Below are 72089 nucleotides of genomic sequence, written 5' to 3'. Positions count from 1 at the left end.
CTACTTGAGACGCGAAAGCGAGAGGACGCAAAACCGTGACGAAGCCTGGTTTAGGTTTTGTGTTGCAACTGGCTTTCAAAAGGAACAATAGCATTGCTAAGATAAGGAAAATGTCCCTCAGTTTATGGGTCATTTTCAAAATCTTCACGCATTTACTTTCTTTTTTTTTCTAGCTCAAAACATTTCGATTGTATGTCGACGCTATACGTAATAAAAACCGTGATACATCCCCAAGGTCATTCAAAGCATTTGTGGTGTTTACGTCTTGTAGGTACTGTTTATTATTTCCTTACCAAAAAGTTGCAAAAACCTTTCTTTGAACTCAGAGCAGCTTATCCCAATGGGTCAGTTAAGTTGGCCCCCCTTTTTTGATTTCCCAGAAAATTTCTCTATCAATTTTATGCACCCACAATGAGACAAAATGCGACAGCAAGAAAAAGAGATGCGACTTAACCATTATCAAGATATAATTAAAATTAAAAGGGGGCTAAATAAACGTCAGCCACCATAATTTCGTTATTCAACCAGGACAGAATATCATAGCCACTACATGTCAATGCGAAGAAATGCGACAGATATAATTTTGATTGCGAAAAAATAGTTTATGAAAAAATTAATAGAGAAAGTGGGGGGGGGGCTAACTTAACAGTAACCCCCCCATATTAATTCATAATTTTAATTAACCTTAATATAAACAGACGTCAATGCGAATTAATGCGACACTATTTTTAACGAATGCGACAAATTAGGTTATAAGATAATAGACAAATGAAAAAAGGGGCTAATTTTATGGCAGCCCCCCTCCCGAAATATAAAAAAACAGGTTATATAAAAAAAATTAAGTCGTTAACGTGGACCGATGCGACAACCATTTTTCCAAATGCGACATCAATAAAAATAGTTCTTCGTAACCAGATTGGAATGTGACCAGTAATAGATAATATTAAATGCGGGCTAATTTAATGGCAGCCCCCAAATTTTATATATATAATTTGTAATAAAAAATAAATTACGTCGTTAACGCGGACCAATGCGACAATCATTTCTTCAAATGCGACATCAATAGAAATAGTTCTTCCTGACCAGATTGTTATGTGAACAATAATAGATAAAAAAGGGGACTAATTTAATGGCAGTCCCCAAAATATAAAAAAAATAATAAAAAAAAATTACATTACGCCCTTAACGCCAACCAATGCGACAATCATTTTTCCAAATGCGACATCAATAGAAATAGTTCTTCCTAACCAGATTGGAATATGACCAATAATAGATAAAAAAGGGGGCTAGTTTAATGGCAGCCCCCAAAATATAATAAAAAAGTTGAAAAAAAAATAATTTGCGAGTATAACGCTAATTAACGCCACAATCGTTTTTTCAAATGCGACAACAATAGAAAGAGTATTTCCTAACCAGATTTTTTTATCAGATTTAGAAAAAAAAACAATCTAAGGAGACGGCAATCAAATTATTGCAACACTATTTTACACTAATTCAACAAATTAGGTTAAGTAAAAAGCTAATTTATTGGTAGCCTCAGAATATTAAAAATTGAAAAAAAAAATTAAATTATGTTTTTAACGCGTACCAATGCGACAACACCTTTATTAATTGCGACAATATTTAATACCTGCGAAACTGACTACTAAATGCACTAAATTTGTGTTTTAGAAGCGATAGTTTTATTCAAGAAAACTGATAGTACGACTGCATGATTACGAATCATCTCTTTCGAAAGCGACATCATTTTAAGTGAATGCGACATCAATATAAAAAGTAACATCAATATAAATGAATGGACTTCAATATAAATGATTGCGACATCAATATAAATAAATGCGACATCAATATAAATAAATGCGACATCAATATAAATGAATGCAACATCAATATAAATGAATGCGACCTAATTTTAAATGAATGCGACATCATTTTATTTGGAAACCATAAAATGAATGCGACATTAACATTAATGAATGTGACATCAATATAAATGAATGCGAAATCAACATTAATGAATGCGACATCAATATAAATGAATGCGACATCAATATAAATGAATGCGACATTAATATAAATGAATGCGACATCAATATAAATGAATGTGACATCAATATAAATGAATGCGACATCAATATAAATGATAGCGACATTAATATAAACGAATGCGACATCAATATAAACGAATGCGACATTAATATAAACGAATGCGACATTAATATATATAAATGGGACGTTATTTTAAATGAATGCGACCTTATTTTAAATTAATGTGACCTTATTTTAAATTAATGCGACATCATTTTATTTGGAAACCATAAAATGAATGCGACATCAATATAAATGAATGCGATATCAATATAAATGATAGCGACATCAATATAAATGATTGCGACATCAATATAAATGAATGCGACATCAATATAAATGAATGTGACATCAATATAAACGAATGTGACATTAATATAAATAAATGGGACGTTATTTTAAATGAATGCGACCTTATTTTAAATTAATGCGACATCATTTTATTTGGAAACCATAAAATGAATGCGACATCAATATAAATGAATGCGAAAAAACCTAAAGCGGTTGTTTTTTAATTATTTTTTATAGTTTTCTTATTTTCACGTCTGAGCGACTGCAGCGTCCTCGTTTGATTTTGTGACGAACAACCATTTGATCTTTGAGATGAGAGCCTAATATTAAACTATGCAAATTTATTTTTACTTGCTCCGTCGAGTGTCTCTGCAAGAAGGCGGTAGAAAATGACTTTAGGGATTACAAAATGGTGGTGATTTTATAGCCATTCAAATTGACATCGAAACGGAAATAACTATTTTGGAGCGTTTAATTTTTAAAAACTTGAATCCCTCCTCAGAATTATATTACTTCTAAAAGTACAATAATGAATTTTTGCCACTTATTAAAGTATTTCATTTCACTGATAAAAAATATCTAATCAGTTTATGAAATCAAAATTGCTTTAAGGAAGAGTACCGATTAGCAGAATTAAGGCTGTGTTGGGTTTTACAAGTAATTTTTTAGGAACCCAAATCTCTGAAACAAAGCACTTTACAACTCATGTTCATTAGACAAGTTCAACTCATTAGGATCCATTGAAAACAACTCCTTATCTGTGACGTAGCCAGAAATACGTCAAAGGTGTTGACGTGTGTCAATGTTAAGAAGGAGTTGATATATAATACAGACAAAGGTTGGCCCAAAAGGGGTGGGGTGTTGGACACAGAAACCCCTTGTCTATGCCACTCCTCTTAATATTTGAAAACTTATCTTTAACACCCTCAATAGGATTTTTTTTATGTCGTACAATTGCGGTTTGATGACATACGTATTTTGAAATAGTTGCATTTAATAAATATGGTCCCGCGTTCAATTAAATTAAAGTCTTTTTATTTAAAAATTATATCGCATTCAATGCAAATTATATCGCAATCATTTCAATAATGTCGCATTCATTTGAAATGAGGTCGCATTCATTTATATTGATGTCACATTCATTTATATTGGTTTCACATTCATTTTATGGTTTCGCATTAATTTAAAAAGATGTCCCATTAATTTAAATTATACCGAATTCATTTAAAATAAAATATTTATTTAAATGCCGTCGCATTCATTTAAAATAAGGTCACATTCATTTAAAATGAGGTCGCATTCATTTAAAATAAGGTCGCATTCATTTAAAATGAGGTCGCATTCATTTAAAATAGGGTCGCATTTATTTAAAATGAGGTCGCATTCGTTTATATTGATGTCGCATTCATCATTAGGAAACTAAATAAACTAGACGCTATAGAAGACAAAATGGTGGATTTTGAGAAATCAGTCGACTTTTGTTCGGCTAAAATCGACGACTTCTCAAAAGAAATAAGTGTGTAGGATTAGTGGCCGGCGCGGACGACCTGAAAAAAGAAAATTTTGCCCTTCTTAAAAAGAATAAGGTTGCTGGTATGGAAACTAAAATGAATGAAATTGACCAAAATAGACTAATAAATTATATAGAAATTGTTGGAATTGAGGAAATACAAGGTGAAAATCTCATGAGTATCGTTCAAAATATTGCTAATCAATTAAGTCTACAGGCCAGTGAGAACGAAATTTTAGATATCTTCCGTTATCCTGCAAAAAGTGCTAACCAATTTAGACAAAGAATTATTATTGTTAAATTCGTAAGTGAAAAACAACCAATTATGTGGCTGCGTGAATTCAGAAATATTAGAACCAAAGGTTTATTCTCTACTGATATTGATAAATCCCTAAAAAACGAAAGGATCTACATTAATGAAAGATTAACTATAAACAATAAAAAACTATTATATGAAACTAAGCTTTATGCAAAAAACAATGGAATTAAATTTGTTTGGATACAGAATGGGAATATATTCATTAGGAAAGCTGAAGGTGTTCAATCTCTTCGTGTACGAGATGTGAATGACTTTAAAAAATAAATCCCTGAATACATGTTAAAATGGTTGCATTTACTTAGGTATTGTTTCATGTCTATTGAGTCATACTTAGACGAAATAACCTTATCGATTAATGAACATACTTATAAAAATATTGACCTGAACTACGCAACTTTTGAAAAAGAACCGGGTCTATCGTTTTTTCAAATGAACATTAGAAGTATCGCAAAAAAATTTGATGATTTGTGTGTTTACTTGGAGAGTTTTGATGCAAATTTTGACGTAATAATTCTAATTGAATGTTGGCTATGTGACATTGATGTTGCGCTGTTTACCTTAAAAAATTATAATCGAATATCTACTACTAAATACCTAAATCAGAATGACGGAACAGTTGTCTTTTGATTATGTAGAGGTAGAATTGGATACCACTAATATATTAGAAATTGACTTACATTTAAAAAATAATTGCCTTAAAAAAATTGCCATTTATAGATCTCCATCTACCAACTTACCAAATTTTTTAAGACCATTTGAAAACTACATAAGTGACAGTTGTTCAAACCGTAATGCTTTGTTAATGGGTGACATGAATATTGACCTAATTAACCCGAATGACCTAGCCAACGAATATCTGAATTTACTTAATGCAAATGGTTTTATGGCTTATATAACAGGGCCTACGAGAATTAAACCTACAGGAGGAACATGTATTGATCACTGTTTTATTAAGCTGACCTCAGACTATACTCCAATAGCTATGATATTAAATACTGATATATCTGACCATTTTGCTACAATTACGAAAATAAACCTGATGGTTAATAATAATAAAACTACCAAACCAGAATTCAAAGACGTAAAACTAGTTAATTTCGAAAAACTTAAACTTTTATTGGGATTTGAACGTTGGTATAACGTCCTCGGTAAGTTAAACGTTGATGATGCAATGAATGAGTTTTATGATACTTTGAACTTTTATATTAATTTATCTTCATCTACAAAAAAACATTTACCTAGTAATTGTAATGTTAAGAAACTAAAACCATGGATCACTGCGGAACTTGTAAGTAGCATAAAAAAACGTAATAAAATGAAGCAAAAATTGATAAAATCCCCATATAATCTTGAGCTTAAAGAAAAATATCTAAAATACCGAAATTATTTAAATCTATTGTTAAAAAAAGTAAAATGGAAATATTATGAGAACAAAATTAATCAAGCACATAATGATTGTAAAAAAACTTGGAACATTATTAATGACGTTCTATCACGAAAAAGTGATAAACAAACTCTGAAGAAACTAAAGGTCAGCGAATTAAGTATAAATGCGGAAAAAATCCTGAAATAGCAGCCAAACACCTAAATGAGTATTTCGTCAATGTAGGGCCGTCTTTAGCCAAAAAAATATTATGGTCAAATGTTTCTAGTAGAGAAGTTAATATTGTACGACAGGTTAATTCTTTATTTTTTACTCCTGTTTCATCACAGGAGATTAAACTACATATCAATGGTCTTAAAAATGGTTCTTCGTCTGGCATTGATAGTCTTAGCGTATTGTTGTTAAAAACAATACGCGATTATATCTTAAAACCCATAACCTATATAGTTAACCTAAGCCTCGAGACTGGCTCGATCCCCAAAATATGCAAGAAAGCAATTGTCATCCCTGTATATAAATCAGGAGATAAAACTGTCCTACTCAATTATAGACCAATATCCATTTTAAACCATATAGCCAAACTTTTTGAGAAATGTATTAAAACTAGGCTATGTAAAAATAATATAATCTCTGAATACCAATTTGGCTTCCAAGAAGGTCGATCAACCCGCGAGGCCATGTCATTACTAAATTAAATTATTATTCAAAACTTGTCTAAAAATAAAAAAGTCTTAGCCATATTTGTGGACCTTGCTAAAGCCTTTGACACCGTTAGCCATGAAATTATGTTATCTAAATTAGAACATATAGGTGTCAGAGGATTAGCTTTAAATTGGTTCAGTGATTACTTAAGTGATAGACCCCAGGTTGTTAAACTTTATGATAAAATAAGTGATGAAAAACAGTGAAATGTGGAATTCCACAGGGAACAGTACTCGGACCTGTCCTTTTTTTAATTTATATTAATAACTTTTGTTTATCGAATTGCGCTAATTCTCTAATATCGTTTGCTGACGATACAGTTTTAATATTTATTGGTGAGTCCTGGAATGAAGTCATACAAAAAGCAAATTTAGGACTAAAATGTGCTAAAGAATTACTGGACAATGATCTACTAAGCTTAAACTAAAAAAAAACTAATTTCATAACTTTTTCTTTAAGGAAAACGGGACAACCATGTCCCATTAATCTTAGAGTGCATAATAACAGTTGCACCATAACAGATTATATGACCGATTACTGTAGCTGCGAACCAATAATTAAAGCAGAGTCGGTTAGATACTTAGGCATTTGGTTTGACCAACACATGAAATGGAATGACCATATTGAGAAATTATCCAAGAGAATACGGTATCTTCTATATAAATTTAGTCTATTGCGTAAATTTTTGAATACAAAATGTTTACGAGCTGTATACTTTGCTCTGATACAGTCAATATTGACATATGGTTTGACGTGTTGGGGGAGTTGCTCTAAGAGTCTATTTGATAGAATATCAAAAACCCAAAATAAAATTATTAAAACCTGCCTAAAACGACAATACCGACATCCAACTAAATTAGCATATAATGATTTCAATGTATTACCTCTTAAAGAATTATTTTTGTATAATATAACTTTAGAATTTCGAAGCATGGTGCTGGCACAGAATACTTCTCGAACTATTACCTATAAGACTACTAGAGCCAGTATAAGACGTGATCTAACATTTCCCCGAATAAATAAATCTGTTGGGAAAAAATGTATTGATTACATAGGCCCAAAGATTTTCAATTATCTAAAATTACAATCCAGCCATAACTGTTCGTTAACTTTGTTTAAAAAACTTATAAAAGAAAAGATTTTACTAGCTACTGATGATATTTACTTATATTTGTTTTAGTGACTTTTTATATATTTTGTATGTGTGATAATTTTGCATTGTCTATTCTTTGATTTGTTAATTTAAAACTTTCATACCTATATCACCTATATATACTGCCCACCCAATACAAGCTATGCTTAATGGGTGGGTTGGACAACATTTGTTATTATTATTACTGGAAAAATAAAATTCAATTCAATTCAATTCAATTCAATTTATATTGATGTCGCATTCATTTATATTGATGTCGCATTCATTAATGTTGATGTCGCATTCATTTATATTGATGTCGCATTCATTTATATTGATGTCGCATTCATTTATATTAATGTCGCATTCATTAAAGTTGATGTCGCATTCATTTATATTGATGTCGCATTCATTTATATTGATGTCGCATTCATTTATATTGATGTCGCATTCATTTATATTGATGTCGCATTCATTTATATTGATGTCGCATTCGTTTAAATTGATGTCGCATTCATTTATATTGATTTCACATTCATTTATATTGATGTCGCATTCATTAATGTTGATTTCGCATTCATTTATATTGATGTCGCATTCATTAATGTTAATGTCGCATTCATTTTATGGTTTCCAAATAAAATGATGTCGCATTCATTTAAAATTAGGTCGCATTCGTTTATATTGATGTTGCATTCATTTATATTGATGTCGCATTCATTTATATTGATGTTGCATTCATTTATATTGATGTCGCATTTATTTATATTGATGTCGCAATCATTTATATTGATGTCCATTCATTTATATTGATATTACATTTTTATATTGATGTCGCATTCGCTTAAAATGATGTCCCATTCATTAAAGCGACATCTGGGCGACTGCTTGAGACATCAACCAGTCACCCAGATGTCGCTTTCGAAAGAGATGATTCGTAATCATGCAGTCGGTACTATCAGTTTTCTTGAATAAAACTATCGCTTCTAAAACACAAATGGAGTGCATTTAGTAGTCAGTTTCGCAGGTATTAAATATTGTCGCAATTAATAAAGGTATTGTCGCATTGGTCAGCGTTAAAAACATAATTTAATTTTTTTTTTCAATTTTTAATATTCTGAGGCTACCAATAAATTAGCTTTTTACTTTACCTAATTTGTTGAATTAGTGTAAAATAGTGTTGCATTAATTTGATTGCCGTCTCCTTAGATTGTTTTTTTCTTTCTAAATCTGATAAAAAAAATCTGGTTAGGAAATACTCTTTCTATTGATGTCGCATTTGAAAAAACGATTGTCGCGTTAATTAGCGTTACACTCGCAAATAATTTTTTTTTCTTAAACTTTTCTATTATATTTTGGGGGCTGCCATTAAACTAGCCCCCTTTTTAATCTATTATTGTTCATATTCCAATCTGGTTAGGAAGAACTATTTCTATCGATGTCGCATTTGGAAAAATGATTGTCTCATTGGTTGGCGTTAAGGGCGTAATGTAATTTTTTTTACTTATTTTTTTATATTTTGGGGGCTGCCATTAAATTAGCCCCCTTTTTTATCTATTATTGGTCACATAACAATCTGGTCAGGAAGAACTATTTCTATTGATGTCGCATTTGAAGAAATGATTGTCGCATTGGTCCGCGTTAACGACGTAATTTATTTTTATTACAAATTATATATATAAAATTTGGGGGCTGCCATTAAATTAGCCTGCATTTAATATTATCTATTACTGGTCACATTCTAATCTGGTTACGAAGAAATATTTTTATTGATGTCGCATTTGGAAAATTGGTTGTCGCATTGGGCCGCGTTAACGACTTATTTTTTTATATAACTTGTTTTTTTATATTTCGGGGGGGGGGCTGCCATTAAATTAGCCCCCTTTTTTCATTTGTCTATTATCTCATAACCTAATTTGTCGCATTCGTTAAAACTTGGAGGAGAGAAGTATTCTGGAGTGGAAAAGTCGGGCGCCACCTGCGGCTTTGTAAAATTCCCATCATGCTCTTTTTGGTCGGACGTCATCAAGCCAGAATGATGGCAGATAAAGCTGACGTCCGACCAAAAACCGGTTTAACCGGGGTAGTCTGGGTAATTCTAACAGCAATAGGCGGGAAAGGACGTTCTTATTACCGCTATGGGATTTTCCACTCCAGAATACTTCCCTCCTCCAAGGTTAAAAATAGTGTAGTTAGATATTAAAAATGACTTCAATTTAGCTTTAAAAGAATTCATCGACAACGCTGATTTTACCTCAATATTTAACTCATTGAATAGTTTTGGACCTTGAAATAAAATACTTCTCCGTACTAAAGATAAGTTCGCAGTAGGGATATAAACATTTTGATTTGCTGCAAAGCGGGTTTTATAATTAAAATTATTTGGTGATAGAATACTTTTGTCAACATTTTTATAGAACAGTAGGATAACCGACATGATATATAACTGTCTAATATTTAGAACATTATACTCTATATATAGTTTAGAAGTTGAATAGTACCATGGTTTTTTTAGACAAATACGTAAAATACGGTTTTGCAAACTTATCAATGGTTCTAAATTATTAGCGGTGGCACTACCCCAGCAACTAATTCCATATGAGAGAACAGAATTTACAATAGCATAATAGACAGATCTTATAGTAGCTAAACATAAAATATTTCTTAATTGGTATAAAGTGTACAAGGAGTATCTCAGTGTTTTAATATTTTGACTGAGAATCCCATTTTAATAAGTTATCTACGTAAATTCCTAAATATTTCGTAGATTTAACGCTCTCTAAAGGCTGACATGTACAGTTTAATATATTTTTGCAACTGACACGGTTATGAACCTTTATATGTCCATCAATTGGCTGACCACTAGTCGTAACAGAAAATGTAATGTAACAAGTTTTTTTTAAATTAAGACTTAGTAAATGATCATCTAGGATATACAGGGTGTCTCAATTTGCTCGATCAGGCCATTTTTCTCAAAATATATTTATGCTAGGGTTCTGAAATTTTCAGGGTTTATTTGTTAGGTATGGAAGGCTTTGGTTACTAAATTTCAGAAAAATCGAACGATTTTGTGCCGTTTTGGAAAATTTATTTTTTCACCGGTAGGTGTCACGCAAAATGTTTCAATAGAAAAGTTGTAGGGCATAGTCGAAAGTGTAAAAATAATTTTGGTTCGGTTGAAAAAGACCTATTTTTCACTGAGTTTGGAGGTCGGGGGAAAAACAAGTTGTACTAGCAGGCAATAGCCTTTAACGTTAACAATCGTACATAATCACAACACACAAGAACATTTATTTTAGGGAACTTATGCTTTCACCTATGTAGTTAATAATCAGATCTGCAAAAAGTTATTGTTAAAGAAAATTATTACGTTCAACACCTAATTAGACAAAGTAGACAAAGACCGCGTCTTCCATTTCGACGTGGTTACGAGTAAGATCATCAAACAAAGATTTGTAGATCAAAAATTACGCTTATTTTTCTTTTGTTGTTTTTTAACGTGAAATATCAATTGTCCGAGTAGTATTTAAAGCGTTTACATTTCAAAGTTAAACATTATCTCAGCTTGGCCGATTGTTGTCCAGTATGCCTCTTTACACTCGAGTCAGTTATTTAGACGAAGATTTCCCAATTGCAGACCAAGTCATACGACAACTGGGGTAATATCAATAGAGAAAACGCTAAATTAGAATTTCTTCGATGCAATAATTTAAATCTTACACGAAATCTTGCTCTATTTCAATTAAATTAAAATTTCATACTTTATTAAATACGCTTCCGATAAAGCTGAAGGTCTACTTTTCGATGAAGCGTAATAAGCGTCGGTGGTTCTGTGGTAGAACGTCCGCCTGTCAAGCAGGCGGTCTCGGGTTCGAAACCCGCCCGATGCGATCGCAAATTGATACTAAGACGAATACCGTGAACAACTGGTGGAAACCCTGCCATTGGACGTTGAGAGGTTGGCGTAGCACTCAGCACTCGGTCCGTCCCAAAGTCAATAAGAAGGAGTTGGAGAGAACGCACCCTTAACAACTGGCGCGACGGTTAACGAAAAACAAATGCAACCAAACGCAACGTAATCGTAAATTTAGCCGTTAACGCTTACCGTCACACAGTGGTTTTGCCAACCTTTAAACTGCTAAAACGGTTATTCGACTGCGTGATCCAAGAAACTACATAGCAATAAAATAGGAAAAACCGAGGGGCAGATCACTTTGTTACATTGTGTCCGAATAATCATTACTAAAAATTTAATCATGAATTAATCATTTTTAATCTTTGAATATGTGTTCAGCCAAAGCTACATATTTAATTTTAATCTAATCTAATCACGATTTAATCATACATGGGTGTCCTAGTAATCATTGGAGTGAGCTGCCACCTCGGAAAAAAAACCGACTTTATTTGCCTTTTAAGAAAATTGTGCCTAGAGCCTTGAAGTCGAGGGGTCGGTCATTTGCCTGTTTTGTGTACGGGATTTCATCAAACAAAGATTTGTAGACCAAAAATTACGCTTATTTTTCTTTTTTTGTTTTTTAACGTGAAATATCAATTGTCCGAGTAGTATTTAAAGCGTTTACATTTCAAAGTTAAACATTATCTCAGCTTGGCCGATTGTTGTCCAGTATGCCTCTTTACACTCGAGATCAGCGCGCTCATATGCTAGAATTATTTTACGGAGAATGACGTCGTAATGCTACTCTATGGTCCGACGAATGTTCATTCGGAAGAGATGGGCCTTTCAACCGTCAAAACCAACATATGTGGGACTACGAGAATCCACACTGGGGATTTCCTCACCCCCACCAAGTGCAGTTTCGCTTAAATGTGTGGGCTGGTCTAAATAACTGACTTACTAGAGTATAGCATTACGACGACATTCTCCGTAAAATAATTCTAGCATATGAGCGCGCTGATCGAGCGAATTGAGACACCCTGTATAAGTGGTAGGTATGTTTAATTAGTACCATTTTCTGCCACGATTAAAGGAACTTGAAACTACGTTTACAAAGACAAAACAATATACTTAATAGTTTAAGGACCAGCTGCTTTTTACATAGCTACTACTGCTAGTTTATGATGGCCATAAATACGATTTGAAACGCGTTTTTTTGCCATTTTAAAAGAAATACCATTTGAAAGGAAACAAGTATAAACGATAATCAATTTTTGTTTTCGATTCAATAATTTTGTCACTAATTAAAGCAATACTATTATATTAGTTATTTAATACTATTTAATATTTTTCATATACGCTATGCGATCCCACTCAACATGCATTAGATATACAGATTTTGAAATCAAGCAACATTAAGAGAATGGATAAAATACGCTAAAGATCACAACGGCGGAAGATAAAAATATAGATGATGTTAATGATAATTAAAGTGGTTTCTATGTATAACAATAAACCATTTTTAATTAAAGTACTGGACTGTAATACTTTTATTTTACAAATTTTAATGCCGTAATATTTTTTTCTACGAAATATTTGAGAATCGTAAACTCAATGAAATATACAACCATAAAAGCGATTCGTGTAAAAGTAAATTAAAACGTACGTTTTTGATACGTCTGTATTAACACTTAATTCATCTCGTGGTTTCAAACCCCAGTTCTGGACGTTTTGAATTCGTTTAAGGAAACGCTATTAACAATGAGTGTATAAGCATTAATTGTCAACGTTTTCAACACGTATATATGGACACCAAAAGCGATTCGTGCAAAATTAAACTTAAAAAGGCGCTTTTCACACGTTTATTTCCAGAAAAACAATTAATCGTTTGAGTATACTAAAAAACTACGTTAATAACACGTGTATTTATTGTAAACTTTACTTCGTGTAATATCACACCAAGATTCAACGTATGCAAAACGTTGATATTGGGTTGAACACGTATTATATACCACAATTACCATTTTTACACCTTATTTCAACCAGGGCCGGCGGATAATGTGGGTATGGTGGGTAGAAGTACCCACCCGGGAAATTCCGGGTGGGTATTTTACCCACCCGGAATTGATGTCATCAAAGTCGGTACTGTGGGGATAGAGCCACGGCCATTGTCACATAATAGCTAGGTTTCCACTCTCCTCGAAAAGGTTTTGCAACGAATAATAGAGCCATGCCGCCTACATAATAATTTGCACAATTTTCCCTGGACTACGTGTTTTTCCTATCCCCTCCTTGATGAAGTTAGTTCATAAACGGGATCGTATTTAATGGTTTTCGTTGTACCGGCCACAATTAAAAATTCGTCACTGAGAGAAGAACCGCTTTCCCTGTTTTTCCCCACCTTCTTCTTCTCCCCATTGTAGGAGTGAATCCGAGTAACGCGTGACACTTTTCAGTATAAAAACTGCAGAAGTAAATTTGTAAAATAGGTTATTAAATATAAGTTATTAATTCTAATGAGACAAGCGTGAATAATAAAACGCAGTCTTCGCAAAAGAGCAAATCACAACTTAAACATAGACCTTTGACAAGTTTTTTTAATTCCCTCGCGTCAATCCCCTTTCTATTTCTGAAAATACGGTAAAGACGGACTTATATCGGGAAGTGATGCGGAAGATCAATACAACACTATCTTTATCTCATGCTTTAAATATCGGTGATGTTGAAAACTATGCACGCGGCACTGCCCCGATTAAAATAGATTGAAGTAAATCATCAAAATCAAAATTTAAAAATACATAAAATGATAAAAGCATAATTTTCATAAGTGTATTTTAACGTTAATGTTTGTCGTCATTAGTCTCTCTGTATCAAACATTTATATAAAATAGTTATCAGCTGTTACATTTCTACCTCGCGTTGTGAAGTAGGATTGATAAGTGCGTACACTATAACTTTTAGAAGGTAAACGATACTAAATGTATATGACCTATATGATATTGAGTTGATTATTCGGTTAGTAGTGGGCTCTAATGTAAGTGTTCAAATAATAAATAACTGATTCTCCCAAAACTGCTTATTTGACACCAAAGCCATAAAGGCTAAATTTATTTTTTAAATAATTGTAATTTAAGTAATCGGTGCCTAATTTAAAGGAACGACGTTTTCTACCATAAACTGGGGTAGGGAAAGTACCCACAGTTGTCAGTACTACGTTTTATAACGTTGTCTCTACCTTTCTATATAATTGAGTTTAAATATTAGTACTCAGATCCTTCAAACATCGTTACACGTAGAGTCATATGAATTTTAAGACCTACATGAACTCCCGCGTCAAAATATTTGGAAAAATTGTTGAATCAGTTCATTTCCGAAAATGCAAAGCGCAGTACAGTTTTTGCATTGCACAATTAATACTATGTGATAATAAATTTGATAATACTAAATTTTTGTAGTTTTAACCTCTATCAATTTCTCTTAATTAGTATTATATAGGCCTATCGTTTTATGTAGGATAACCCAATAAATCCCCCCCCCCTCGTCTGACTACCCACCCGAGATTAACATGATCCGCCGGCCCTGATTTCAACGTACGTTTTCTAACGGGGTAACATGCTCACGAATTTCAAGTGGAACAAGTTAAAAAAATGAGCTGTGTCGTTTCCTGGACATTTATGACTGACTCCTCCTCAATCATTATTTTTCCTCCGCGCCTAGTGTTATATTTTCTTTTATCTTCTCGGTTTCTTTTTTTTCCCTCCACTTTTGCCATGCATTATTGCCTTTTGGTACATTATGTTTGCAGCCCCATTTAACTTGTATGCTCCCCCTTGACTTGACGTGATGGGTCATTGACCTTTTGTTAAGCTAATAAAGAACTAAAGAACGTCATAATAAATAAGCCCCTCCCATCCTAGCGACTGAGGCTAAACTACCTAACGAAGTTCATCCACTTTCCTAACTTGTGGTACCAGGGGGCCTATTCTGTAAATATTCGAAATCCAATTTTCGATCGAAAACTAGATTTCGATCTTCGAGATCTCGACGAATGATATTCGGTAAAGATTTCGAATAAGCATAAATCAATGTAAATTGTCGAAGTCGATCTCGACATGGTATAGGGTATCGAGATCGAATTCCCATTCGATTTTTTACAGAATCGCCCCACAGATGAAACTAATCATATTCTGGAATTTTTCCGGCTCTTTTTCTGAAAACTACTCAAATACAAGTGATTTTATTATCTCATCTTTATAAAATTAAGCTACGTAAATATTTATATTTATAATGCCATTCTTACATCATTTTATTAGTAAATTATTCAAATTCATTTTGTTAATTATTAATTTTCCCTTCATCTCTGTTTTATAATATTATCTGTAAATCCAATCTCAACCAGACTGTATTGTGACATCACAGAGCTATTAAGTCTGTAACGAATATTTAGGCGCTTTAGCGCGACGACTTGTTTTGTAAATAAATTCCAATATCCGTCCAACCAACAACTTCCATTTCCATGTATATATTTTTAAACTCAGCTATTGTAATCATCTTTTAAAATATTTTGGGGGAAAATCCTGGCTCTCTATCTATTGTATTGTATCTAGTTTAAATATGTATAGTAACGCTCCTGGCTCAATGGGGGGTAGTAATGTAGAAGACTCGATGGCGATTCTCGGACAAACCCGGAACGTGTTGTGAATGACAAGTTTAAAAAGTATCGCGCCCAAAAAGCTCTTTGAAGCCCTGTCCGTCGTGGATCAGCTAGAAGCGGTATTCGAAATCAACTTCGCCGAAGTATCGTTAAACGTCGGCCGGTAATTAGAATCGAGCAGCAAGGTCGCCTCGCCATGGGGCAGCCGTCCGTAGCAGATGCCCGTCACTGATGAGCCTGTAGCCGTGGTTGCACTAGATGATCACCCGAAGTCAAGAACTCCTCACCGGCTTCATCGCCGTACCATCGATGTAGTTAAGTACACTGTACAATAACTCTTATCAACCCGTGCGTTAATCGCCATAGGGCTAGCCCACCGATTTAGCGGTCAAAGTAGCGTCGTGTTACTCGGGATAGTCGTGCGAACTAGAACGATTTCGCGGTTTAATGTTTAAGAGAAAAGTGTATTATAATTTGTTAATTTGGGGTATCTAATTTGAGAGCCAGGACCATGCCAGGACGTACTAATAATTTGTTTTATTCATTATTCATATTGGTTAAATTGTCTCGCTATTGTTTTTTATTTACTATAATCCATTGTTGTTTAAATTTAATCCTACGATTACTAGTATCTCATTAGTTAAATAATTCATTAATTAGTTAATTTTAATTGTTTAGTTCTTGAAAATGCTAACGTTATAGAATAAGTTGGTTGGAGTATAGGAATTTGAGCTTTAACCATAAAAACGTTATAAGTCTTTAAAGCCCTAGCTCTTATAATTCAGGAGCCAAAAAAAACCATTGAACGACTGCGCAAAAAAGCTGGAGATTGTGCGGTTTTGTCCATAAAAAGATCTTGGCGCCTCCTTAGACCAAGGATTCTTTATAAAGAATCCTTGCTTAGACAGCTCCACCTAGACTCATTTCGGTTTGAATAAAAATCCCCAAGATTATAGACAATATGGCCAATGTGTGCCCGGGAGTAGTGGCTCACTCCTGTAATCCCAGGCGTCCGGGAAGCAGAGTTTGTGGATGGCCGTGTGAGGACGACCACTAATCCCACAACGGGTGGTTGTGATACTTCCGCCACGGGTGTCCCAACCCTATCCCCAAGTATCCCCCCGTTGGCGTGGCCGTAACACATATCTCGCACCTGATTAATTAAATGGACGAGCGGACTGTATTGTCCCACCCGTTACAATGGCTCATAACGAGAAAAAAAAAAAAAAAAGATGGCCAATGTGAAGAATAGCCCCCCCCCCCTATTATTTTCCGTTTTTTTGATAGCATTTTTTACGCTGAATTTAATGGTGTATTAATTATTATCCGCAAACATGTACATAAAAAGTTATTGGGAATGTGATTTTTCACTGGTATTATCCTGAGATTTCACTGGCTGTTCTACCCCGAGATAGAGTAGGACACATGAAAACAAACTTTCATTTTGGTCTATACTAATAGAGTAGTATCACCTCGTAGCTTTGGCCATGGCCGCCATTTTGGGCGCGTTTTTTTCTCTATAGGAAAAAGCATGGGTGACGTTGCGTGATGTAGCACTGACACTACTCTATTGAATATCAATTAATTATTTGGACCAATGTGAAGAATTGAACATCAATTAACTATTTTATTTTTCCGCGTATTTAGACAATACTTGATGCGTTGAACATCAATTAATTATTTGGGCCAATGTGAAGCATTGAACATCAATTAACTATTTTAGTTTTCCGCGTATTTGGACAAAACTTGATGCGTTATGGCTAGGTACAGATGATTCTCTCTTTTGAAAACCATTGAGCAAAATATTTCATGTTAAAACAATTTTTTTTTAAATTAAAAACCATTCTTCCTGAACAGAACTCAGTTTTATTTCAAAACTGTGCGAGAGGGATGCTCATTTTTAAAAGCAAATTAACAAATATTATCTATTTACATTATTCACATTAAAAATAGGAATTTTACACATTTGTTTCTGAAATATGGCGCATGCTCTTATTAATTTGCTTTGTGGACACCAGCTATTCACTCAGTGTTCAACTAATTTTTAGGTAAAAACTAAGTTTATTGCCATTTTTAAATTGCAAACATACTACAAGTACAAAACGTAGTACAAGTTTTATTTTACAACATTCAATTAAAAGTAAATTCAAACAATTAAGTACGAGGAAACGGAGTAGTAAAAGGCTGTATTACTAAACACTAACCACTTTTTCTGGAAATATTTTACTAAAAATAACTTTAGAATAAAGGAATGGGTTAGGAAAACCAAATCTTTACAGTGACTAGGATATTTAATAGAGCTCGATTGTTTTTCAATATTAGATCAGTGTCAGTTAATATTCGAAACAAAAATTATTTATGTCTTTTAATGATCATTTAAAATGTATTTAAGTAACAAATTATGTATTGCACATCAAAAAACAAACAATAACCAGTTTGTTCTGGTGGAAGAAGTGTTGAAACTGTACATATGTAATTTAAAAATATTACTTTTTTAATAATATTATTAGTATTATTAAGATTATTGATAATCATTAAAAATTATATTTAAGGGAAGACAGTTAAAATTTTCAGCATGAATAAAAACCAAAATAAAAAATATTTTTGTCATTTTACATGAAAAATTATTATACAAGCGTTTTTATCAGCTTTTCAGTAGCTATTAAAAATAGTTATGATAACTAATGCTTCTTTAAAATTTGCAATTTTAATTTCATAAGTTGAAATATAGCGATTAAGTATAAATTATCTCCACGTCAATATTTCAATAATTAAATACCATTTTCAAATAAATTAAAATATATTCTTTTTTAATTTTAATTTGAAATGTTTAAATTTCATTTCTTGAGACAAATACCACTAAAAATTCAAAATTTAAAAAGAGCTCACAAACAAGATCACATTTCTTTCAAAACATAAATTCAAAATAAACCAACATCTAAAACCATTTTAGAGAATAACGTTTTCTTCTGTCAAATTCTTAATTTGGGCACATTACATAGTTAATAAATTTATATCATTATAATAAGGCAGCGCAGTTGGCAGTTAAGCGATATAATATACCATTTCTCTTTTAATAATCTATTTGTTTTAGGCCTTAATTTTTATTATTTTTATCTCATATATTTTTAAATCTGGAATTTCCTATTCTACAATTTAAGTTCAATTAAAAAAAAACACCTCTGTAACAGACAATTAGAATGATCAACTAGTTGTTGACTTAATTCTTGGATCTTGAACATATTCCCTTTCAAATATTAATGAAAAATTAAAAGTAATTGTAGAAATTTAAAAGTAAAAACAAACTCACATTTCCAATGAATGAATCGTTGAATTTGGACACCGTGACTCCACTTTCACATGACAGGTTTTGTGGCACTGAAGATCACAGTCTAAAAATGGCACAAAATAAAACAATTTCTAGGTCCAAAAACGGTTTTTCAAAATGACAACAGATAATACCTCGGCAGGTGTAAGCTTGTTTACCAGGCCTCCTAGGAAAATGCCTGGTGCAAACTTGGCAAATAACGGAACTTAATAAAGAAAACTGTGATTATCTGTTCAAAGTGTCTATAACAAATAAAACTAACCCAGAGATGTGCTTGGCTACAAAAGTATGATCATTATATATATGTAATTTTACGCCTCTCTTTCTCCACTTACTCCTGGATGCTAATGAGAATGGTATCAGGTAGTGTCTATAAATAAAAAAAATATTATTGGTCCCAAATGAAAGTTTAAGAATTGTAAGAAAGTACTTTGTAATTCCATTTTCATTGATTTCAATAACCAATGTAGAATTTTCGTTAATGTACGTCCGACTTGAAGCCCCGCTGAAGCCTGATCCTTCACTAATGCTACTTCTGGTACTGCCTCCACCTGGAACAGCCAGATTACCTGAGTAAAAATCATTAATTCAATTAAAAGTGACCTAATCTACAAAAAGTGATATAAATAAATTATACATTATTGAAATAAAATACCAACATTTAAATAGCACCCTTACCTTTTATTTTATCACACACACTCGAACAGAGGCCAAATAAAACCACATAGTACAAACATTAATAAAACATACTCATGCTACTATAGTTCTCATAAATCATGTAACAACTTTTTCCGTAGGCCTACTAGCTGCCCTCGGTGGCCCTACTATGCCAAGCGTTAACATGAAACTATTACTACAAAAGGCCTAAAACTAGGGATAGGGTTTAGAGCGAAAGAATATTGTCATATCTACAGTTACTTTAATTAAAATGGATTTATTATTATTTATCAATCATTACTAAGAATTTTAAATTTGGTTGTACAATAATTTTACTAATGTTAATTTTTACGCGTACATTTCCCCAAAATGAAACATGTAGCATACACAACTACTAATTAATTAAATCCTACAAAACTACTACTAAACATTGGATGGATGCCAGGGATTTTAATACGATTGGGGTCAGTGGCGAACCATTGTTCTACTAGAGTTATATCGATCTTGGTTTCATACTCAACTATACTTTGACTTGTTTGCTGTCGGTGAGCAAATCCAAGGCACAATATACAGATTAACGGCTGGCGGAAACAAAAGTAAATATTGAGATCTCAATATTTACTTTTGGCGGAACTCACTAAGACCGAGAGTGGAGACTATGTCTCTCTTTTTATATTAGGGTACCATCGACTGGGTGGAGAAGTTGTGCCCGTCTTTATTGGAGAACAGTTCTCTCTTTTTTTCTTGCTTTAATTTTCAAGTCCTCGGTATATATACCGGACACGTTGGAGGGCGGTTTCCAACGAAGGAACTACATCCTGGGTCTAAATTACCCTTCCTTGGTGATATGTCAAAGTTCAGAATGATAAATATTTTTAAAAAAGTTCATGGGTTTTCACTGACCCTCAAAAATTAAGATTAATTGGAAAGTTCGAAACATTTGGTTTCCCACAAACTTCTAAAGAGTTCGTTTTTATTGCCCTGGCATCGGGTATGATAAATTTATAATTAATATGTCGTCCCTGGCATTCCAAAACTATGATAAAAGCGGCGCGGCAAAAATAAAGCATGCACAATTCCCCAAAAATAAAGTAAAAATAAACTAAGCCGCGCCATCAAAGGTGACAGGATAATTGGGCGGGAGGTCTAAAAGCTCCCGACCCCAACTATGGGTATGACCATTGTCCGAGATAAAATATTCTGGAAAAAATATTGGGCGCTTGATACCAACAGGCGACCAAGAGGCAGCTACTATTCCCTGAAGCCCCAGAGTGGTTTCTTAGAATTCAAACAGAAATATATATCTAATTTTGGCCTATTTTGGTGGGAACTTCAATATTCAAATATATTCTACTATTCTACTAAAATAATCGTTATAATCACAATATCGTGTTAAGTAGTGCAATAAAGAAAAAAATTAGCTTACTCGGTTGCCTTCCTGCTGATTGCTCTCGAGATCCAGGAACCGATTTAGAACGATCAGCAGAGGCACTTCTGCTGTTCGAACTTTGTTGACCATCAGCTGCATTGGGATCGACAGACTTAGATCGATTCTTTTTAAAGCTCAACCTTTTTCTCAGTGTTCCCATAAATGACTTTCTTTCCTTAGTGCGGCCTGACCTGTCATCTGTATGTAAATAAATGTAAGGCTGAAGGCTTGTGAGTTTAGAATTATTCAATAACAACAACCTTTATCACTGGACGATGCACTTTCAGCTGGTGAAGGAACATTTTTCGCTGTAGGACTGGAAGGACTACCAGAGCCACTATGATCACCATTAGTCTTTGAAAATTGAAAGAAAAGTGTGAAATAAGGTTTTAACAAAATAACTCAACCCATCACATTCACTCATGACTAGTAAAAAGCATGCAAACCATAGGGTAATTAAAGCAAAAAGGTGCAATTTATATACCTGTGGTGCAGGCACTTCATGCCACCTGCCATCTTTATCCAATTTCACCTGTTACAAGTTTGTATCAAATGTTATTTGTAAAAAATTGCAATAGACAAAAAATGGTGAGGACAATAGCTTAAAAAGCAAGCTGTAATTTACTAAATACTTGATGGAACAATTTAAACCTACCTTGAGAGTGGGACGAACTACTTCCTATTTTGAGCAGCAAAAAAAATATGGAATTGAGATGGGAGGATATTGTTAGAAAAAGGGCAATCAAGAAATGAAATGTTAATTAAAATAAATACATAAATGAAAAAAGGCACAATTACAATACGAAATTATAGTGCAAGGTCATGCAATACATTAAAAAATACTAGGCTCTCTGAAAAACTAAGCATACTGAGCAAACATAACTTGAATACTTTTCAGGGTACAAATGAGGAAATATAAATTTTCATATCATAAAAAAGTATTATAACATGGATTAGTTTTTAAAGTTACAAGTACATATAATTTACCCTTTGCACACTGTGTATGATCAGAGTGCTTTTGTTAGTGGACATTCCCGTTTTTCCCATTTGTTCTATTTCCTTCAGAGCAGTATCCGTGAGAGGGACACTGTCATCAACAGCATCTAAAAAACAAAGACAACCATCTTCTTTGAAAATTACGCTTTAATGTATAGAATATTCAATTACAAAGCATTGAAAAGTGAAAGCAAAGAGAGGAAATTTAAGCAAACTAAAACCCAAAGTCGCCATAACCCGAATTTAGCCATCTCTATTTAAAATTGCATTGTCTTTATTAGAAAATGGCTTTTTTGCTTCTTTTTTTAAGGTGAGCTTCTTACCCTTCCCATCTTTTTTCTTCTTTGATTTAAATTTAGACATAAGCCATTTCCTCCCTTTCAATTTCTTGTCGTTAGGTTTTAGGTCATTTGGAACCAAGTCAAGAGAGTCAACTGAGTCAGGCAAAATAGAGGTGTCGTTTAGGCTATCGTTGGGAGTGGCTGGGGTAACTCGAAGAACTGGTCCTTTGGTTAATATGTTGGCTAGGGGAAAAGGTGATTTGGTCGTAGCGGGTTGTTCAGGGGCGGGAGAAGGTGTATTTGGCAAGTCTAAAGGGGGCAAATCCAACTCATTGTAAATATGAGTTGGTTCCACGGGATCCACAACCACATTAACTGAGCTGCTCTTCCATTCGGTATTTGGCAATATAACACTGTTTATATCAACTAAGAAATTGTTTATTGGTTCCAAACTGATATTACTGATTGAGCTAGGTTTAGAATTAGCTTCATCATTAGCTCTGTTCTTTTCACTAATTAAGTTATTATTAGTTTCAACAAATGGAATCGAAATAAAATTCGCCCATGACCTATATTTTTCAGAGCGAGGATCACTTTCATCTTTGAAATATATGTCCTGAGATGAGGCTTTTTTCAAAGGAGATCCAAATGATGACATTTTTTTCAGCAAAGTAATGCGTTCATAGTTTGGTTTTATGACTGGTACTTCAAAATTTGGCTTTTCGAATAACTTGGGATGAAACCCATGTTCAGACAATGGCTTTAACAGTCTTAGGGACCCCAATTTATTTGTTGTAGAACCAACTTTTGGCTTGTCATAAAAAGGAACTGAAGTTTTAGGTAAAGTTGAATATTTAACATTGATATTGTTGTTGTTATTATTATTATTATTATTATTAGAAAAAGATGATGGAGTAAGCGAAGGTGGAGGGGAGTGATATGTATTGGGAGAGGAAGAAGGATCTTTATCCAAAGAGTTGGTGGAACATGTAGATTCACTCAATGGATCCGTGCATGCAAGTTCTGAGGAAGGCAATCCAGTGGGAACAGCCAAAATAAAACAGAATTGACCAAAAATAGAAAAGAAACAAAAAGAAATGCAAAGCAAAATTCGTAAATTAGTTAAGTAAAAATTTTAGTATTTTGGAAGAAAGATAAGTTTAAAACAATAATTAAAAATCAGTAAATAGTTGGTTTTTATCAGATATGATAAAAATAACCTACTTACGATAATTTATCTAGAAGTCCCTGTATCACAAACTAACTAACAGGACTAAAATATATTACCTTCTTCCCCAGACTTTTTGATAGTCGTAGTTGTGATTATTTTTCCTCCTAAAGTCACTCTACTGTTTGTTTCAACTGTTCTCCCAGCTTGTTGACGAACTGGTATTTCAGATCCTTCCATAAATAGAAACTACAAAATATTGTCATTGTGTGATCATTGATATGATTAATGAAAAACGACCCAAGGACAAAATAATAATTAATCTTACTTCAGCTGTTAAAGAGCCAGTCACTTTGTCATTTTCCAATGGCCTGGATTGTAAAGTGATGATTTGGCGTTGACTGGGATTCTTAAGAAGCTCTTCTACGCTTACAATACCAAGACCCAAAAATTTTTCTATTAAAAAGAAATATAGTTTAGTATTATGCCCATCAAAATTTACCTATAGTATTTCTGGCTTTAGATTAAATTCCAATGAAGGGACTTACCTGTTTACTAAAGAAAAGTTACCTGGGATTAAACCTTTGCCTAAACACAGTGGCGGAGGTACATTGTACCTTCCTAGATTTCAGGTGGCAGTACAATCAATTTGTACCCCCCAAATTGCCCATTTAAAAATTTTATAAATCACATTTTGGTCTATAATTTTCCAAAATTATATTATACACATATAGTTACATAAATTAAGTAATTTAATTTTATACGGAATTAGACTTGCTATTGGCTAAATACTGAAAATCACTAGCAAATATGCCATACAAATATATAAATATCTCTGAGCTCTTTGGGCTACTCCGGATTTTTACTTTTGTACCTCACCAAATATTTTCCTTCCACCGCCACTGACTAAACAATTAGCATGAGTCTTTAAAATTTTCTATTTGTATGACTTTTTGGGAAATATTTTACTGAGAGCTATATGTAACACCACCACAAGAAAATCACCCTCGAGAAACTCTTTAAAAACTTTGCATTAACAAAAGATGAAATATTTTGTAACAATATTATAGACTTATGCAACCCCAACACTAATTTTTCATTAAAAATATTTTAATTTCTATAAATTTAAAATTACCTCCAGATGATTTTCCTTTATCAAAAATTTCAAACAAAACTTCAGCTGAAGAATTCTTTACATTACTAAATAAAAGAGAAAGAAAATTATTGAATAAGTAAAGGTTTAAGTCAAATAATCCAAACATACAATAAGAAATGCTCATCCCAAAAAGGACTATTAGTGGCTTTAATAGTGGAAGTCTGAAATTTTTGAGGTGGGTCATCCATTTCTACAATGCAGTATGCTTCTTGACAACCTTTATCTCCGCCTAAATTACTGGCTTTAATCACTTTAACAAACAGCCTTTGTTCGTGCCTGACTATAGCTGGCTCTGTGGTCTGTGAATGAAAAAAAAATTGTTCATATTTAACAATTTTACTGCTTAATTTTAATATATTTACCACACTGCCAAAGCTGGAAGGACTTATAGATCCTTTATCTTTCACGTAATTCGGAAAATCTGGATCTTGAGATAAATGTAAATCTACTACAGCGGTTGCCAAAGATTGAATAGCAATGTCAGTAATAACATCTTCAAAGGCACGTTGATCTAATGTGGATTCCTTCTACAAATATAAAAAAGTCTCTTAAAATGCTTAAAATTAGTACATTAAAATGTAAGATATATCATACCAAAGCACCACTTTTAAGTAACTTGAGATTTAAATTTACATCAGGTTTATCCACAAACTTAACAACTAAAAGCTTATCTTCCGTATTACATGTTACTTTCAGCTAAAAAACAAACAAATATTAAGTAGATATAAAAGATGGTTAATTAAACTTTGGTTTTACCTTTCCATCTAAATGGTCTAAAATCAACTGATATTCCGAAGCAGTTTTCTCTTTACCACTCTTTCTGGATGCCAGTAAAATAAAAGCTAATTGTTTGGCTATTACCCTGCAATTTACTGTCTAAAAATATTGAGAAAAAAATTGAATATATAATTATTACCTTTAAGCTAAATTCAAGGAAAGTTATTAAAAATGTGTTGCGACTCTATCTAATAAACAAAATTTTATTTATAGGATTAAGTGAATGTATTTAACTTGTGGTTCCCACCAAAATCTAGCGAATAGGTAGGGGGAAAAGAGCTTTCCATAATTAAAATAGGTAAATATGAATAAAATTTTTGTAAAACAAAAATATCTTAATTTGAACTAAATTATACAAAAAGGTGCCAGTTTTTAATTACCTCAAAATCTAACATGCGTAATAAATTGTAATTATTTTGAATCAATACACCTCAACATTAAGCTTTTTTATTAAATGACTGTTAAACATAGTATTAAAATATTTAAATTTAATAGCGCTTTCCCCAAATGTATTGAAAATAGGGTAATTTAGCGACTAAATTTCGATTTTAGAGTAGTTTAAGGGCCTTAATAAAAAATAGGAACTTGGTTAATTTGATAATTGTTAAGTAATTTTAAAGGTGATAAAATCATCCTTCTCACAGTCCATAGGTGGTCTCTTCTAACTTAACTTATCGTAAGTAATTTTAAATTATAGTTAAATTTTATTTTGAGAAAAATGTGAGAAATTAAATAATAGCATAAAAAGTAAAATCTTGAAATGAAGAAATTAATATAGCTTTGGGCAAATTTTATTTCACCAAGAAAAACACTTTCTCTAAATTTTTATAGTACCGGTACATTATATATAGGTTATATTTCTCACCACAACAACATCAATCTGCGAAGAGGGAAGTAAATTTAAAATACGAGTCTGCTAAAACCAGTTTCAAATTTGATTCACGTTTAAGTTTAAAGATAAGAATATTCTGGTTAAGCGAGTATATAAAATTATGGCCTACAGGGCAAAGCCCCCCCCTTAAAAGAAAAGTCTTCGCGATACCAAAGAGGAAAAACCAATATTCCGTGCCACAGAAGTTGGCAAGCTGCAGGTGCCATAGTAAACCAAAAAATTTAAAATCTGGCAGAGATCACGACACATATTTTAGACAATTGTAAAGCGGCTAATTAAAAGTAAAAACACGCTGGTAGAGGTACAGTCAAAGTATACAATAAATTTTCAGTTAAGGGTCACTGAATGCTTTTACGGTATTGCGTGTTTCCGTAGCGGTAAAACGCCCGCATGGGTTTTCATTTAAGAAATTTGTGTCATGATCACTACGAAAAATTTCAACTGTTTGATAAACGCAAAAGCGCTTTGTTGCGTTGGATTTGATACTACTACGAAACGTTTAACCCCGGGCCTTTTTCCAAACGTTAAAAAAGTACAGTACAGGCAAACAATAAAAAAAAATAGTTACCACATTATTACTAGTTTCGGCGCTAACTTGTACATCTCGGATTTCAGGTTGAGGACAACCTTCGGAAAGTTTTTCGAATTCAACCAATACTCCATTCTAATAAGAAAAGATAAAACAGGTTGACGATTAAATTTAAAATTTGGAAGGGCACTCATTTTAATTATAGATTTAGACTTTTTAATTCGGTTAACGCTAATTTTGTCAGCCCCCCCCCCCATAAAAGCTCTTCCGTAGAGACCGACTTGGAGGTTACATTCCCTTTAAGATAAAATGTTGTCTGCTTTTTCTTTGAACTCGCCGTAATTCGGTCAATATTCGGCCTTAATATACTAAATAGAACTAATGACATATACTTAATATTTTTATACTGCTGATCACTCTGTTACCAAGTAGTCTTAATATCCCAGACTAAGTTTAATAATGATTTAATACTGTCAGTGCCGTCTTTCCCATTGGGCAAAAAGGGCACTGACCTAGGGCCCCAAGATTCTGGAGGGCCCCATTTTTCAATTTTTGAAATGCAAAAGAAATTTTAATCACAAAAAATGTTTTTAACATTGCTCGAAAGTCATAAACTTCGTATTTAGTCGCGTCTATAACCAGGGTAAATCTAAAACGAATAAAGACTTTTGGCTGTCAGTATTTTTTAAATTTAGAATAAGCTTCTTCTTTAATAACCTTTTGTAGGACAAGTGAAACTATTTGAACCGATAGTTGTAGATAACAGCGACGATGTACTTCGCGCTGGAGGTTAGAAACTTGGGTGGGGTTATTAGTAGTCTCGCCCTAGCTTTGTCCAGGGGCCTATAAATATGTAAAGACGGCCCTGACTACTGTTTCATATCTTCATACAGGAAAAGCTACTGATTATATTTTAGTCATGATTTAATCATACGAGGATGTCGTATTATTCAAGGGACTGATCTAAAACAATACCACTATACTTAATTTTGAATGTAATTTAATAATTTTAGGGTTTATGGTGGCATTTAAGTCAATTTTGGAGTTAGGTAATTTGTGAACGACCCCAAATATACGAGTATATCATACTGTACGCTACGAACGTTTCTTACTTTCTTTCAAGTTACGCGTAATAATTTATACAACGGACTAGATATTACAAAAATGTTTTATTTCGACTATTCAATAATTTTCAATATCTATATTTCGACTATTCAATAATTTTCAATATCTATATTTCGACTATTCAATAATTTTCAATATCTATATTTCGACTATTCAATAATTTTCAATATCTATAGCAAAATGACCCGAATGTTTTAAAGAAATAATATATTATTCTAAAGAATTTTTATAGGTAATTTGTATAAGAAAATATTAACAAACAAGAACCCATGACCTAAACTATTTGTTTATTTATTTTGCTTTCATTGGAAATATCCGCATAAATTATGTTATACGGAAAATATACAACTGTCAGTATGAAGGCGTGTTATATTAAGCGTTTGAGATACGCAAAAACTATAAAAAGAAAGCAAATTTAGGAGTCTAAATATGGAACAGAGCTAGCCGTTTATGAGCAATTTTACCAAAAGACGACGTCAAAGTTCATACACTTTACGGGTGAATAGCCCAAATGTCAAAAGAGAAATAAAGGTTTTCGAGTGAGCTCGGGCGATCCCAAAATAGCAACGAAACCACCAACTTTTGTAAGTTACAGGCACGTTTTCCAAAAAGCGGAATAGAGTAGGGGGGGGGGGGGATTTGTAATTAATGGTATTAGAGAGACTAGGCCACAATACCGAATAAAACTTTTGTACGTGATACAAAATTTATAGGAAAATCGTTCAACGGCCTAGATTCGATTTAATGGCGATAGCATAGGCGAAATCGAAAGGAGGCTGACTGGGGACTAGAAGTAATTGAAAAGCTCAATTCCCAGCCTAGGGCAGAGAGCCCCAAGAACGTAAATGCGTCCTTTGAAAATATAAAAGGCGCAGTGGGTGGTTTCAGAACCATATGTTATCGTGATGGGCATTTCTATTTAAGAGCCTCTCAGCTCATGCATTGCTCGCTAGCTTGATAACCATTCGCAGTAGCGCTCTCTCTTTTCGCACTTCCTTTGGGACGGGAAATCGGAGTATTTCTCTTTTTGAACCTCATTTGAAGGGAAATCAGCCCTCTCCTAATTACGTGCTTATTTGAGAGAGGGAATCGGCGTATTTCTCTTTTGAAGCTCATTCGAGCGGGGAAATCAGCGCATTTCTCTTTTTGAAGCTCATTCGAGCGGGGAAATCAGCGCATTTCTCTTTTTGAAGCTCATTCGAGCGGGGAAATCAGCGCATTTCTCTTTTTGAAGCTCATTCGAGCGGGGAAATCAGCGCATTTCTCTTTTTGAAGCTCATTCGAGCGGGGAAATCAGCGCATTTCTCTTTATGAAGCTCATTCGAGCGGGGAAATCAGCGCATTTCTCTTTTTGAAGCTCATTCGAGCGGGGAAATTAGCGCATTTCTCTTTTTGAAGCTCATTCGAGCGGGGAAATTAGCGCATTTCTCTTTTTGAAGCTCATTCGAGCGGGGAAATCAGCGCATTTCTCTTTTTGAAGCTCATTCGAGCGGGGAAATTAGCGCATTTCTCTTTTTGAAGCTCATTCGAGCGGGGAAATCAGCGCATTTCTCTTTTTGAAGCTCATTCGAGCGGGGAAATTAGCGCATTTCTCTTTTTGAAGCTCATTCGAGCGGGGAAATCAGCGCATTTCTCTTTTAGAAACTCATTAATTTGAGCGGGGAAATCGGCGCTCCTCTCTACTAGCGTTAAATTGAGAAACGGAATCTGTGCTCTACTTATTTCTGTTTAGCTTTTTTCCGAGAACGATCGTTCACCGCTCAAAATGACAACATTATCTTAAATGAGGTGAGCGATGCCCACCACTGCCCTGTTCTGTAACATTCCATTATAAAGTACATAGAAAACAGGTTAGAGAAAAGGGTGTCCTGCACGCACATCTAAAACAATGACAGACCAGCCGCCTTTCACTAATGGCACATTCATGACTTTTCCGGGCCCACCTCTCATCGTGATACACTCCAATTTGCTCAGTTACGCAATAATTACACAAGTGGCTTCCCCATTTGGCCCTTTGCTAGTGTTAAAGGCTTAGGATTAAAAACAAGAACTAGAAGCGACCATAAGTAAATAATTATCTTTCACGAGGGAAGGATCCATCCAAGGTATTTTTAAGGGAGGATATTTCCCGCCAAACCGCGGCACGCCTCAAAATTTAAAGAAATATCACTCCGCCTAATTTACCCCATGCAATAGGTTAAAAAAATCATAATAATCTTTCTTCGGAAACCTCTTTTGTAAAATCAGTGGGAGCCTGCGAAGATACATGTTTTAAGCGAATAACATTAACAGGATAGGAATACTTATGTATAAGATATATATTATATACTTCTGGAAATACTAATAGTTATTTAATTGCTAGCACAAAGAGGTTATTGGAAAATGAATTTGTCCAATAAATTCTGGTTTAAAAAATATTTTTTTTTATATCAATAAAACAATTTACACGCCTTCAATTTTTGTAAAAAACTCGAAAATAACCGAGAAATTTGCGGCGGTAGAGCGCTTAGCGAGAGACACGGGACGGGATAGGAGTCTCATGATGACGTCACAAACGCGGACGACGAGAAAGTGAAAATTTCCTGAGATTTTAGAACCGCGAACTGGCCCCCCTTGACATTAGTCCTTTTTTTTATGTTGCTGCTGCGTCACGGGTGACCATTCGATGAAGTTTTACTACGAAAGCCCGGGACATAAGAGTAAATTCGGTGAGGGAGCCGGTTTTTAACATTAACTGAACTGAACTTCTACGTGTTTCGTGACGAATGAGGCTATGAGCTACACAAAAAAAAGTTCAGCAAGCGTAGTTTATTTTATAGAAAGGCCCAGTTTTGCAGAACATTTTGAAAAAGGTAAACAGAGTAGATAAACGATAGACAGGTTAAGATAACCATATAAAATGCGTACGACGAACGTTAAGGAGTGTATACGTAGCCTATTTTTTGCAGACACTCTAGCGTATAAAGAGAAGAAACACCAGAAACAATCGTAACTTTCCTTAGGTACAAGCCGCAGGTTATAAACGTTAAAGTAATTTCCGCTTGACGAACTTTGAACTCTTCCGATAAAGTGAACGATAGCGTGTTCTTTATCTTAACATAAAACCTGTAAACGACAGAAAACATTTAAGGCCTAGGACGGTTTGGTAAAAAGTATCACGAAAAACCGTGGAAAAAGTGTATATATATAAAAAAGCGTGTTGATTAAATTTTCCGCTTAGACGAGCGAAGCAACTAAAAAGGATTGCTCTAACGAATGGGCGAAAGCGTGGTTGTTAAGTCGCGCCAATTAGACGGCGAAATTAGAAATCTTACCCTGCTGTTAAATATATTCATGATATCACGTCTGGTAGTTATCTTATTGACTTATTCGCGCCTTTCCATCTCATCATTATCATAATTGACTTAAACAGACGACGCTAATTAAAGCGACGAGGAGGGGGTCTCTCAAAGGTCAATAACGACTTTGAACCCGAAGGGGTCACTCCAATCGATTAAAGCGGCTCCGTCTGCTCGTAATCAAGGACACAAAATAATTTGAATTTTTATTTCCCCAAGCGCCCGATAGATGGCCTTAATGTTTGCCACTACGGACGACTACGGTTGTACTCTAATAATAACTTTTATCGGTATTTTTTATTTATCTTCATCGTAACTGAAACGAACTGGTTCCAGTATACAGTACTCAGAATGTTTATCGACAATCCACCTACACGCTATGAATAAAAAGTGAATAACCAACCGAGCTAACAAATCCGATTATTAGCTATTACTTCCTCGCTGCGACGAGGCTTAACACTGGATTGAGAAAACTAAACCCCCTTGTTGGTCCGACAACACTGCCTTCGACGGAGATAAGGATTTTACCGTCTGGTATCACTGGAATCTCCACAAGCCTACTACAAGCTATCACCAAGAAGGCATTCATTTATACCATAAGTGTATAATATTCTTACATAAGTGTGACACTTCCTATACTTCACATGCAAAAGTTTTACTGAGAGCTATTCTCAAAACCGACTTCGCCGTCGTTTAGCATCCGCTTACTAACGCGTCACGCTAGACGCCCACTGGGCACTGGCTCTCCGTTTCGAAGCAAAGGCTTGTGAAAGGTATGACGGAGACGTTACGAAGAGCAGTGAGCGCCTGGCTTTACACGTATACCCTTTGACAGCGCATCACTAGGGGGATATTTTCTTGTTGCGAAGAAGTCACTCGATTACTAGCTCTCAGTAAAATATTCCCCAAAATGACAGACTTATGGAACAATATCGTTCACTTATACTTATAGAGGGTAGCAATGTTAATAGAATCGTGGGATTCGGGAATGATGATAAAATATTCCGCCAGCACGAGTCGAGGAAGGAACAACCTCACCGTCGCGTCGTTTGCTTCAATCGCGTCGGAAACTTCAGTTTTAGGGAACCAATGGGATTTGATTTTTCTGGGAGGAAGGAGCTTATTCTTTGAGCATGAGGAGGGATTAGCAACAAAACTATAAATCGTATCAATATATTCATTCTCCCCAAGTAGGAATAAATATATTCTTGCCATAGTCTATCCGCGATGAGAAACGAAAAGTTTGAAAGAAACTAGAGCTGTTTCGATAGTTCATCGGCAAAGGTTTTTCTTCGGCTTTTATTCATTTATTGAAAGCGGAACTAGTGTTTTTGTGTCGCAATGAACCTTCACATTCCGCAAAGGTTATTAGATGCTATGAAGGCTCATTAGTTTTATACTGGCATTTTCCCCGGGTACAGTCGGGTGGACCGCGTATTATAAGTAGCCAGAACAGTCTTGCTCGTACATTTCTGCCCGCTCGAGTGGAACCCGAATTTTCTGACTTTCGTGACTCCACCAGCGGGTAAAGAAACAATAAAGGATATATTTTTTAAAGAAAATAGGTTGAAGAAGAAAGCTGGAGAGGAAGGAAAACCCCAATGGTTGTCCGCCCACGACTGAAATCCGCCGGTTGAAGGATATGCCGACTAAAATGAGGCATGACTATTTTTAATTTTGACGCTCACGGATTCTGAAGATCGTTAAATTTGCTTTTATACCACTTGTTATACGCATTCAAAACCGACACAACTATCAAATTTATTATTTTGGCCCATTTTATAATTAGATATTTCTTTTATTGAATCATATTAAATAAATCGTAAAATAGCTTTAATGCTTCAATGACCTTTATAGTTGGTCTCCCAACAAAGTTGTGCTTTTATTTCAGTTTGATTTTTTTTTGTAAATTTTTATAAATATAGATATAATTAATTTACGTGCAGCGGTAATTAACCTAAATTTAAAAAGGGTTACTTGTAATTTAGTTTGCCATAGAATTGCTATAGAATCTACTTTTGTGTATTTTCATACATACATTTAAATAAATTATTTTTTAAAAATCTTAAAATCACGATTTAAATTGGCACTTTAAATCAATAAGAAAATTAACATTTAATTATAAATTAATCTTAATTAAAACTAGTTGCACTTGTAATTTGGCTTACTATGAATTGACATTGTTACATGATCTACTTTATTTGGCATTTTCAAAATACATGAAAAGGTCATTAAATAAATGATTTTTAAAACCAATTAAACCACGATTTTTTTAAATGTACATTTAAATATACATTTTTCTTAATTAAAATTAGTTACTACTTGTAATTTAGCTTGCTCCTAGTTGGCATTGCCACAAGATTTAAGTTAATTAAAAATATATTAAATCACGTTTTAAATATTCACTTTAAAACAATTTAAAAAATAATTTGATTGTAATATTAAATAACGATTTAATAACGCTGCAAATATTAAATAAGTTGCAAGATCCAATAAAAAAAGAGGCCATTACTTTTATTTGTTTTGACTGCGAAAATGTATCCCCATTTTGGCATCCCATATCACTAGAAGCGTTATAAACAACATAGCTGTTTTTAACGACGAGTTCAATCATCGACGAACGGTATAAGCGGTGTAAATTGACCTATTATCTATAACCGGAGACTCTTTGCTCGAACATAAGACGTGGTCTTGTTTAATCAACTCCGCGAGACTGACGCGATAGACGTGAAATATGATATTGGCTGAGGCTTTGATCTTCTCTCGCCAATTTATTTTTATTAGTTCGGGAAGCCATAAAGATTGCTAGCGCCCGGAAGTCGGATTCTATTCTAAATGCTCTTTGGAAGAACTTTTCGTACGACTTAAAGCGGGATAGCTCTTAGAATTCCAAAATTTACGGCATAAGAGGGCCAATCCCAGTTTTAAGGCGAAACCTTGAGCGAAATGTTCAAAAACTAAAAATTACCGAAAACCGTTTTCTAACGCCGAGCGTGTAATTCCCGAGGATGTAAAAATAGCAAAAAAAAATAAAAAACCCTACTCATTTACATATTTTTCCAACTGAAAGTTCTTCGTGGTATTTTTTTTGCGCGGGGAGTTATCAAAAAAAGTGGGTAGTTTCGAATAATGCCAGAGTTCATAAGAAGATATTAGAGCAAAAGTGCTTATTTCGCGGAAAGCGGGTGAATTTTTGCGCCTTCCAGCAGTGAAAACCAAAATAAAATCTGTCGAGGGAAAATATTAAAACCACGCCGTCGGTAAACTCCTTTGAAGTGGGAGGAATGGGAGAAATATTTGTAGAAACGGCGGTCGGGGCCTTGCGTACACAAACCTTTCTAATAATACGGACACGGCTAGACCCGGGGGAAATTCAAAAGAGCCTGAATAAACAAACGCGGCAGCTAGTTATATTGAATAGGAGTATAGGACCAGGAGAAAAGAGGCCCGAAAGGATTCCTACATAAATAGGGCTATTACGGCGCGTAAATATTCATTAAATAGGCCTACCTGGAGCGTCGTAGACTAAATAAAACTATATAATTTGTATTTGAGGATGCTAAAATGATCGATTTACCTCCGGTGAAATTTTGGTGGTCCGTTCGTTGATCGCGTGAATCCAGCAATCTGTTAAAAGCGAATGTTTCGAAGTGCTGTGGAACCATATCAAAATTGAGTTTATCCATCGGACTGAGCCCGCATCCGACCCGACGGCTACTGGTACTTTCTCCAAGGCCCCAGTTCTAGGCGCTCCTTGCAAATCCGCCACCGAGTACGTGACGATCGCTTCCTCGCTGACGGGGCTTCCCGTGGCGGATGATCGGGCCGAACCAGCCGCGCCCGTCGACTTTTGTTTAACATGTTTACCGTCGGCATTGTTTACCTCGCTGGATTTTGACAGTTCTTCGCTTTTCGATTGTTCATCTTCCGCGGTTTCGATCACTCTATCACCATGTATACTAGCGATAAACGAACCTAAAAGGTACACTAGAACCCCGAGCAAAATCCAACCCACGAAGAGCATATTAACTACGTCTAAAGTCTCTCTGGTTTCGGAAACGTAAAAAAAGCCTAAAATAGAATCCGCCATATTAGTCACCGTTTCATTTAAACGATATAAAATTAGCTTCAAAGTAAGGTCTGCCATCTTATTGGTGGATCCGGGGATTCAGGAGGGTTCCGAAGATGCTGCGGGTGCCAAATTGGCATTAAAACTCGGGAGCTGTACTCCTACGATACCGCATACCGGAGAAGAGCGGAGTACGAAGAGATCCCGGTGGAGAAACGCGGCGTGTACGGCGTCGATATATATGCGTACTTGTAGCCAGCAAAGACGCGAGTGGGAAGAGGGGGGTGCTCTGGCAGCTCTGCTCTGGCCTCTCAATGAAAATCCCGCGAATGAGTGCCTGGACATGACCACTGCTTTCCGTAAAAAGAAAAAAAAAACGCGGAAACTACTCGAGTTACGCTTATATATTCTTAATTTCACGATATTTATGTCGTGTATTTTTTCAGTAATGATATTTGCTTATGCCTATAATACCCTAAAACCTAAACCAAGACGCATATCGATACCAGTGGGCCAGACGCATATCGATACCAGTGGGCCGTGGCGGAGCCGGTGATATCGAATTTATTAGTGGAACTAGCGACATCTATTTACATTATTTGCGCTCTTAACGTAAGAGGCGACCCCTCGCGTATTACAATAAAAGACAAAATTTTCTAGTTTATTTAAAATATTCTTGATTTTGTGTTTGTTTTTTTGTTATTACAAAATTTAGTCTACGGGGGATAATTGTTTATTTCTTACATAAAAAATTAAAATATTTTGGATTTTAATAAAGCAATATCTGACCTATTTTTACCTACAATTCTTTTATAGATAGATGTCGCTACTTTCGCCAAACATCGAAAGCAGACGACAAATTTAATGATCAAACGAAAAGTCCTTAATGTCATAATGTAGGCCTAGATTAGATTAGTGCTAAAAGAAATTTAAAAATAACTCGCTTTAACGAGGTAAAGTAGTATTAATTACAGCCAAACTAAAAACCCCATAAAACGTTCAAATACGCGATGCGAATGAGGAGACATTTTACCAAGACTCCAGAACTGACCTAAGCCTGACCTAAGCCTTAGTAACGATATACCAGCAACATTAGGCTTAAATATTAATTTAAATAATTTCGTAATCAATCATGGATATTCCTCCTCCGATACCACCAAGGGTGCACGAGTTGAAACCGACAGGGACCACGAGTAGTAACGCAACTGAAACCGATTCTGACACGGAAATGGGTGCCAATGGAAGTAACGGTAAGTGTTTGTTTACAAAATTACGAGTCCTTTCTCCGTAGCCTTGCCATAGCGTAGTGATAAGGCTCGTTGGGAGCTTGGATTAATCCAAGTTGGGAGGGAAACCATACGTTTCAGGGGTATTAAAGACCTCTTTCCCTAGTTAATTACCAGTTTACGGCGAGAGAGACTCTTTCCTAGTTTCTTATCATAAGACCTAGTTATCATCCTATCGTAGGATTGTTTTAAGCGTATACTTTCCTATTGCGTATGAAACTTTCTAACATCCTTGGGACAAAAAGGGGATGCGATGGGGAGGAAAAAGAGCGTGAGTTAGACGTGTGTGATAACACCGCCAGTTATATAGGCTGAGATGCGTACGTAACTTCCTAGGATAAAGAACCAGCCTCCGCGCTGTATAAAATAATTATAGAATAGTGACGTACGAGTTAACATAGTCAACATTCTTGTAAAACGTGGTGCAGGCTAATGGATTTAGGCTTGAGCTTCTAATGGCAACTATGAATTCGGAGCGTAGAAAGTCAAAAGGTGAGTTTGCTCGTCATATTTACAGAAACTAAGCCTAAAATTCCGTCTACGAAGTAATGAGAAATGAAGCAAAAAAAAATTATGGTAAACACGTTTGATGACCTATAGCATGATTGATGTCCACTGATAAGCGTGTGTTAAAGTAGGGAAAACTGACACGATTTAAACGCTTTCAAGGCCACCGAAAAGAAGTTCAAATTAATTCCAACGAGTATCGAAAGCTTCTTACGTCAAGGAATTTATTTGCAACTCAAATCGCGCGAATAGTAATAATTCATCTAGCCCTTAAAAACGAAAGTTTTGTTTTTAAAGTTCGGGAGGGTGGGGGGAAGGGAATCAACTTAGTTTTCGAAGTAGTTATTGGTTCGTTTACTTTCTAAATTTACCCAGTCAAAAATTTCGAAACGGTGAGTTCCCCAAAAAATGTTCATTTCCCCGGAAACTAGTTTTATGGAAGGCTTGGCTCAGAAATCTCTCTCTCAGTAAATTATTAAAAGTGGCCCGCATTTCGACTGGGTAAGATTGCTTTTTTCCGATCGGATATTTAATCAGTTCAAATATATCGCGGCTGTTTTAACCTTCCAACTACTTTCCTTCTATTTAAGACTTTAATTGGATTAGTTCTTCGCCTTCTAATGCTCTTAGTTGTAGCGCAGCGAGTTGCTGGGCGAACGTTTTCTAACATTTAGTTTTCAGCGAGCTTTATTTAGTTGCCTGCCGTTTTGGGTTATTGCTCCGTTCCTGGAGCAATTTATTAGCGCGCTTCCATATGGCGTTTGAATATACATCTATTTAATTTCACCTTTGAATTAGGTGGCGCGCTTATAAACCGTTCGATGTTGTTGAATTTGTAAAAATGTTTGCTGGAGTGTTCATCGCGAGATATTCTGGGGTGTTATTTGAAGATTTCCAAACCAAGTTTGCCTTGTTTTTATTTACACTTGAGACAGATTTAATATGGTTCGAACTGAAATAATTGGTAGCAAGATATAATTTTGAAGTATGAAAACAAATTTTAAAACAACGGAAATGAAATTTGAGGCGCCTAGGGGTTCATTTACGAGTGATGGTGACTGATCATATTTTCAAATTAAGCGTTTTATTTGTAACCTGAGACACTGCAAACCCATCCGCGCCTGTTTGGCAGTTCGAATTTCGGTGTCATTTCACTGACGTATTTAATTTCTTTGTTTGGAGAGCGGAAATAGAAAATAACTAGTAGTCATGGTCAACTCTGCGTATTTTCCGCAAGACCAAATTCATTTAAATCGCGCTTCAAAACGAAAAGCAAATAAGACGTTTGAAGAAATGGAGAAATTGTAATTAACAAATTTACCGTTACGGAACTCTCGTACAATGGACCTTGGCATAGCCATTGAGTTACCATGGTAACGTGTTTCTTCCTTATGGGTTAGATAAGTGACGAGCGCTTCCTCGTCGAAAGCGACACATTATATTGGATAATGATGGATAATGTCGTATTTAGCTTCTCTTCCGCTGGCTGCTGAAATGGAAGGAACTTTTTTGTAAACGCTTCTTCTCGAACTCGTTGATACATAATTGAGGGAGGTCCTTCTTCGGCGAATCCTTTCAAAGTAGCGAGGAACTTTTCCTTTTTTAACAATAAAACGATGGCCGCGAGATGATTTTCTCAACACGCGAATTCACCATTAGTCGAAGAACCCGTATTCTGAAAACCTAACTTACCTTAGATGTTTCTATTGCCTCGAAATATGACGTTAAATTTCCAGTTGATTTTCGCGGGGGGTAATTTTAAATATAACCAGAAATATATCATTTATATTTTACTAGCAAGTAAAATAGAAACGTGTTTTGAGACAGTTTTCATTGGGCCACAAACCGAGGAGGCGTCCGCCGTTTAACTGACCAAAATTTACCGCCGTGTCTGCTCATAAGTTTATACTAATGTTTCTTGTCAGGTAGTCGACTGTAAAGTGACGTGAAACGATAAGCACTTCTAGCGATAAAAAATCGTAACTCAAATATAACGAAGAATGCCAATTTCACACAATACAATAATAATTTCGGTAAGCCGCGAAATTCATAAATACACTTTTGACCGCGGGTCGAACACTTGCCATTATTTTGTACGGGGTTTCGGGATTTCGTAGAGATTTTGACGATTTTATCATTACTTTTTGAAGTGATTTTGGGATTTCAATGTTAATTTACCATAGAGAGAGTTAAAAGATTTTGCGATTTTAGACAAAGTGTACGGGATTTTGATAAATGTCCGACCCCTCGCTTTTGACTAAAAGGAATTTTCGCATCAAAAAGGACGGCGCGACAAAGATTATATATCACACCGAAGCTGTAAAACCTACTCTCAAGTTCACCTAAGGTGTGTTAACATTCTCGAGACATCTTTTAGTATATATACGTGAAGAAGATAACGTGACTTTAAACGTATGCTCTACCTACAGATGTATTATGTAAAAACTATAATTTTTCCGATGATATAGTTTTATATAATCACTATAATAACGAATTTCCCCCAAAACGTGTTTTGAAAAATCAGCTAGTTAGTAAAATGAACAATGCAGGAAGATGAACGCTTCTTCTTATATACTTCTGGTATAACTTGTTAAAAAACTCGAAGGAAGAAATGTTGAATCCCATCTTGACGCTACGATAACGATTAGCGCCTAGCACCATCCGCATTCTGACCGTTTTTAATTTTATTCCAAACTGACGAATCAACAATTTTTAATGAAACTTTTCCCCTGACTCGGTGTAGCTTTTGAAAGGCGTCATCTTCTCGCGTGGAGGCAAATGATCGTCCTCCGAAGACGATGCTAAAAATAGCGATTATCCGCGAACCTTGATGTTCCTTAGGAAGCCTACCTTACATTTTTGTAAGCGTTAAAGTTTTAAGTACGTTTTCAAGTATGTGTATGGCGTCTTCTCTATTCGCGCATACATTATATAGCCCCCCCCCGAAAGGACGAAAAGTCTTTCGCGAAAGCCTCATTCTTTGTAAACAATTTCCGAACGTCGTGGTTTCGAGGCGCCAGACTGAGTTGCGTTATACCACGATTTTGGCAAGAGGACTGCTGCTTTTCTCTCTAATTACTAAAGAGAAAATAACACGAGTCTACCCTGAAAAAGGTTTTTCGCTCGTGTTGCAATAGTTTCGTTTCATTGTTTTAGAAGTCATTGTCGCGCGAGAGTTGAATGATTCTAGAAGTGCGCTTATTCTAAATTGTTAGAGTTAAATTGGTTTAAAAAGCAAACTATCAAAAGATGGATGATGCTTCGGGTAAATTAAGAAATAGTTTTTAAAAATATTTTTTTGGCAATTTTCTATATTGGTTTTGGCATGATACCCCCCCTGTGTTTCTAAGAGATTTTTTTTATTGCAGTGGTATTTTAAATTAGCTTTAAAAGTAAATTATCGAAAGATGGATGATGCTTAGGTTAAATAAAGTAATATTATAAAACTTTTTCCATTTTTCTATATCGGTTTTGGCATGATTTCCCCTCGGTGTTTCTAAGCTCATTTTGCGTTTTTCTTCAGTGTCGTTGCTTAGAAAATATCGTTAAAAATAAGTTGTTTATCTGATTGGTCCAAGCCCAATATTAACCTTTGAACCGCATTAACGGATACGTTCTCGAATTTCAATTCGCGAGGAATGAGTCGGAACTTATGACAAGATGAAATATAAAACTTAAATTGGCAAATCATCCGAGATTATCGAGAAACAAGCAACGGATTACTTCCGAGAACACGCTTTGAAGGCGAATTAGTCACCTTATCTTGCGAGGAAATGATTGTTGCTCAAACATATATAGCTGGGATATTTTGAAATTGGATTTGTTGCATTTTAAACAGGGGTGCGTCATCTTAATTGGCGATAAATTTGTATATTCTGGAAAGTTCGTTATTGTAAAAATACCAACCGACCCTGCATTTAAAATAAAGTTCTTGCAAGAATTCCTGCTCGTACAGCAGAATATATTTTTCAAAATAAATTAGTGTCTAATCATATATGAAATAATAATAATCATCATCATCAGCTAGGCTTATACCCAAGTAACCCAGGGCAGTACCTTAGGCCCAAGCCATCGAGCGACTTTTAATGCCTTTAAACCGGTGGCCGGGTTACAATGCCTATAGGAGGGTGGTGGCAAGCCCTACGTGCCACGCGAGCCAACAGCTCCCTACACTCACTATTACCATTAACCTCTACAAATATCAGAGGCATTAGATAGAAGGGAATATAAATTTATTAGAGTCGAAGTAAATAATATAGCAATCGTAAGGTAATTTCATCACTGACTTTCCATATGCCATTTTGAACAAATGATATCTTTACGATTTAGTTCTTTTAGCCTCAAAATCTACAAAATCCACCACATTAGTCAAGAGTCTCAAAACTAATTTGTTTCCATTTCGAATATACGCAGGTAGCGACTCACCAGTGGGTAGTTTGGTCTACCAGGTTCCTGATATCTTGGAACCCGAAGTTAGCAAGACTTACCACAAAGTGGCCGAAACCATTTACAATCACAGCCAGGATAAAATGATGAGTAACGAAATTTCGGCCCCGTACGAAGTTCCTCACTTCCCCATCGAACTCATCGAGACCCGCAAAGCCATTCAGAAACAGTTGTCTTCCAGGTAAAGCGTCGTTTAAGGACAATTCGCGGTAAAAGTAAATAACGAGCGAAAGACGCGGCTCGGAACGGGACACCGTTGAAGAAACGACATCCCGTTCCAATGCACACGCGCCCCATCGTATCCAAACGTCGCAGCCATTTAAATAAGCGGACGCGATAGGAGATTGCGTCACGTTTAAATTAAAATTGATTCTCGAGTTTGCAACGTGACCCGGTCTTCAATCGCCCCATTCAGGCATACGAATACTGAAATGACGATTGTTTAAATTGTAACCATTATATCTTTAATGCGCTCGCTAAAGTAGCAAAGAGAAGGACGAAAAGTGAGTTTGCTTCGCGTCTCGTCTTTTCCCTTATTGATTTCCCAACTGTTACCTCTTCCAGTATCTTTGTGTAAGAGTCTTGATAGATGTCCCTTTATTTCCGAACGGTCTTTAGTCACCTCCGAGTCGCCGAGCTCTCAAGTTATGTATTTTTATAGAGTTATTAAGGAACTCGAAGATAAACGGAGCTTTTACGAAGACCCGGTGTCCGTGGCTGATGACGAACAGGTCGTTTTGCAGTTTGACGAATATGACATTGTTCCAAATTTCCAAAGAGTCTCCATCAGCGGCGAAGATAATTCCGGGGTTTGTCCGTTCTTGGCGTTTTTATCCAGGGTCGTATATTAACGATGTCGTCGCGATAGGTTCCTTTGGAAGACTTGAAACAAGCGTCCCAGTTGTTGATGCAAGCGTTGAAGCTCAGAGAGTCTTACATGGCTTTTTCGCACCAGTCCTTCCCCGCTGTCACTTCGCGGTTCATCCAGTCCATCGAGGAAGGCTACAACGGAGTGCCCAGAGACGTGCCGGTCAACGGAGGTAGCCCTTCTAATATCAACGCCGATGGTGAGACGATAATCTATACTCTACCGATGTTATCATATTTCATTTCACGATTTAAGAATCTGGGGAAGACATTAATTAAGTTGTATAATACTCGCCAATATCAGTTTATGTTTTTAACTTTTATTTCTCTTAATGCTTAGCAAATTTTATTATTTTCGTTTTTTGCATTTTTTTTTTCGCTTCTGCCATGTTTCCAATTAAAGGGCGTAAATTCATGCTGAAAAAAGCCTTTAAACTTAAAGGTACTGCTATACTAGAAATCTTTGTGCATGGATTTTTTTCCGGAAATATTTTTTGAACCTTCCATAGTAGCTTTTACACATTTTGAAATTTTTATTTACGATATAATTTTGTTAACATTAACGTTAACTATATTAGAACTAGTATACTTAAAAACTAAATATTTTCAAATTTACGATGCGTAGTTTCTAACCAATTACACGTTTGGAATTAACAAACTAACAGGAATTTGACGAGATGATTCGTTTAATTTCGAATTTTGAAAGAGTTGAAATGACAATAATGACTTATTCACAGACCACCCTTATCATTCTCCACCGACGGTCGAGAAGCCGTGGGAGTCGCAGTTCCCTCCGGATCTGAACTGGAGCATCACGATGGAGAAGGGAGTCGTCCAAGTCTTCAAGAGCAAAGAGGACATGCAGGAGGGGAAAAAAGTTGATTACAAATATCCCTTACTTTCTACTTTCATTACTGATATGACCCTCATGTGCGCCATGATTGTTGATGGACCACTGTAAGGTTACGCGTTTAATTAATCCACTATTCACAAAGGTGCCCATTGAAGGTCCACACCGCCGTTTGAAATACGGTCACTTCTACCCAAATGGCGTAGCCGAAGAAACTCGCGCTCCAGGGCTGGATATATGCCGAAATTTTACGCGCAAACGCCGGTGGTAACCTTTAACTAATCCTACACCGAGAAATCCTTAAAGGGAATAGAACCTCCAACGCGTTCTTTATGGAAGACCCCATCAATTTCCTTTATTCACATCACAATCAGCGATTATCAACCCCGCAAGTGAAAAGCCATGGGAGGCAGCGGAAAATATTGGAACCCTCTTAGGGCGACAGAAATACCAGAGGTTATATTCCCTTTAAAGGTACAGTCCCGGACAAAGGTTTCTGGACATTTTGTTTTTCCAATATTTTTAAGACTGCTTATAGTAGAAAGTCGAATGATACCTTTTTGGAAAGGTTAAAAAACGGAGAATAATTTGGCTATTTTCATTTTTTTAAATGTGAAGAAATATTTGACCAAGGCTTAAAAAACTAAAATATCGCCTTTTCAACCAATAGAAATTCGTGCATAACCGGTTTCGGTTTCAAAATCGGACAAGTGGTTCCGGAAATATTGAAAATCATATTTTATAGCTTTTTCAATATCCTAAAATTCCGAAAAAACTACGAAGAAATATCGTAAAACACCGTCAAAAACTCAAAAAAATCGTATAACCGGGGCGTCATGCGATTCCTTGCTCCCAACTAAAACTGACTTTAATTTGCTTAAAAAACTTGGTTTTTTGGTTTTGGTTTTTCTTCAATATTTCCGGAACCACTTGTCCGATTTTGAAACCGAAACCGGTTATGGAAAGGGAACAATTCCGCGCGTCGATTAGTGTTCGAATATCTCGAATTTCTATTGGTTGAAAAGGCAATGTTTTAGTTTTTTAAGCCTTGGTCAAATATTTCTTCACATTTAAAAAAATGAAAATAGCCAAATTATTCTCCGTTTTTTAACCTTTCGAAAAAGGTATCATTCGACTTTCTACTATAAGCAGTCTTAATAATATTTGAAAAACAGTGTCCAGAAACCTTTGTCCATGATTGTACTAGTGTTTCATATTTTATCGAAATGGAATGGGTGTTGTTACTTGTTAGTCTGTAGTTTAAGGACTGCCCTGTAAGGATTTCTGGGTCGATAAGTTGATGAGGTTAAATAAGGTTTTCTTTAACGCTTATGAACTCGTAGTGAAGGACTTGCGTTGAATCGCGTCTAGAAATTCACTGACGCATTTTTTTGCTTTGACAAAATTGTCAGTTTAGCAGACGAAACTCCAGCAGTTTATGCGTGGTCTCGCTTCATGAGTTTTTTCTTGCATACACGCGTCTATGGAGAGCTTTTTCTTGCATACACTCATCGATGGAGGGCTTTTCTTGCATGCACGCGGCTATGGAGAGCTTATTCTTGCATGCACACGTCTATGGAGAGCTTATTCTTGCATGCACGCGTCTATGGAGAGCTTTTTCTTGTATGCACGCGGCTATGGAGAGCTTTTCTTGCATGTACGCGTCTATGGAGAGCTTTTTCTTGCATGCACGCGTCTATGGAAAGCTTTTTCTTGCATGCATGCGGCTATGGAGAGCTTTTTCTTGCATGCATGCGTCTATGGAGAGCTTTTTCTTGTATGCATGCGTCTATGGAAAGCTTTTTCTTGCATGCACGCGGCTATGGAGAGCTTTTTCTTGCATGCACGTGTCTATTGAGATTTTTCTTCCATGTACGCTTTTCCAAGTCGAGATCTTCGGATGTTCGCGCTTAGGAATGGGTTTTTCTGGCATATGCGCGCCTTTGAGAATAATATTGTTTTCAGTGAACGCGCGGCAAATATTTTTTTGTTACTATAAAGATTTTTTTTCCTAATAGCAAATCTTTCTGTTATCGTCGTCTCTGCTATTTATCTTCCAAATATCAGTTACATGTTCTTCTCAATGAAATGAGAGAACTAACAGCGCAAAAATCTGTGGCCCACCGAGATTTTTATAATATCAGAAAAGTAAATAGTAATGTTTTGGTGTTTAATTTTAACTTTTTAACAATTTTCTTGTTTTAACATAGGTGGACACTCACGTACATGCGGCTTCTTGCATGAATCAAAAGCATTTACTTCGTTTTATTAAGAAAACTATTAAGAAAAGCCCAAAGGATCTAGTATGCTTAAACAAAAGCAAAGAACCTTTAACTTTGGAACAAGTTAGATACTTTCACACAATGTTAAAGGGATCCATCACTCACAACAGGGGGAGGCATAGGGGTAACATAAAATCCAGACTTGCAGTGTGCTTCAAAACCAGTTTTTTTGTGACCCCTATGCCTTCCCCTGTTGTGAGTGAGGGATCCCTTTAAGCTCCAAATTATTTTTAAATGTTTATTATTTTCATTTCATCAAGGTTTTTGCTGACTTAAACGTTACAGCTTATGATCTCAGTGTAGATATGTTAGATGTACACGCTGTAAGATTAAAAATGTTATCTCTTCGTGGTAATAAACCTCTTCAAAAAACTTTGATTTTCCTCCATTTAGGATAGAAATACTTTTCACCGTTTCGATAAGTTTAACTCCAAATATAATCCCATTGGAGAGAGTAGATTAAGGGAGATTTTTTTGAAGACTGATAATTATATCAATGGGAAATATTTTGGCGAGATTCTTAAGGTAATATCTGTCACAATTCTAGTAGCAATTTCAAATTAAATTAACCATATATTTACTTATTACTACAGGAAGTTATGTTTGATTTAGAAGAAAGTAAATATCAGAATTCTGAACTTCGCATTTCAATCTATGGAAAAAGTCGCGATGATTGGGACAGTTTAGCCAAATGGGCTGTTAATTGCGACGTCTACTCGGACAATGTTAGGTGGCTTATTCAAGTTCCTAGACTTTAGTGAGTAATTTTCATATACATATATTGTACAAGTAAATGAAGTAATTAATGGTAAATACCAACTGACTTTCATTTTCAAACAGTGACATCTTCAAGTCGAATAAAATTGTTGGGAAATTTGAAGAAATATTAGAAAATATCTTCATACCATTGTTTGAAGTTACGAATAACCCGTCTAGTCACCCGGAACTTTTCCTTTTCTTACAATATGCAAGACATTTTAAATTTACTGCTGTAGATTTATATGAAATAATTAAGCTTTACATATTTTGTGTTAGGTAACTGGGTTCGATTCTGTCGATGATGAGTCCAAACCTGAGAAAAATCCAATTTTTGGGAAAGATATTCCACTACCAAGTCAGTGGATGGACAAAGAGAATCCTCCCTATAATTATTACTTGTATTATATGTACGCTAATATTTGCGTTCTTAATCACTTCAGAAGGTACGTTTTCAAATTATTAATAACTCTTCCGCAAACTGACCTAGAAAAACCCTTCTCTAGTGAAAGAGGATTAAATATCTTTGATTTGAGGCCCCACTGTGGAGAGGCTGGTCATGTTCAACATTTAGTTGGAGGGTTCTTATTGAGTGAAAATATTTCTCATGGGCTAATGCTTAGAAAGGTTCCAGTGCTGCAGTATCTGTATTATTTGGCCCAAATTGGAATCGCCATGTCTCCTTTGAGTAATAACTCGCTCTTCCTCAATTATCACCGCAACCCATTACCAGAGTATTTGGCAAGGGGTCTGTGCGTTTCCTTATCCTCGGATGATCCTCTACAATTTCATTTCACTAAGGTAAGCTCAATTTTTTAACTGAATATGACTATCATGTAATGTCATATTTAAATAGGAACCACTAATGGAAGAATACAGCATAGCAGCCCAAGTTTGGAAATTGAGCAGTTGCGATATGTGCGAATTAGCTAGAAATAGTGTGACTATGTCAGGATTTCCACACAAAGTAAACTTCTTTCAACTCATTTAATATTAAAGGTTCTTAATTTTTGAAATATTTTAGGTTAAGCAGTATTGGTTAGGTCCTCATTATACTAAGGAAGGAGTCGCTGGAAATGATATATCGCGAACTAACGTGCCTGATATCAGAGTTGCCTATCGTTATGAGACTTTGTTAGATGAATTGTCAACAATTTCGCGTTCCATTAGATTTGAGCCGGAAATTTAAGTATTAAAACAATGAAATTTTATCCGTAGAGAACATGGTGAAAGTTAAAATGAAATGAAAGAATAAGAAAAAATTGTTGTTTCTTCATTGCCTTTTATTAATTAGGTGTAAATATGAAAAGGTTAATAATGAAAATAATATATAATAAAAATTAAACAGCAAATTATTCTGGAAACATTTATTTTCTCCTACAAATTGGAAATTAAATCAGTTCTTGAAAATTTACCAAAATTAACTATACATGGTTCATTGAAATAAAGAAGCGCAACTTGATCAAACAACATAACATGCTGTGGGAACAAACTTTAAAAACAGTTAAGAGTTGATTACAATTATTCTAATTTTAAAAATTTCTTTCTTAGTAATCATTACTGTAATAGTTTCTTCCAAGTCAAGATCTATAATCCAAAATTGTTTCTAAACACTAGGTTCTGTGACCTATTTTGTACATGTAATATTATGTTGTGACTATAAAATACTCTAAATTTGCAAAACAAAAAAAGGTATAAAGGATTTTTAAAAGTAATAAGCACTTGGTTTTTTTGTATAACAAATATTTAAAAACAATAGAAATACATTTGTAGAGAAAAAGGGTAGAAAAAGTGTACGTATATGCTATTGTAAAACGTTGTCTTGGTCTCTTAGAATACAGAGTTCAATTGTGGCCAAAACTATTCGTAATCTTCTATCAAGAGCTTCCAAATGCGGAGTGGTTAAAAGCGGGTAAAGTTTGTCAAACCTGGTAATTTCATCTACAGATGAAGCTAATGAATCAACAAAAAGGGAAAGTTTTTCAAAGGTGCTTCGGCGAACTTTGCAACATTGATATAATGGGGCTAGTATAGTTAGCTCGTCCCAATATGGATTTCCAAAACTAGATAAAAAAACTGTTAGTGCCTAAAACTAAATTTTTCCAAGATATGGCCTTCTTCCAACCTTTTTCCATTATCAATGAATATTAATGAAGGGTTCTTATTATTTGCAAATAACTCTAAAGTGTGACGATCTGCATTTCCTATTAAGTAGTCAAAAATGGATATGTCTATCACATCCAATAGTAATGACTTGTATTTAACAAATGGGGCAGCTTTAATTACTCTTTGACAATAATTAATCTCAGATTCCCAACTGGAAAATATAAGAATTATTAACTTAAAATGCCAAAATTGCGCGAGTAATTTTAGAGGCTTACCGGGAAGTAGAATTTTTCTTGTACGTTCTCCTCCAAGGATTACGTAACTTCTTTAGAGTAAACTTCTCATTTTTAGGCAGCCAGAGAATCATGGCACCTTCAATCATTCCCGAAGAATCAGAACAAGCCTGATCAGTAGGACGGCAATAGTGGCACACTCCATAAAAACAAGTAGTTCCCTCAGTATGGTGACGAGTAAATGTTTTAAGCAAACTTTTACTCGATACTGGCATGATTTCTTTGGTCAAACTAACTTTTCGTCCAACTGTGAGTGGTACTCTTCTGAAATCTAATAATCTATTTAAATGAAAAGCTACAATTTCTCCGTTATGTCTATCAGGTCCAGCGTAAGGATTTTCTAGTATGATATGATCGCGAGGAAGTCTGTAATGATCGAAACACAAAGTTATTTGTGTAATGATATTCATTAGGTTCAAATATACCTCATAGGTTTGAAAATGACTGATTGATTTCCTTCAAGAGTGAGTAATATTTTCAGCTGCGAGCCTTTACTTGGAACCTCCGACTTGATTATTTTATAAGTGTGTATTGAGCCTAAAATTTTTCCCAGACCCCTAGAGTTTTCAGGATATATTTCATTCTCCGATACCCATCTCTCGGCAATTTTCCAAGGTAACATTAGGTTTTTGTAAGATTTACTACTAATATCACTTTGAAGCTCCTTGATAACACTTGCAATGACTAGTTTATGTCTTGGATCGACAGTAAAATTCATCTCTTGTAATTTGGCATTGATTTGTAAACCCACCATTGCTGCCACACGAAAGTTCTGCTTCTTGGTATTAAGAGTTTGTAGTTTTTCAAGCGTATTTTTTGGCATGGTATTTTCCTTAAAACTTGGTTTAGATGACCCATTTGACTTGTAGAAAACTTCTTTTTTATACAACCTTTCATTTTTCAAAATAAAATTGCTAGGATCCTTCTGAAAAGTAAACATGTTTCTTTCAAATTGTGTTTTTTTTTAAGAATAATATACAAACAAGCCTATGTAGCTCTGACCTGAAATTCTTTTTGAAATTTTTGAAAATTAAATGCTAATAGAATTATTAGGAAAACACATATACCAAGAAGAACTTGAACTCTTCTTTTAAATTTCATTAAATTAATTCATAACTAATAACTTTAAATAATAAATAGTTCAACATTTCTCTTAATAACGTGGCATCTAAAATATGACATTTAAAATTTGTTCACTTTTAACCTTTAGCAGCGATAGGTGTCACTGTAGTTTATACACCTGTAAACTATCCAATCACAGCCGATATTAATTTTGCGCTCGTATTTCGAAAAGGAACTGGAGAATGTTCTATCCATAGACATAATAAAGAAATAGACCCAAGATTCTACGGGGGTTAAATACGGGAGCGATAACGAGCAGACAACCGGTATTTGTTCCGTATTCCTGTGGTACCACGTTTAAGCGACGCCTGTCGATTAGGCGAGAAAATACAAAATCATCACGTGACACGTCACACATGTTCGTGTTTGTAATCTTTTAGGTACTCTGACGTGATTCGCGAATATTTTGGCTGTGATAATTTAAAATATGGTAAAATTTTTTTATAATTTTTAAATAAGTCAATTAATTCTTTCAAAACCCAAATAAAAAGCAGCAGATGATCTTATAATTAAAAACAAAAAATTATATTTGCGAAATGATATTTTGTCAAAGGCTTAAATAACTATCCGGTTTGTTGTGGAACTTGTGGTTATGGCTTGTTATGGGAATATTCTGAGATTCTAAATTGTAAACAAAAGTAAATGGAATTTCGATGAAAAGGATGATTCTACTAAAGGTATGTAGCTATTGTCCTTGAAAAAAAAATTAGCTTTGACAATTTAAGTCTGATGGCTTGACCCTTCATTTCTAGATTTTTGTCCTTCGCTAATTTGTGGAGTCTGAGCTTGCAATATAAATTAATAATTTTCTGAATGATGATGTTCGATCCTGCCTATAGTTATAAAAAGATTTTTAAATAAGAATGAATATTCATTGAAATAATATGATAGTTTATTCCTACTTATAAAGCGCCCCTAAACTTAAGTGGCGCTTTGGACTAGGCGCCCACTGACTCTCTGTTTCGTATCCGTCCTGCCTTCCACAAGGAATTGTCTCCGTTACGAAGCAAAGGCTCGTGGAAGCCATGACAGAGACGTTACGAGGAGTAGTGAGCGCTTGGCCTAGGCCATGTAGTACCTAACGCTTAGGAATATTTATCCGGTTTAAAATCAGACGCAAAAACTTTAGGGGTGAATTTGATAAACGGGTAGTACTTTTATGTTAGCTAACATATTAAAAAGTTATAGAAAAAGTGTTTTCTACTAAAAATCTGGTTTTTATTTGGTAAAAAAAGGTTAATTTTAGTGTTTTTACGCATTGCAATAACAAGTAAAGGTTTCATTCCATAAGTAGGATTAAATTATCATATTATTTCGATGAATATTCTTTCTTATTTAAAATCTTTTTATAACGAAACCTACAATACTTTCTCAATGGACAATTGCTGTAAATCGCGACACATTCAAATCATGATTTAATTTGTAATGATCACTTTTTAAAACGGGATATACAAATTGTAAATGACAAAAGGTGGGCCATTCCAACTCTGGTTTGGTTTCCATAGAATTAAAACAAGTAAAAATAGTCAAAATAATTTTTTTATTTAATTTAAAGAAATTACATCCAGTTGAAAGTGAAATAGAAAAAACCGGTGATGCTAACTTCTCACCTTTAAATTTTGACCAAGGATCATTTCGTGTAGGTTTTATTATGTTATTATAATTTGAGTAAGATCTCCTTGGTTTTTAGCCAATTTTGTTTAGTTGTTATGAAGAGATATTCCTCTCTCTATAAAAGCAATGTAGTCTAAGAACTAGAACTTGCTGTATTATGAAATGTTGTTGGCATGGACATCTTACCAGATCACCATGAACATGTTTGATCCTGAAGTTGGAATCGAACATCATCATTAAGAAAGTTATTAATTTATATTGCAAGCTCAGACTCCACAAATTAGAGAAGGACAAAAATCTAGAAATGAAGGGTCAAGCCATCAGACTTAAATTGTCAAAGCTAATTTTTTTTTCAAGGACAATAGCTACATACCTTTAGTAGAATCATCCTTTTCATCGAAATTCCATTTACTTTTGTTTACAATTTAGAATCTCAGAATATTCCCATAACAAGCCATAACCACAAGTTCCACAACAAACCGGATAGTTATTTAAGCCTTTGACAAAATATCATTTCGCAAATATAATTTTTTGTTTTTAATTATAAGATCATCTGCTGCTTTTTATTTGGGTTTTGAAAGAATTAATTGACTTATTTAAAAATTATAATAAAAATTTACCTTATTTTAAATTCTCACAGCCAAAATATTCGCGAATCACGTCAGAGTACCTAAAAGATTACAAACACGAACATGTGTGACGTATCACGTGATGATTTTGTATTTTCTCGCCTAATCGACAGGCGTCGCTTAAACGTGGTACCACAGGAATACGGAACAAATACCGGTTGTCTGCTAGTTATCGCTCCCGTATATTTTTGGCAAATCAAACTCCGCGTAAGGTGTCTATTTCTTTATTATGTCTATGGTTCTATCAAGAATGTATTTATTTGTATTTAGGGAAAATGACATGTTCCGCCAGAATTAGGTTGATAATTTAGGGTTCCATAGCAAAACAAAATTGGGAACCACTGAAGTAGATAAACTATAGAGATGTATCACGTCGTCTGCTCTCCCTAGCTTTACCAGTGGAAACGGTCGCCATGTTGTGGGGGTTTCTCTTTGCTAAAAAGCATTAGTGACGTTAGTCACGTGGTCACTAAAATATCTCTATTGAGAGTCGGGGTGCGCTCGTGCTTGTTCCGGAAAATTCATCCACCCCCCGTCGTATCTATAAGATGGTCAAAAATACGTGGCGCCATCTATCTAGTGGGGAAACTAAGAATCGCGCTAGATTGAAATTTTAAGTTTCAAAAACTAAACTTTATAGGCTTAAAGCAACTTGTAATTAAAGTTTTGTTTTCATAAATAAAGTTAATTTTCTAATGTACAACAATACTATGTTTTATTAACATATAATCACAGAATAAAATCAAGAATGTATTTATTTATACTCAGGGAGAATGAATTTGTCGAGATTATTTGTAGCGTTTCTCCAATTCCACCCGTTGGGGCCCCCGGTATGCTCCTCCGCTTTAATAAAATCAAATAATACTGCAATCTCATTGGTTCTTATAAATTACGTTTTTCGACGCGATTAACGCTGCTGCGAGGACGCAAAAAATAAGACCGCCTCCTTCCCCCCCCCCCTTAGCGTGACGGGGTTAGGGCCTCAACGTGTCCGTCGATAGTCTCGACATATTCATTCTCCCTGAGTATAAATAAATACATTCTTGATAAAATACAGCAAATTTAAACTTTTTAAATCTGAAAATGGTTAAAACTTGCGCTGTTACGGATTGCAAAAGCTGTTCACCAAATGACAAAAATCACAAAATATCATTTTACAAGTATTATTCTAATTTTTATAGCTGTTTCAGATAAATTTTTTTATACTTTGGCATTTTTATGCTAAAAACCCCAACGTAACAGAATTTTGTACACAAAATGGCTTAACGCTATAAACCGGTTAAATGATCTAAATCCTGGAAATTACCGTTTTGTGTGTGAAAAACACTTTAAGGAAAGTGACTATCGCGTTGGAAACAAGTCGGCCCAGGCCGTAATATTAGTTCCACATCAGTGTATTCGAGTGGGCAAACCCATACACCCTTAGTAGACACAGGTAGACAAACTAATAAAAAGCTGTTGAGGCCTATACGTGATTTCTTATCGTTTGATATATAAATTGCCATCCTAAGTTAAAGAGTGGATGCCGCCCACAATCAGGAGAACCGGGTGGGAAAACTAATATAAAAGCTGTTGAGCCCATGTGATTTCCTATTGTTTGATATACTATAATTTACCATCATATGTTAAAGGGTGGGTACCGCCCACCCTCAGGATACGCGGGTAGGCACTAGGCAAACCAATACAAAAGCTGTTGAGGCCATGTGATTTCCTATCGTTAGATATATAAAATTCCATCCTAAGTTGAAGGATTAAAACTTGGGCGCCACCCACCCTCAGGATACGCGGGTAGGCAAACCAATACAAAAGCTGTTGAGGCCATGTGATTTCCTATTGTTAGATATATAAAATTCCATCCTAAGTTGAAGGATTAAAACTTGGGCGCCACCCACCCTCAGGATACGCGGGTAGGCAAACCAATACAAAAGCTGTTGAGGCCATGTGATTTCCTATTGTTAGATATATAAAATTCCATCCTAAGTTGAAGGATTAAAACTTGGGCGCCACCCACCCTCAGGATACGTGGGTGAGCAAAGCAATACAAAAGCTGTTGAGGCCATGTGATTTCCTATCGTTTGATATATAATTTACCATCCTATGTTAAAGAGTGGCCACCGCCCACCCTCAGGATACCCGGGTGGGCAAACCAAATTAACCAATACAAAGGCTGTTGAGGCCATGTGATTTCCTATCGTTAGATAGACGGAAAGTATCAAAGGTGAAATAGGTAAGCAAAACACAACGAACATAATTCTTTTAAATTATTGAAATTAGTGGAAATATGATATAAAGAAATTCTTAAACTGGGATTACAATGGGTTTATTTTAGGAAATGTATATCAAACATTTAGGTAGTTTAGGCGAAGTTTGAGGGCGAAGTTTGAGGTTCACTTGACCTTAAAACGCCGTAAATATACGTAAAATAACGCGGAAAAAGGAACGACAATTGCGAAAACTTAGCTAGCCAAATCCCCCCGCGTCGCTAAAAACGACTAGAAGTTCCGAGAACAGTTTGCAGAGAACGGCGTAGCTCGGTTGGTAAAGGGGTACGGTTTTGGAGATAACGCGGCAGCTATCTGGGTTCGAATCTCGGTGGCGCCAATAACATAAATTATGTTAATTAGTTGTTTTTCGCAGCTCCATCTACCGTGTCGTTGCTTTCCACACCAAACAAACAACACTTAACGACATTCCGTCCATAGCAATAGTCCCACTTCGATATATACAGGGTGTCTCAATTTGCTCGATCAGGCCATTTTTCTCCAAATGTATTTATGCTAGGGTTCTGAAATTTTCAGGGTTTATTTGTTAGGTATGGAAGGCTTTGGTTACTAAATTTCAGAAAAATCGAACGATTTTGTGCCGTTTTGGAAAATTTATTTTTTCACCAGTAGGTGTCACGCAAAATGTTTCAATAGAAAAGTTGTAGGGTATAGTCGAAAGTGTAAAAATAATTTTGGTTCGGTTGAAAAAGATCTATTTTTCACTGAGTTTGGAGGTCGGGGAAAAAAACAAGTTGTACTAGCAGGCAATAGCCTTTAACGTAAACAATCGTACATAACCACAACACACAAGTACATTTATTTTAGGGAACTTATGCTTTCACCTATGTAGTTAATAATCAGATCTGCAAAAAGTTATTGTTAAAGAAAATTATTACGTTCAACACCTAATTAGACAAAGTAGACAAAGACCGCGTCTTCCATTTCGACGTGGTTACGAGTAAGATCATCAAACAAAGATTTGTAGATCAAAAATTACGCTTATTTTTCTTTTGTTGTTTTTTAACGTGAAATATCAATTGTCCGAGTAGTATTTAAAGCGTTTACATTTCAAAGTTAAACATTATCTCAGCTTGGCCGATTGTTGTCCAGTATGCCTCTTTACACTCGAGTCAGTTATTTAGACGAAGATTTCCCAATTGCAGACCAAGTCATACGACAACTGGGGTAATATCAATAGAGAAAACGCTAAATTAGAATTTCTTCGATGCAATAATTTAAATCTTACACGAAATCTTGCTCTATTTCAATTAAATTAAAATTTCATACTTTATTAAATACGCTTCCGATAAAGCTGAAGGTCTACTTTTCAATGAAGCGTAATAAGCGTCGGTGGTTCTGTGGTAGAACGTCCGCCTGTCAAGCAGGCGGTCTCGGGTTCGAAACCCACCCGATGCGATCGCAAATTGATACTAAGACGAATACCGTGAACAACTGGTGGAAACCCTGCCATTGGACGTTGAGAGGTTGGCGTAGCACTCAGCACTCGGTCCGTCCCAAAGTCAATAAGAAGGAGTTGGAGAGAACGCACCCTTAACAACTGGCGCGACGGTTAACGAAAAACAAATGCAACCAAACGCAACGTAATCGTAAATTTAGCCGTTAACGCTTACCGTCACACAGTGGTTTTGCCAACCTTTAAACTGCTAAAACGGTTATTCGACTGCGTGATCCAAGAAACTACATAGCAATAAAATAGGAAAAACCGAGGGGCAGATCACTTTGTTACATTGTGTCCGAATAATCATTACTAAAAATTTAATCATGAATTAATCATTTTTAATCTTTGAATATGTGTTCAGCCAAAGCTACATATTTAATTTTAATCTAATCTAATCACGATTTAATCATACATGGGTGTCCTAGTAATCATTGGAGTGAGCTGCCACCTCGGAAAAGAAACCGACTTTATTTGCCTTTTAAGAAAATTGTGCCTAGAGCCTTGAAGTCGAGGGGTCGGTCATTTGCCTGTTTTGTGTACGGGATTTCGGATTTTCTAAAAATCCAGGATTTTTTATTGTGGATTTATCATACAAAGTCTATGGGAGCAAAATTCTTGGATTTTGGATTTGTGGATTTTTTCCCAAAATTTGTACGGGATTTGGCCAAATGTCCGACCCCTCGCTTGAAGTAACATCATCCGCTACTGGTTCGAGAAATTGGTATTTTACATAGTTACGGCTTTATAGCGATACTATAGCAGACATGATGAGATGGACACTTCAGAGACATCACAGATTGATCATACATCATTCAATGCTCATGATCTTTCGGAAAAAGTACACTTTCCAACATTTACATTGACAGTCCAAGATGAATACTTCTATGGTCTTGAATTATAATTAATAGCCGCAGATGATGTACAAACCGAAGTAAACAGTTGTCTTAATAATTAATGTACAGTGATTAATTTTATTTGAAATTTGTAGTCAGTAGGGATTGATATATTACCTGAATTTGAATCTACTGATATGTACAGAATTGGAGATGATGCTACGGGTGAAAATCTTGATGATCCAATGTATGAAGTTGAAGGTAGTGTTGTCTGTAATAAATTACTGGCCAAAATTAAAACAAATCACGATCATGATGTAGGTTGTTGAACTGTAAATTTTTCAATTATCTGTTTCATTTAGTAATCTTATTTTTTTAATTTTATAGACATATTTCCGGCACTTAAGTAGTGTTGATCCTTTAATGGTACATGAAGAAAAGGCAGCTCTTGAGGTTAAAATAAAAACATGAACTTATACTTATCCATAGGTTTGAATATGTGTAAGTTCATGGTAAAAATAAAACTAAATGAGTTTTAATTTTAAATTTATCTAATAGAAATCGTGCCAAACGTCTTTTTGGGTTTCACACTTTCACTACAGAAGGCTTTAGAAAGACACAAAGTTCAATCTCTACAAAAACAACTTAAGGTTACTAAGCAGGCAAAGAAACGCAAAGATTTAAAGCTTTCCTCTCTTAAGCATGCTCTTCGCCAACTGCAAAAGCAAAATCTTCTCTTCTAAGAAGAAAATGCTCTTGATATTGAAGAGAGATTCAGCCCAACTGGAATAGAAATGTTAAAATTTTTAAGGAAATCCGGACTAAAAAATCAAAAGAAGCTACAATACCCTCAGTTAATTGGAAGCTTTGCCATGACGGTTCATTTTTATTCTCCAAATGCATATGCATTTTTAAGAAAACACCTTTGCCTACCACATCCCAACACCCTACGTGAACGGACAAATAAAATTGATGGTCAACCTGGATTCACTGCGGAAAGTAATGAGGTTGACAAATCTGAACATACACTTTTATTGGAATTGTCTATGGATGAAATGTCAATAAAAAAACATACCGAATGGACTGGAAAATAACTTTAGGAACATAACATACAAATAAATAAATAAATAAATAAATATAAGTACAAACTTTAAGATTTATAGTTATAGATTTGTATGTCCTGTTCCTAAAAACTCGAGAACGGTTAGCTTTATTTAGAGCTTTGAAATTTGAACGGCATTCAATGGTTTTTGGCACGGGGGGGGGGGGGGGGGGGTTGAGGTGGAGAGGGAGGGAGGGAGGGGCGGGGATGGCTATCTACCACGCCGACCCTTTGCTTCCCTTATCTCCTAACTTGCGTTCCTAGGGCCCGTCCCGACCTTTAAAGTTTTTTAGCGGGTTAGTGTGAAATTCGTAGAAGGGGAGTCAGTATTGCGTTTTTGCTATGCGTGTTGCGTTTTTGCTACAGCCAGTGGCGTAGCTAGGACAATTGGGTCCCAATGCAAGATATGGAAATGGGCTCTTGTGGCATGTCAATGTTTGTGCGTTCCAATGTACGCGATTGGGTGCGTTGGCCTGTTTATGTCACTGGTTTCCAATATCGCGATAATGACATCACGGTAATACTCTCATTAAAAATATACATGTATACGGCGTTGTTTCGTGAGACAGCTGATTGGACAGTCGACTAAGGAAAAGTTTATGGGCCCCATTACTGGGGTGGGCCCCAATGCACCACATTTACGCAACTGGCTACAGCGTTTACCTTTCTTACGTACAAATCAGATCTAATTCATTAAAACTAAGAGCCCGGGCGAAGCCTGGTATTATAGCTAGTTTCATATAAAATTTAAAACCCAAAAAATTAAAGGGAACTTGGCTGCACAAACTGTAAGCAGTTCGGTAGCCAAAAGTATTGAGTTCTTGAAGGAGGTAGGAGATCCAGTGTTTCAGGGAAGCGGCCAGTGGCGTAACTATGAACCACGCCCCCCCCCGCGAAAAACAACTCGGGGCCCTTTTAGATAGCACCGATTTTAATCAGAAACGTTTGGGGGCCCCTAGTTCTCGCCCCCCCACGCCATGGGGTCTGCGAGGGCGCTATTTACGCCACTGAAAGCGGCCCAACATCCAAATTTATATCATCAATTGATCGGTATCTACAAGTATGAATTAATTGAGTATCTTTTCTCTAGACTATTGACACTGTCTTTATTTACTTTCTGTGCGCAGATTGTTTGATGTTTTAAATTCAAGAAATCCGTGGGCTAAAGGTTTCAAGGCACCAATTCGGCGCCGCGGTCCAAAATGGAAATAACCAAATGTGATTTGATGAAGACAAAAGAACTTCTTTTCAATTTTACAGATGAAGAAGGCAAATTGATCCTTGAAAGTCAGAGGAAGACTGCAATTATTGGTTTTGCCGTGACAATACACAGTGCTTTAAATGTTGTCGAAAAATATATTGCTCCCGCAGATGCACCTTTGAAGTATAATGTTTAATTGGCTAAAGTTATTTTGTCCCATACCAGATTTTGTAAACCATTTATTAATTTTAAAGGTACCTTTTAACCTACAAAGTATCTCAAGACCATTTAGAATTGTATTTTAATACAATTCGTCAGAGAGGTGGGTGGAACAATAACCCTACCTGTAGACAATTCACTGCAGCATATAAAAACACTTCGGTCACGAAAATTGAAACATCGAAAAGTGGTAATGTCATCGCTTTGGATTGGATAACACTCATGTCCCAAATTTATGCGAAGTTTCAGTTCAAAACAATGTCAGTCGTGTTATTTCGGAAGAATCTCAGGAGGAAGAAATAGATGATTTTATTATGTATATTACTGATGAAACATCCTCATCTAACATCTTTAGATCAAATATTATTCATTATATAGGTGGTTTTGTCGCAATGAAACTTAGAAAAGAATTAAAATGCCAAACCTGTTTAACTGCTTGTCTTCGGTAAGCGCGGATAGGCACATAGGTGGCATTTTTTATTGTTATATTTTTTTATTTGGCCTTCTCTTAGCATTAGCGTTGCTAACTTTTCATAAAAAGTGACTTATCTATCATCTATGGCGTTACAAGTTACAACTTAAATACTATAGTCTTTGTCAGGCAGAAAAATTCTAAGATTTTATTCCGTTGTAGGAGTGGAAATAAGGAAGGAATTATACACCATGCAATATCACGGTTTTCTAGTCTATTTTCAATGTTAGTATACTATTTTGGTTTATATAATAAACTGGTCAATATGACCACTGAACCCCCTAGGTCCCAAATAATTAACTGGTCACGGCCCGAAATAAACTGTTCTTTGACCGACGCCACCGCCTTATTTCTAAGACTGCATCCAACTGATTAATCAAGGCCACACCAATGGCGTGATAAGGACGGGACACCCGAGCATGGCGGAGGTGTAACAAACACCCGATGGATAATTGGTTGTCGTCCTCACAAAGGCAGCCACATTATCTGCCATCCAGACGCCTAGGATTACAGGACACGGCGTGTTTCTATGCTCTAATAAGCAAAAGACCCGTTAACAGATTCTGTAGCAGACAACGCGATATTTTAAATTCGTTAAGCCTTGCCGCGCGTATCGTGAATAAGGTCCATTGGGAGCGACACTAAAAACCGTCTCAACATAGTCATTATCCACATTTTTGTCGTTTTAATAGCGTTTATATTAACTTGCCTAAATTAATAGTACCGTTATTTTTCGACTCATTTTTGTGTTAACTTAAACAAAATTTTAACAGGAAGTACGTTAACGGGCCCTGGAATCATTTGAAGTTTATAGATGGGGCTACAGAATCACGTGTTTTGGGAAACTGGAAGGTAACTATAAACCACGCTATAGAAGGGGGAAAACGTTTCTATGTCCCTAATTTAAACGTTTCTTTAATTGGCAAAAGAGGCATTTTTCGAATAAATTTTAAACAGAAATAAATGAAAAAGAAAGATTTTCAAAACAAAATGCGACCAACACGAAATATAGTTGATTCTTTCTACCCTGATATCCAAAATCATTAAATAAATCCACCAAGAGCAAAGATTACAATTTGGTGCTTAACTGCGTTTAAATCGAATTTCGAGTTTGCTTAATAATTACTTTAGTATTTCGTCACGAAATTTTGTACTTCCTCTACAGATAAACAACAGTAACCACTCTAACGTTTACGGAACTAGTGCTTCCAACCACGATAGGTTATCTGTAACTATGTCTCATAAAAACATAGTTTTTTAAATGTATCCAAATCGGATTAACCCATTTTCTAAGCCATCTGAATAAACAGAAAAAAATAAAAACGTATCCGTTTTTTTACCCGAATTTCTTATCCCATATATGAGCGTACCACATCAGAAAGTATACGTTTTAAAAAGTCACTTTAGCTTAAAATAAAATAACCTTTCACCAAAAGTTTTGAAAATTTACTAATAAGACCGCGTAATATTATTCTAAAATCTGTAGCGGATAGCTGTTTTAAGGGATATTCAGCACCGTTTATACGCCAGATTACCCTGTTTATAGGCCAGATAACCCTGTTTATTGGCCAGAGCTTTCCTTAGGAGGCCAAGCCCGTGAGGTGCTTCTGAAAGACAATTACATCGGCCATAATATTCTAATTAGAGCGAACATTCAAGTTAATGCGACCAGAATACAAGTTATTAGTACCAAAGAACCCAGCAACGCAATACGAGACCCATTAAATATAATGGACTTTATCCATTGATGCGCAATATTATGAGCTTTCAAAGCACAGTTTCTCCTTACCGTAAATTTGTAAAGATAATATTCTAGTTAATCTAGTAGCGATTCAAGATTATTCGTCTATGTATGTTTTTAATTTTATTGGAACCTAATATAGTATTTATAATGCGAAATATTTAACGGTCGTCAGTATTTAAAATGCTTATTTTATATATTTATTTCTTATTTATTGAATATCAATATTGTATCAGATTTTCCCATAAACTAACTTTACATTTATTTGTGAAATATTATTATTATTACTAGAAATTATTTCAACCAGAGTCCCCTAAAGGATCAACTTAGCATTCGAGACGCGCAAGACCATCAATTTCGGAATGCGCGCTATTTCCTAAAAGATGCATTGACTTCAATGCTTATGATGGATCAACGAATTTAACATCTCTGCCACCAGGTTTAACAGAATCTAGGGATGATTGGTGCTAGTAACGTTAAAGTTGTAGCTCGTGTTAACAGACGATTTTTTGATTTTCTTCCCATTAAATTGAAAAATAGTCGATTTTCCGCGCAGAATATCTTTGATCAAAAAGTCCAAAAGAGAAACGTTATGTTTTTAGCTGCTAATATTTGAAATAAAAACATAGTAAAGTCTCATTATCAAATACTCTACTTATGAACTGATTAATTTTATCATGTCAGAATGTTATTAGTGATTCTTATAACATACAAAATAATAATTAGCAACTCTTCTTAACTGACCACTTCCAATCTTTCTCAAATTATTTTTAATTCAAAACTTGCTCCAAATATCGGGGCTTCATCATTCACCTCGGAGCAACAAGGAAAACCAAATCATAGCTGCTCTCTTGTCCTACGCGTGTAGGTGGTGCAATTCATGACTCACTCCATCCTCTTCCAGTCGAAGTTCCCGATGACTTACTTGAAACTGATGACTGAATTGCCATAGAGGTGTTTTTCTCTACATGAACGGCTGCGTCTATATTTCGCCTCCATCTACCTTAACTCTTTAGGTGACCTGAATTCTCGTTGGGGTGTCGATGTAGAGCCAAATTGGTTCACCCAGTGATATTTCAGTATTTAGTGTTTTTAAGTAGTGTATCTTTATAATTTTACCTCACCTTGTATTTTTGTCTAATTATCTCATGAACGTTTTTGTACTTATTTGCTAAATAAAGCTAGTATTTTTGAAAAATAAATCTACCTTGAAGAACGTGTCCATTCTATTTGGAGAATAATATATTTCAGTCTTCTTTCGGCCAGGTATGAAAATGTCGCAAGGTGGCGCCTACTAAATCCCCTTTTAATTTTTTAGGAGGTAGGTTCTTCTCTCGCGTTAAATAATAATTTACTTCTACTTGGTGTATTGACTTAATTAAATTGAAGGTATTTGTAAATTTATGGTAGCCCGAAATTTCACACTTGTATAATAATTCATTTATTTTTCATTTGTTTTTGCATCCTTTTATAAAATTATTAATTAATTAATTTAACAAGCATTTTTTTACTAATTTGTGTACGTACTGTAATTGTATTTGTACCTCATTTTTAAAATGTATCGTCACTAGAAATTTCATACATGCATACTTATTCTTTATTTTTGTTTGTAAATTAATGATTGATATGTATTCGTTAATAATTTTCACAGTGATATGTTACTGTAATTGTAAATTTGTATAGCTAACTATGAAATGGCTTAAATAAAGCCTTTTAAAGGCTTTTATACTCTCTGTCTCTCGTGCTCGTTTAGTGCAATTCGTACTTTTTAACGCTCCTGGGTTTTTGATAATTTCTTGAGTTTAGAGTGCCGTAGTGCCTTAATTTTTATATTTTTCCTTTTCGTGAAAAATCTTTTTCTAATTTTCTGCCCTTTTGCCGCATTAACACCGATATTTTAGGTATTTTAGGCTTATCGCGGCAGGCCCGTACCTAGCCGCCAAAACTCGGGGGCGCTCAAATTATTTTTGGCCTTGATACTGAAAATCCCACTCATAAAATTTTGGAGGAGAGAAGTATACTTCTCTCCTCCAAGATAAAATTAGTAATTATACCGAAATTGGCTTTATTTCTTCTTTTTTTAAAATTATAAATCGAAGAAATAACTAGAACGCTCATTCAAAGGACGGGAAGCGGCCCGATTAGAACCTGTAGCTTTAACCGTTCTTTTTGTTTGGCGGATGACGAAAGTATCGCCATCTCTGTCATACCTTGGAAGTTCGTTTTCTTAAATGTTCAGGATTTCTTTATATATAATGTAGGTACCCATATAAATAATTATGGAAAAGCGTTATTGATTCATCGCGGTCTTTTTCATTTCCTCTAACATCAGAGTTCAACCAATTTAGCTCGCATTACATAACAAGTAACTACTTTATAATAATAATCAGCTAGGCTAATACCCAAGGCAACACCTTAGGCCTAAGTCATCAAGCGACTTTTAAAGCCTTTAATTCAGGTGGCTGGGTTACAATGCGTAGGAGGGTGGTGGCAAGCCAACAGCTCCCTACACTAACTATTACCGTTAACCTTGACAAGTTTTTATGGAAGGGGAAACCGAAGAGCTCGGGGGAAAACCCCTCAAACCAGTGAGGAGAGAACTTGCAAACTCAACACAGAAGGAGCTGTTCCGAGTTTTCACCCAGTGCCACAAGCTGAGATCGAACCCGGCTCCTCTTGCTGCGAGGCGAAAGTGCTAACCACTCCGCCACCTCACTCTTATTAGGGTAAGCTGTCAATTTAAGGATCTACGTTTCGAAAGGTAAATAAACCATTTATTTATAGAGTTCTTAGTACTTTATAGGGTGATATATTTTATTCGAAATAATTTTTTATTGTTACTTAATTATTTAAATAAGTGAGTGTGTAGTTGTTTTGGCTGTCAACCTGTTAGAATTGCGACGCTTAATTTTTATAATCCTTACTTTATTACAATAATTTTTAATTATCCTATATTCTTAAAGTTACCATACATTTCTTAAAACATCTGGCAGCACTTTATTTCGCTCTTCGTAAAATTTCCTAGCATCTTATCTTTTCGTTTTCACACACGCGGAAAGCATTCTCGTTATCCATTAGCTATTTTACTTTAAGCCCCTTTATATTTTCTATCCCCGTACGGGTGTCCAAGCCCAATTGTTTATCATTAGTGTATTATTTTTACAAAAGGTGTTTTCTCGTTCGCGAAAGTTTTTATTACCCCAACATGTGTTAGAATGGCTCTCCTCTACACAGTTTTTTGCGCGCGTTAACATCTTGTCCCATTGTGCGCCATCGAACCCCTCTCTCTCTATTCTTCGATATCCGCTCTTCTCAACATTGATCGGAAACGTAAACACACAGAAAAATATTATTGTAAATTTTACAGTAAGCTGCGGTCAGCATAGATGCCAGCAGAATGCTGTTAATTTTACAACCAACTCTGACGGTTTTTTTTATTGTCATGCTTCCTGTTAAATTTACTGGACACTCTGCTGTCTAATTACGAGCTATTAGTAAGTTTTTAAATTTCTTCAAATTTGTTTAGGGTTTAGCTTTATTATCCCTTTTCATTATGGACTTATCTACTTATTCACCAATTTTTCATCCTGTACAATGCAGTCCATAGGTGGTTCCTTTTAACTTAACATTACGTATATAATAATCTCCACCACTCTCCCCCTATTCGGCTTTCCGTTGCTATGCAACTCGTTTTGAAATTTTTAATATTTAGGCTTAGTTTCTCTATTCGGTGTTATAGTCGCAAGCCAGATTTCCCGCACGGTACTGACGAGTCCCAAATAGGACGAAACCGGTCTACCGTTGGATTTTCTGGCTATTTTATTTTATTTAATTTAATTTAATTATTCACTCGAAGATCTATTTGGTCCGAGTTTCGCGTTTTCATCCGCTCGAAGACCTATCGGTACGAGCTATTAGTAAGTTTTTAAATTTCTTCAAATTTGTTTAGGGTTTAGCTTTATTATCCCTTTTCATTATGGACTTATCTACTTATTCACCAATTTTTCATCCTGTACAATGCAGTCCATAGGTGGTTCCTTTTAACTTAACATTACGTATATAATAATCTCCACCACTCTCCCCCTATTCGGCTTTCCGTTGCTATGCAACTCGTTTTGAAATTTTTAATATTTAGGCTTAGTTTCTCTATTCGGTGTTATAGTCGCAAGCCAGATTTCCCGCACGGTACTGACGAGTCCCAAATAGGACGAAACCGGTCTACCGTTGGATTTTCTGGCTATTTTATTTTATTTAATTTAATTTAATTATTCACTCGAAGATCTATTTGGTCCGAGTTTCGCGTTTTCATCCGCTCGAAGACCTATCGGTACGAGCTATTAGTAAGTTTTTAAATTTCTTCAAATTTGTTTAGGGTTTAGCTTTATTATCCCTTTTCATTATGGACTTATCTACTTATTCACCAATTTTTCATCTTATATTTACAGAGTATTGCTGTTTATTTAACCTTCATTTTAGACTATTTAATACGGTAAATGCATGCAGTTTTTACAGTAAAATCCAATATTTGTAAAATTTCATATTTGCCGTAGTTTTAGTTATCAATCGTATTTAGTACAGAACCTACTCACAACCTTCAAATTACTATATTAGTTTAATTAAAATTTTTAAAATATTTTATTAATCAAGTCATGATAGAAATATACAAAAATGTATATCAATTATTAAACGTATTATAACAAAAACTTTGACATAATATTTTCATAATCCAACAGAAAAATATATTCGAAAGATGATTACAAGTGCCGCGGGTCCAAAAAGTGGTACCACACGCGGACACGTGTCACCAATTTCCACAACCGACTTTCAAATATACTTCGACTAATCACCTTTCAAAGAAACGCCTCTCTGAAGCTTCCTTTAACCTTTCACCTTCGCCAATCATCGACCTGAAAATTGTCATCTTCGAAATTTGATTTAATCACGTGACCTCCCTGTACAGTAAAACCGAGGAGTTGGTGATTTTTCAAGCGAGTCCCGCTGAACCAGGGAACCTGAGAACCTCAGGGTAGCTGAGTAGAAGGAAGAGTCCGGAGACAGTAAGTCCCGGGATAAAGCGAGAAGTTCCGAAAGAGACGAAAGAGTTCAGGCCCAGTATTAGGCCAAGTTTAATTTAACTAGTAAAGAAGTTATCCAACGGAGTAGGACCAAAGGCCCAACTACGGAAGTACCCATCCAAAGACTCGAGCAGCCATATCAAGTGTGAGCCAACAGACTAACCGCAAAATTGGTGAGCCAAAGCCGAGAACGGTTCCCATTTAATATTACCAAGAGAGAGAGAGAGAGAGCCCGCGTTGTTCCCCCCTCGTGATTCCGCGAAACGAACTTAATTTGCATGTTGTTTTTATTTTAGTGTGGTGTATATTTTTATTTAAAGTGTTGATATTTTTATTTTAGTGTATTTGTTAGCTTTGGTTTTATATTATATTACTTGGACACCCGATCAATGTTTATTTATTTCTTTAACGTGTAATCATACCCCTAGACATTCTTATACCTGGAATAACGTTTAAAGACCAAAACGAGAATCCTTCTTGCTTTTGCTGACGCTAGGGAAACCCTAGAGCCGAAATTAAATATATAATAGTTAGATACACTTATAGTAGAAGTGTCTGAAATTAGCGTCGCAGAATCAATAACGTTAGGAAGGTTTAGGCATAGATATCGATTTCTATAATACTTTTAGTGGCCTCTGGCTTACCCCCTTTGTAATCTCTTATGTAATGCAAGGAAATACAGGGTGTTAATTAGATCGGGTCACAGCTGTTTAGATTTAAACTTAAACGTAGAACACATTTCTAATTGCAACCATTCTTCTAATCCTAATGGTTCTCGAGATAAAATTTGAATGACCTTGAAGACCTGGTTCAAGGTCATTGAAATTTTCATTGACATTTGTCCCCCTGCACCCTCTATGTAACCTGCAAATTTCAAATTCTTTCATAAAACACATTTTGAGTAATTGGCTCTGTATCGTTTTTTAGTTAACACCCTGTATTTCCTTGCATTACATAAGAGATTACAAAGGGGGTAAGCCAGAGGCCACTAAAATTATTACCCTGTATAAGTTGCCTAGTTAGTGCATTTCATAAAATAAGTTACAGCTCGTTATCAATATTTCGTGGTATAGTTGATGTAATGTTCAAAGAGGGCAAGACAATTAATTTTACATAGTTTTTGGTAAATGGTTTTTTTGCGAGTTTTGAACAATTGGTTTGTTTTTGAGCAGTAATCGTATGGGGTGGCGGAGTGGTTAGAAGTTTCGCCTCGCAGCAAGAGGAGCCGGATTCGATTCCGACTTGTGGCACTAGGTGAAAACTTGGAACAACTCCTTCTGCGTTGAGTTTGGCAGTTCTCTACCCGCTGGTTTAAGGGGTTTACCCCGAGCTTGGGTATTAGCCTAGCTGATGATTATTATTAAACGTTTGTCTGCTTATTATATAGAGATTGTCATAAAAATTGGAAACACTAATTTTTGCGACTTAATAATGAAGAGGAGCTTATCTAACTATCTACCCATATTCTTAGGTACCCAAATACATTCTTGAAGTCAAACAAATGTAGAACGAATCAAATTAGTTGAAAGTTGTAGGAGGTAAACTAGCTACGGCAACTCCGAACGTATTTTACAAAACCTTGAATAAGGAAAGTTATTTTTAGGCCCATGGAAAAAATCTTTAGACACATCATAATGATTATCCCAACGTTTGAGCTTTCTAAGTCTCCCAAATTTTAAATGAACCCAATTTCGCCAAACGCGGTTTTGCACTGAAATTCCGTAAAAATTAAGGTAACTCCAAAACCCCTCAATCTAACTCCGAACACACAAGAAAGGGTATGTATCTTAGGTTAATATTTAGCCTATCTTATAACGCCTATGGCATACTATTTCTTGAATGTGAACAGCTAAAATGATTAAGAAGCCAGAACTTACGGCGTCCATCGTAAATCTGCCGTCTCCAGCTGTAATGATCGCAAAAACTTTCCGTTAGGCCAAGGCTTGCCCTAGTAATACAGTTTTATTTAAGTTGTTTTATTTAGAATTTCTAATACTAACCGATGAAAAGATATATTTTTGTTTGAGTAATTACTCTTACAAGATTTAGTAACACAGTTTTGAATCATTGCACAATTTTAATAAAAAACCTCGATTCAAAATATTAAAAAACCACGTTCCTTGGTTTGAATAAAACGCTTGAGACCGCCATTTTATTTTTGAAATTTATAAGAGATAGTTTCTATAGTGTTTTCCATTTGATTGCTCGAGATTGGCTCCGAATCTGTCTCTGACGTCATAGATCTCGCCCCAGTCGACTAGAGTAAAACCAAAATATTTTAAAAATCGTTCTAGTTATTTCTCCGATTTCTAATTTGAAAACCGAATATTAAACAGAATTTAAAACTTGCTATTTAAAACGGTTGCAATGCTAGTTACCTGATCACACTAGCCTTTAAAACAACTAGTAATCTTGAAGACGATCTGCTAATAGTTTTTTAATTTAGTAGGATAAACAACGATGAAATAGTACACTAGAATTTCAGTCCTATGGACGTTTTACCATTGTTATAGTCCAATCACCTTTCACATTTTACTAATATTTTACCTTTCCAAGATATTTAAATTGAAAGACATGCTAATAAACTCAATACGTCAGTATACAGGAAACCGTGCAGCGTGCTCGGCCTAGGTGGGGTGGCGGAGTGGTTAGCACTTTCGCCACGCTGCAAAAGGAGCCGGGTTCGATCCCAACTTGTGGCACTAGGTGAAAACTCGGAACAACTCCTTCTGCCAGCTCTTTCCCCACTGGTTTAAGGGGTTTTTCCCCCGAGCACTTCGGTTTCCCCTTCCATAAAAACTTGTTAAGGTTAACGGTAATAGTTAGTGTAGGGAGCTGTTGACTCGCGTGGCATGCAGGGCTTGCCACCACCCTCCTACGCATTGTAACCCGGCCACCTGAATTAAAGGCTTCAAAAGTCGCTTGATGACTTAGGCCTAAGGTTATTATTAGCCTAGCTGAAAATTATTTCCGATCATGCCATCCTTTGAGCCGAAAAATTTGTGTTTTTCAAACCCTAATATACAGAGCCTTAAGATTATACTCAAACGAAACTTTATTGGAAAATGAATTAAATTATATTAAAGCATAGCATTAGAAACAGGTTACAACCTTAAAATTGTTAATAAAGCAATTATTAAACATAAGAACCGTATGTCCATTAAAAGTAAACTAACTTAAGATAATAAGTAACAAGAAAAGGAAAAATTTAATTATATAGGGGTAACATATGTAAAAGACACATTTTTTTAATGTAATTTAAAAATAGGTAGAAACAAATTAGGTAATATTTTCAAAAAGGGTAAAGTTAATTTGGACAAAATTAAAAAGAAATGAATATATAAATTAACCTGTAGTTGCAACAAATGTTACATAGGCCAAACAAGAAAGAAATTTAAGTAAAAGATTGTATTGTAAATACAATTCTAAAACTAATGTCAATTCCGAAAAATCTGCATTAGCTAAACATGATATTGATTGGGACAGTATTGAATTATTAGGTCAACCGACCAACAAAATCAAATTGAACTTTCGGGAATCGATTGAAATTAGTAACACATTTTTTTAAAAACCGCACTTAACGAGAAAGCTGAAAAATTCTATAGCGCCATCTGGGATAGTTTGTCATTGGATGTGGTATGTATTGTGATTGTGCTTGACGAAAAAAGACGTATGTTGAAATGTTTGGGACTGTGCGGGTTGTGTAGTGATGTCGATTAAAATCACTGTGCGTGTTTAGGCGGGTGTTGTTGCGTTTCGAATGTACTCTCGGTCTTCTACTAACGGACCGAGCGCTAACGGTTACGTTAAACGTCATAGCATACAAATGGCAGGGTTTTCACCGAATGTTCGCGGTTTACGTCTTATTCTCAATTAGCGTCGGGCGGGATTCGAACCCGGGCCCTCCTGCGTGGCAGTCGAGTTTTCTACCATAGTACCACCGACACTTGTTTACCTTGGTTTCCACTAACGCACGTAACGACGCGTCACTCAACTTTGGGACGTACAAAGGTTTTGACGATGGTAAAGAAAAATATATTATGACGTGCGCTAGTGAAAACCAAGGCTTTCACTTTACTGAAAATTAGAAGTTCAGCTTAAAGGGAATATAACCTGCAAAGCAATCTTTACGGAAGACCCCTTCAATTTTTCAAATGTCCCTCTACAGTGGCGCCAAACATTTTTAAAGCCAAAGGCAAGAGCGGCCAGAGCTGCAAGCGTTGGTGTTCCACACCAAATACCTGAGGTTATATTCCCTTTAAGCGGAAGCGAATATTAATAGTTAATGAAGTTTTACATTATGGTTCTTATTTAAATATAACGATACTTCGTGATCGATTTATATTATTGCGTAGAAGAAATTCTAATGTTGTGGCTTGTCTATTGAAAAAAACAAATCCAGCAACCAAAATTTGAACCCGGGTCCTCCTGCCTGGGAGGTGATTGTTCTACGGTTTTCTACGACATAACCACCGACACAAATTAAAAGATATCACAGGCAAACTCTTACGAGGAGAGGTATATTTTGTTTTGCCAAGTTCTTTTAAGCTACAGCCAACCGAGGGTTGATGGTGATTTGTGTAGCTTTGCATTTCTTGTTCCCTGAAATTCAAATGGTTCGAAAAATATCAAACCCCTAGATAAGCACAGGTTTAATAAAAATATTAATGTGTAAATATAGCGAAGTTTTATTCTTAATCTTACCTTTTTTAAATATTTATAGTTCTGTTTTCAATATTCCAACTTTTGGTGCAGTAAAACGCGCGAAAACCAAATTAATAATAATAATAATCATCAGCTAAGCTAATACCAAGGCACCACCTTAGGCCCAAGTCATCTAGCGATTTATAAACAGGTGGCCGGGTTACAATGCGTAGGAGGGTGGTGGTAAGCCCTTCATACCACGCGAGCCAACAGCTCCCTACACTAACTACAAAACTATAGTAAAAAGGTTTGAAATATTTACTGAAGTAAAATCGCGATGTAGCTCGCTAGTAAACTTGATTCTCCTTTTTGATTAATATACAAATATTTTAAATCCAAAAATTCGTTAGTGGAACAATCAATTTTTTGGGGTCGGGTGGGTTGGGGATGCTCAAGTATTCATTTGGGGACGCTGAGTATCCCCTGGCGCCCCCCCCCCCGCACGGGTTGGTTGGTAAAAATCGCGGAATTAATTTCTGAATTCTTACGCCGATGGCTTCTAAGCCCAACGCCGGAATGCCAGACTCACGGCGTTCTTCAG

The 72089-nt window shown here is 35.3% G+C and overlaps 3 protein-coding genes across 15 annotated transcripts; 1 reads left to right on the top strand and 2 right to left on the bottom strand.

Moving 5' to 3' along the window:
* Positions 1-18013: 18013 nt before the first annotated feature.
* Positions 18014-36152, bottom strand: LOC149933270 (uncharacterized). Of its 7 annotated transcripts, XM_090155087.1 has the most exons (20): positions 35229-36142; positions 27228-27323; positions 25747-25866; positions 25585-25686; positions 25353-25517; positions 25099-25289; positions 24970-25034; positions 24163-24290; positions 23954-24083; positions 22709-23689; positions 22377-22492; positions 22045-22068; positions 21874-21921; positions 21650-21743; positions 21387-21587; positions 19734-19872; positions 19566-19673; positions 19438-19508; positions 19286-19367; positions 18014-19222 (listed from the first exon to the last, which is right to left on the bottom strand). In XM_090155087.1, the coding sequence occupies exons 1-20, from the start codon at positions 35796-35798 to the stop codon at positions 19180-19182; spliced, it is 3474 nt and encodes a 1157-aa protein (XP_090011213.1). In that variant the 5' UTR covers positions 35799-36142; the 3' UTR covers positions 18014-19179. The 7 variants fall into 7 exon arrangements, with proteins under 7 accessions (XP_090011213.1, XP_090011210.1, XP_090011209.1 ...); XM_090155084.1 differs by having other exon boundaries at positions 19734-19854; positions 25099-25517; positions 35229-36152; XM_090155083.1 differs by having other exon boundaries at positions 25099-25517; positions 35229-36146.
* A 430-nt stretch (positions 36153-36582) lies between these two features.
* AMPdeam (AMP deaminase) lies at positions 36583-48396 on the top strand. 5 transcript variants are annotated; one of them, XM_090156951.1, is made up of 16 exons: positions 36583-36970; positions 41927-42140; positions 42621-42768; positions 42828-43026; positions 43230-43268; positions 43564-43783; positions 45695-45824; positions 45887-46021; positions 46219-46281; positions 46352-46483; positions 46552-46715; positions 46799-46925; positions 46994-47160; positions 47221-47515; positions 47571-47681; positions 47739-48396. In XM_090156951.1, exons 1-16 carry the CDS (start codon positions 36853-36855, stop codon positions 47901-47903), a joined length of 2427 nt encoding a protein of 808 aa, XP_090013077.1. In that variant the 5' UTR covers positions 36583-36852; the 3' UTR covers positions 47904-48396. The 5 variants fall into 5 exon arrangements, with proteins under 5 accessions (XP_090013077.1, XP_090013078.1, XP_090013079.1 ...); XM_090156953.1 differs by lacking the exon at positions 36583-36970 and adding an exon at positions 37314-37498; XM_090156955.1 differs by lacking the exon at positions 36583-36970 and adding an exon at positions 37934-38014.
* On the bottom strand, positions 48081-50286 carry LOC149933268 (glycosaminoglycan xylosylkinase). Of its 3 annotated transcripts, none has more exons than XM_090156957.1 (5): positions 50116-50280; positions 49539-50035; positions 49096-49479; positions 48840-49031; positions 48081-48777 (listed from the first exon to the last, which is right to left on the bottom strand). In XM_090156957.1, exons 1-5 carry the CDS (start codon positions 50212-50214, stop codon positions 48519-48521), a joined length of 1431 nt encoding a protein of 476 aa, XP_090013083.1. In that variant the 5' UTR covers positions 50215-50280; the 3' UTR covers positions 48081-48518. The 3 variants fall into 3 exon arrangements, with proteins under 3 accessions (XP_090013083.1, XP_090013082.1, XP_090013084.1); XM_090156956.1 differs by having other exon boundaries at positions 48082-48777; positions 49539-50038; XM_090156958.1 differs by having other exon boundaries at positions 48083-48777; positions 49539-50038; positions 50181-50286.
* Between the last annotated feature and the right edge of the window lie 21803 nt (positions 50287-72089).

This window comes from Leiobunum rupestre, chromosome 8 (assembly GCF_980474605.1).
Source record: "Leiobunum rupestre chromosome 8, qqLeiRupe1.1.hap1, whole genome shotgun sequence".
In the NCBI taxonomy this organism is placed as follows: domain Eukaryota; kingdom Metazoa; phylum Arthropoda; class Arachnida; order Opiliones; family Sclerosomatidae; genus Leiobunum; species Leiobunum rupestre.
The sequence above is the reverse complement of the archived record's forward strand: the minus strand, read 5'-3'. Positions and strand labels throughout refer to the sequence as shown.

Bases quoted from the DNA above. Each gene is read 5' to 3' on its own strand.
- AMPdeam (XM_090156951.1), top strand. From the start codon at position 36,853: ATGGATATTCCTCCTCCGATACCACCAAGGGTGCACGAGTTGAAACCG. The intron at 42,141-42,620 runs GTAAAGCGTCGT...GTATTTTTATAG, and splicing joins CAGAAACAGTTGTCTTCCAG to AGTTATTAAGGAACTCGAAG. The intron at 46,716-46,798 runs GTGAGTAATTTT...ATTTTCAAACAG, and splicing joins ATTCAAGTTCCTAGACTTTA to TGACATCTTCAAGTCGAATA.
- LOC149933270 (XM_090155083.1), bottom strand. From the start codon at position 35,798: ATGGCAGACCTTACTTTGAAGCTAATTTTATATCGTTTAAATGAAACG. The intron at 25,687-25,746 runs GTAAAACCAAAG...TTTGTTTTTTAG, and splicing joins TAGACCATTTAGATGGAAAG to CTGAAAGTAACATGTAATAC. The intron at 25,035-25,098 runs GTATGTTTGGAT...TCTTTTATTTAG, and splicing joins TGGGATGAGCATTTCTTATT to TAATGTAAAGAATTCTTCAG.
- LOC149933268 (XM_090156956.1), bottom strand. From the start codon at position 50,214: ATGAAATTTAAAAGAAGAGTTCAAGTTCTTCTTGGTATATGTGTTTTC. The intron at 49,480-49,538 runs GTATATTTGAAC...CGATCATTACAG, and splicing joins GTCATTTTCAAACCTATGAG to ACTTCCTCGCGATCATATCA. The intron at 48,778-48,839 runs GTTGGAAGAAGG...TTTTTTATCTAG, and splicing joins TTCATTGATAATGGAAAAAG to TTTTGGAAATCCATATTGGG.